Source organism: Colias eurytheme, chromosome 7 (genome assembly GCF_061535395.1).
Source record: "Colias eurytheme isolate Ceu_HAF_F1 chromosome 7, ilColEury1 Martin Lab GWU primary, whole genome shotgun sequence".
Lineage (NCBI taxonomy): Eukaryota > Metazoa > Arthropoda > Insecta > Lepidoptera > Pieridae > Colias > Colias eurytheme.
Window position 1 is genome coordinate 7,510,009 of NC_142986.1, and position 72,089 is coordinate 7,582,097.

The 72,089-nt window shown below is 31.8% G+C and overlaps 3 protein-coding genes and 1 long non-coding RNA gene across 4 annotated transcripts; 3 read left to right on the forward strand and 1 right to left on the reverse strand.

Annotated features, from left to right (window-relative positions):
• The first annotated feature begins 1,434 nt into the window (after positions 1-1,434).
• On the forward strand, positions 1,435-32,968 carry LOC149907173 (transmembrane protein 151B-like). The gene is made up of 8 exons (XM_090104070.1): positions 1,435-1,517; positions 20,449-20,597; positions 21,079-21,282; positions 23,048-23,132; positions 29,479-29,644; positions 31,393-31,516; positions 31,762-31,882; positions 31,962-32,968. The coding sequence occupies exons 1-8, from the start codon at positions 1,467-1,469 to the stop codon at positions 32,847-32,849; spliced, it is 1,788 nt and encodes a 595-aa protein (XP_089960196.1). The 5' UTR covers positions 1,435-1,466; the 3' UTR covers positions 32,850-32,968.
• Positions 32,969-39,584: 6,616 nt separating this feature from the next.
• LOC149907174 (uncharacterized) lies at positions 39,585-42,052 on the reverse strand. Its single transcript, XM_090103751.1, has one exon. The coding sequence runs from the start codon at positions 41,836-41,838 to the stop codon at positions 39,814-39,816; it is 2,025 nt and encodes a 674-aa protein (XP_089959877.1). The 5' UTR covers positions 41,839-42,052; the 3' UTR covers positions 39,585-39,813.
• LOC149907175 (uncharacterized) lies at positions 41,904-44,663 on the forward strand. The gene is made up of 5 exons (XM_090103862.1): positions 41,904-41,974; positions 42,027-42,283; positions 42,809-42,932; positions 43,179-43,299; positions 43,382-44,663. The coding sequence occupies exons 1-5, from the start codon at positions 41,904-41,906 to the stop codon at positions 44,267-44,269; spliced, it is 1,461 nt and encodes a 486-aa protein (XP_089959988.1). The 3' UTR covers positions 44,270-44,663.
• Positions 44,664-57,854: 13,191 nt separating this feature from the next.
• Positions 57,855-59,505, forward strand: LOC149907176 (uncharacterized). The gene is made up of 3 exons (XR_016456928.1): positions 57,855-58,406; positions 58,534-58,595; positions 58,670-59,505. It is a non-coding gene; the product is annotated as an uncharacterized LOC149907176 (long non-coding RNA).
• The last annotated feature ends 12,584 nt before the right edge of the window (positions 59,506-72,089 follow it).

Here is a 72,089-nt window from a genome sequence, read left to right on the forward strand (position 1 = left end):
GCGTGCACTTTTGGATTTTCCAAATTATTTTTAATTACTGCAACGCTGATTAAAAAACTCCGAATAAGGAAAATTTGGAAGGTATTTTAGTTATATTTTTGAAGGTATATAATAGAAAATGTGCACAGACTTTGAATGTAAAATTAAAATTTGCGTTTTTCGCGCTGGTAGCTCGGATCGTGGATTAACGTGATTATCTCTTTTCTCCAGCAATTTTAAAATCAAAAAACTCGCTATAATTTTGTTTTTTTCATACGTTTTTTCGTGGTTAACAGGATATTAAGATATGAGCGGTTAATCGAATCATTCAAGGGGATAATTTAAGAAAGAAGTCGCTGAGAATAATATAACTTTATAACGTTATAAACGACAGTATTTAATAATAAATAGATTAACACATTACCTTTCTATCTTATTGTATTTGGCCACAGATGATAACTATCCCGGACCGTAATTGAATGAATAGTTAGGAACATATAGGTAGATTAGATTTGCTCGGTTTTGGTTTCACATTGTGTCCACTAACGTAGGCCACTCCAGTTTTGGTCCGTTTTTATACTCTTTCTTATTTGGCCTTGTTATAAAAAGTACATTTAACCAGATAGAAAAAGAAAGATAATGTCATTCAACAATGAAAAAATAATCCTGTAACTACGCAATAAGCTAATTTTCGTGAAAAACAAATCATAAAATATATCACACCTCACAAGTTATTTATAAGCTTTTAAAATAAAGAGCAAATCTCTGTATAACATTGTGAAGAAATATGTGTAAATAAATCCTTCAGCATATGAACTACACGTGTAGGTAAGCATTATTAGGTTTCAGGGTTAAGGAGGCCTCTATGTAACAATTTTCTATTCTCATAACAAGGCGGCTTATTATAAATTTCTTATTTTACTTTGACTTCTCAAAACGATGTCTGAATAATTTAATTTTTTATGAATGTGATTTTTTAATATTGTGCAAAAAGATTCAAAGACTGTATGTCTTACTTTATTATACTTAATACTTTTGATTTGTTAAAAAAATCTTTTTGTCAATTAGAAATAATGCATTATAATTCTTACGAATCTCCATTGATCCACATGTGTTTGTATCTGCCCTTGCATAAAAAGTTGATGCACTGTCGCTTCTAGCTTCGCAAGCTTTCGTAACCATGGAAACGAGACGCCGCAGCGCTTTCTCCGCCCGCCCTCCGCAGTTTGCTACTACCCTTCGAACTGTGCGGATGTCTGATTGTACTTCAATTCTAAATCGATGTATAAATCGTAAACTAACTTTAACTTATTAATATTTCATGAAATAAACTGAATGTAAAATAAAATTCTTAATTTTCTTATGATGTTTGGTTATAAACGCGCCTTCGGGAAACTTTGGATGCAGTTGGTGTGTTACAAATATGTGTTTTGGTGTGCGTGAGTTATGAGGGGTGTATTTTCTGAGGGTTTAAGTACTAGGGCGACATGACTACGCAGGAAGCAGCAAACGTGTTCACGGACGACGATGAGGACTTGGTAAGATTTTTGTTGGAACATTACGTAAGTACGGGCCGGGATTTGGGCCCGCTCCAAATGTAGTTTGGTTATATAAATTCCATCTGCAGTCTTGTTGGGGTTGATTTGAGTGGTTTGCATAAAGCGCATAATGACTGTTTCGTGTAAAAGTTGGAGAGGTAAATTTTCTTTTTTACAGAATATAATTTTTGTTACAAATAAAAATTTAATCGAGCTTTTACACAGGCAGTGAGTAAGTACCAGAGAATGGTATTTAAAATTCAAATACAATCTGTATTTGAATTTTAAACGGTTACGCTTTGTTAAACAGTAAAAATCTTTAAACTTCCCATCATCTTTTAAAAAGAATTATCTCTTTGATCCCGAATAGATTTAATTCCTAAAGTTCAAACTTCACAACTGTTATCTTAAAAGTTCATGTATTAATAAAAAGTATATCAAACATAACTGCTATTGAAAATCCTCTACGTCATTAATAAGAACCTATATAATTAGACCCAGCACGCAAATAAACGGACAGATTTAAATCCCTTAATTACGTGTAAGGGATACCCAAATTTTTGGCTCATTATTTACCGCAGCTACCCATATTAAGGATGTCATTTTAAACAACAAAATATGTATACAAAATTGTAATCTCACATGTCATGATTGGGACATAGTATTATCACTCGTAATTTTATTATGTGTTCAATTTTATCCCAGAAGCTTAAGCAAATAAAAAAGTAACATATAACGATGAATGTTGAAGTACACTTACAAGTACACTTCACTTAAATATCATTTACGATACGGAAAAACAAAATAAACATTTCACATAGAACTACTAAACATAGAACACTGCTTAATTAATCCATTTTGTAACAATCTATTTTATAAAACTGACCGCCTCCTTGGTACAGTGGTCGCGTGAGCGCAGCACTGAGGGGTCCTGGGTTCGATTAACGGTGGAGACGAAGAAAAAAAAATGTCTTGGTCTGGTAGGACACAGAAGGCTGATCACCTACTTGTCCCTAAAGAAAATCGATCAGTGAAACAGATGTATAATGCATCTGCCCCTTACCCTATTTGGGGACATGGGACTTCACACTTTTATTTTATTAAAAATGATATCAAACTAAGTACAAATTACACATAGCACAGCTATTATTTATTCTTTCATTCATTCATTCATTATTTAATTTGTCGGTGATTATCTGATTCATAATTACTGAATTATTCGCTATTTTGTACATATCAATGAATTTGGCTTTTTAATTTGAGAAATCAATCATTCACAAGCTAAGAAGTTCAGGAAGAAAAGCTTCCCTGACCGAAAATTTTCCGGTATGAGAGACAACAGCTGTTCAAAAATTAATAAAGTTTTGAATTGACTCTATGATTTAGCCTTTTCTTTGGTTATTTAAAATTAGAAGTTGAAAAAGATAGTACTAGAATCGTAAGGATTCTTCGTTTATCAGTCTTTCACGGAATTGTAGTTATAACAAAAAACGCGGTTGAAAACGCGGGTGAAGCCGCGGTCGGAAATCTAGTATAAAATAAATTAAGCACCATGCGAGCGCTACTCTATAATTTCCAATATTCTTCCGGACATAGTAATTTCAATAGAATAATTCAACAAGTTAAGCTATTGACTAGCGGTCAATCGATACATTTTGTAAATGTACGTGTGACGTCAGCATGCGTGACTATCGTGTGTAATGTGCAATACTTTAACATTTGGGATGAAAAAAAGCTTAAAGATAGTAAGCGCAGTGTGTTTTTTTTAATCCCGTTCTCGTACTAAAGTAAGTTAGATAGGTAACAGAATATCCTATCACACAAAATTCAATTAGTTCCAATTAGTGTCAAAGACAAAAAACATTGGTTCTTTATACCGTTTTATACAACACAAAGGATTCGAAATGTAGCAATAGTAAATGTAGCAATAGTGCTAGTAAGTATTGTTTAACAAAGGCGAGGATTGTATCTTGCAAAAATTCTTTTTTTAATAATTTTTATTATTAAAAAGCTCCGAAGAGTGAGAGATAAAAACTAAATAGTCGGCTTCGTGAAAATGAATAAAAGAGTTATTAAAAATACAATTACATCAATAACATTTCTCATGCTTCATAGCACTTTATATGTATAAAAACATGTTTTTATTTTTTTATCTTAGTATGTCTCATCTTAATGTTATTTAAAAAAAATGTAAAATTTTTAAACGAAAAATCGTTTCATACAAACTATTCTCAGAAAGACCACAGCAAAGCTTTGTTCAAAATCACCAAATCTGCTTACGAATTCCTCGCATATTACGAGCTGAAATAACAGAAACATAACAAAGGGAAAAGCTTCCAAAACTGTGCCATGACATGCTTTAAATGAGTAAATTAGCCGCGAGTACAAAACTCGACTATTTTGTTGTAAAAGTACTGTTCAGAAGTTGACACAAAAACCTCAATGAACAAAAGAAAAATTACTTTTTGCTTTCGTTTGAAGGTAAAACCCTTCCCTTGTTAAGGCTTAGAAAACACTACTTCTTGTGAAAGATTACGTTGATAAGAGCGTAACAAGGCTGAGGTGCTTTCGCTTTTTTTATATGTTTGATGTTTTAAATTATATTGTGATTCTTATCTATGAAAAACTCGATAATATCTCGTCAGAATAAAACTAATTTTACTGATCCTGTATTAATAAACAATTCAATTACCTACTATGATTCGATAATTTCACTGTTCACAGATAAAAAATGCTATATATAGAAAATCCGATAGTGTTATGTTTTTCTTCAAAAGCAAGCTGTTTCTCTTTGCGAGCACATTTTCACACCTTCATAAGAAATAGGGAAAAAACGTTCTTTTTAACGTTACCACGGTCGAACAAAAGGAGTCTCCCCTAATGCACTCCCTCTTGGGTGCGAACTACAAGGGACGCTATGTGGCAAATTATATTTTTTTGCTAGGAAATGTGTGCACACGCTATTGTGCTGTTTTTTCAAAACATTAATCAAGTGAGAGTGTATTGGATGGAAGGTGGGACCAAACTGTTAAAAAAAACAAAATGACGTAATACGACCTAATAAATCGCAAGACTTGAAGTTCCATAAAATTGCATTTGAAAAGTTTTTCTTGTGAAGTAAAATTTCATCCCGTTAGTCTCTTAAAGGAAAATAATGAGACGTTGATTGCACTTAGGCATAACAAAAGAAATGGAAATTGGAATACTTATACTCGTAAAGCTCTCGGCTTAACAGTCTTTTGTGGAAACGACGTCATCGCTCGAATACGCCGTGTAAATGATATATTATCTATCTCAGAGGCATAGAAACTGATGAAGTGCGTTCTTTATATGTAAAAAGAAAAAAGGAATCCATCAAATGTCACTACTATTTTGGACCATTTTCTGTTATACCTTGGTTATACCGTTTTTCAGCTTGGAACTGTCAATCCATGTCAATCTTAACTAGTTTTTTTGTTAGAAGCACGTTAGAAGCATGTACATTAGGGATAAGATAAAAGAGAAAGGTATTAAATGGAAAAAGGTTTTCGATTTTTTATTGTATCAAATTTTAGGTTCTGTGTATTACAACTAAGCAGGTACTTTATCCCTCTTCATTTTTCTTGAATTTGTTACTTTTAAGTGTTAGAGCAAAAGAGATAAAATAAGAAATATACATACTTTTAGGTATTCTCTTTTTACATTTCATGTAACTATAAATAGATTTACTATTGTTAGACTATATTCAGATTTAGTAAAGAAGTGGGACAGACCTGCTAAATAATTTATTAGGTAAAACCGCAAGGGACAGAGAATATTTCAACTATTTCACACGTTTCGTATGTTTCTACGTTACTCGTACGTGGTTTGTTCATTCAAAATTTAGAGCAGAAATTTCAAGCTGTGAAAGCTATTTGGTATTATTTAACCGACTTTGATAGAAATATGGCAGTGTTTTTGGAATTCAAGTGCACGAATTGACGGCGTTTTTGTTAGATAATTAATTTAACATTTTACCAACAAACTTTATACGGCCCCATGAATTTTATTTATGAAATAAAACTTGTTTTTACAGCAAAACTCGGCGAAACTGAGTAATATGTTTTGTTCCATGTATACGAGGGAATACTCGATTTATCATCATAATATTTTATTTATAACATATTCATAACTGTTACACCAAATGGAATAAAATTCATTCAAACATGCAACGACCTTTTCGCGAGCTGGAAGCTAAAAATCCATACTTAATTTAAATGTAAATTCAGATAACTTTGTACAAATGACTAGCTCCCAGTGGTGGTTACTTGGAGAATGTTAGCGTATTTCCCGTGGGCACCCTTCAGAACAACGGAACTTCGCAATTATGTATCCACCTTCTTGGCTATAGCTAATGTTTGTCTTATGCCTGGGTCCACATATTTCTAATTAATTACTGAAACTACGGAAAATGTAGAGAAAACACATAAACCTTAATTTTAAACTTCCACTTTTTCTTATCTATTAATGTAGGTATAAGAACTATGGTTATCGTCCCATCGAAATAAGCCAAAATAAGAGCGAAGTTACCTTCTAACTAAAATTTTGGTAAAATTGATCAAAACATTATATTTTTTTTCTAAAAGCCATTGTCATGGAGATACCTATTTACCTAATACAATTTATAAACATTCTATAATAGATAATATTATGTAGACATTTCCACTCTACATCTAACTAAGATATCAACATATTGTAAATAGTAATTAACTAATATAGTAATTATTATTTTTTCATCCTAACACTGTTGAAATGCAAAACATAAAATAATAAACCTCAGATTACAGTAATAAACGATAAATTCCACTAAATGCTAGCTAGTGGCTATTGCTAGCATTATTTCTTGAATAAAGAGGCATTAGGGAGCTTCCATGTTCGCATTAAGGTTTTATAGTGCTCTTATAAAAGAGTACAAAATTCTTATATATCGCATAGGTATATTTAGCATTATATTTTACCATTTTCAAACTTTTCAGATAACCTATAAAGTGATATTAATTTATAACTTCGTGTCTAGAATATTCTAGACACGAAGAAGATAAGATAAGAAGATAAGATTAATATTCGAAATGAATTTACTATACTTGTATTTCTATAAAAGAAGGCAATGTTTCTAGTGTTGCCTACCATTATGTATTAGTACCTAGAAGTTAACCGCTTTATTACCCTGCATTTATTTTGGAATAATATTCCATTATAATTATAGGAATTGTGTAGATATTATTTAAGCATGATGCATCCCTTTTAAAAATTATTTCGCGTAAGCTTTCTTTGCTAAGAAGCAAGAACCTTGTGCTCAGGTTTTTAATATATATAAAAGTCAAATTATGGGTCAAATGAAAACAATATTCGACGTCAGTAACTTCAGGGACTTTTCCCATCGCGTGTGTAGCGGTTATTTTTTCATGGAAGCAGTAAAATTTCCATAAAGCGTGACTGGTTTTACACTTCTTATTATAAAGTGTTTTTACGTTATTGTTTCCGAGATAAATGAATTTGATGTTAAGATAAAATTCATTGTTTTATTTAGTTTAACATTGGTCTAAAAATATTTCACTTTGTTAGTATTTATATTTTGCATATCTACATTATATTCAGCTTTCGGCCCGCGTCTTTGTTTCGTAAGATAAGACAAATGATGTTCTGCATGTATAAAGGACAATCCTTGTTGGACCAACACAAAGCATATTGCTTTACACTACGCTTAGTGTTGGCCTAACAATTTCTACAATGTAGTACAACACACTTCCCATAAACGGTTTATAAACCGTTTGAACCGATGGATGGATACGCTGGACAAATCAATTAAGCTCTCTTTGAGTCTGACACTATTTTCGTTTACACTTTGTCCATGTACACACGACACGTTTTAACTAGAAATGAAATTGGGATAAAAAGAGTAGATTTTACAAATATGTACAGACAGTTACAGTAGGAACATCACTTTAATTTTTGAAAGTGGTTGTGACTTGTGACGTTGATAAAGAATTTATATTAAAAGGGCTTTGATGTTATCTACGTTAAGTTAACTATGCAAAATATTACAGTACATTTCCGAATATTTTTTGTGTCCGATAAATAAATTTACCAGAATTGTTGTTGAGAGCTATAAAGCTCTTATTAAAACAAAAATTACCATATCCAATGCGATCGAGGTCATTAAATGACCAAATAAATTTTATTATTCGTTTTCACTAGTTTTCATAAACGGGGCTTGTGTTATCACTAACAATGAGATTTTGAAACATTTTGTGCTTATAATACTCATTATAAGTAAATATTGTTATCTTATACATTCCCTTACACTTTATACACGGATTAATTTTTTTTGGTCCTACTGGTTTTTACGAAACGTGATATTTTCGTAGCTCCAAACAAACTTATCGATTTTCTTAAAACTCCCTGTCAGTGTCGCGATTAGCATACAGTAAAGTTAGCTGGGAATATTTATCAGTTAAATGTTTCGTCCTTAAAAAATAACCTCACATTTTTCATCTTCTAAATTTGTAATAACATTAAACATATAGTAGAGATGTATGAAGAACATTGATTACATTTCTTAACATTATCTACAATTTAATAAGCCTCCATAGTATCTACTTACCAGACTTAATTATATTTTCTCAGAAATATGTACAAACAAATTGGATAAAATGTTTTTGTTCAGAACATAGCAATCTTACGTCACGTAAATGTATGCTATTTCAACGGAAAATAAACGCACTGTAGAGACTATCATAATAAATATAGTATGCTTATACATGGTGTTCATAAGCAAGGTAAAATACATTAAAACAATAAATATGTCAAGTCATTATAAATTTTAAAACTTTCTCTCTCGATCTTTTTGTTACATTTACGTTGTTTACATAGGTAATGCATACTTGCTGCATTTTTTTCGTAAACATTAACTTAAAATATTACATTAACAAGTATCGGCGCAAAATTTCAATTGTGATTTATTATTTTAAATCCATTTAATCAATCACGTGCAAATTGTCTTTTTATTTGGTAACTAACTTTAGCGAACTCAATTAAAACAACACTTGATTAATGCAGCCTTAGTACTTCGAAATGGTTTTCAAGTGTTGTGATCCCAAACTAGTTTGATCACGTTTTCATTAACGTCACAGTCGAGCCCACCCTGTATAAGTGGATATAGGAGTTCCCGTAACGGGAAGGTCGGCAAAGATCCTAAAACAAACAGGAGTTTGTTATTTATTCATTCAGTATCGATCCAAATACACCCTCTTTGTGTGACGATATTTTTTTAAATTACATTCTTGTTCTTGCTGTAGCAATTAAGTCTGTATAATTAGAAAGGTTTTCATGCTGAGCCAAGGCCTGTTTGTAGAACACTGTGCACATGAAATGTATCCGTTTCTTTTATTATACTGTGTGTTTTGTTTCTGTTAATTAATTTTATTTTTTGTGTTTATATTATCTACCTACCTATATTTTTTGTGTTCTATGAATAAACGAGTTATCTATCTATCTAAAGGGATTGTATTCAAGAGAATATTGATATTGGATTGTAGATTTCTATTAAACAATTTCAGCTATTAACTGTTATTACTGTTTTTAGTAATGCGTAGCTTGTGCGTAGCATAATACGAGTAGTGTAGAGTAGAGTATAGACTACGTTTTTATCTTCATCACATTATAGTGCGTGTGTGTATGGCATTATGTGACTCAATTATTTATATTTTTCACTTTTTGAAAAATTGATAAGACCAGATTGCACCAGAACGAAACTTTTAATGATTTTTATTTTTTATTTTTAGTCTATTTACTTATATGTACCTATTTAAAAAAAATCGTAGTTCAAGTTCATTTATGTAAACGTAACACGTTTCTATTCATATGTAGGAAAATTTGTGATTAATATTTTTTATTTTATCGGAAAAGAAACAACCCGAAATACATAATATGCAAAAGTATAGAGAAACGAGAATATTAACTTGCCTAACCTCTAAGGGACTTCCAAACTATTTCTGGAACGAAGTATATAGGTAGGTATCTACATATAATAAGTTACTGTCCAGAATAGATTGCCTCACCTTGATTAAAGGGAAGTTGAGATATTATCAGCTTTGCTTTGATGACCAATATACATATAGACTGATTGGAAAATTCATCTTCGTATCTACATTAAAGTTCTAGTATAGTGTAATATAATGAGTACAAGAACTGGGGTCTTGGGAGTCGAATGAAAAAATCTAATTGGTTCAATTGAACTAAAGATAATTACAAATAAACAAATACTTCATAGTAGACTTTGACTTGCGGCGTTTGTGTTATTTTACTTTGCATAGATAGTCTGTAACAAATATACCTAGTGTGTAGGACGATAGGTACCTTGTGGTACCTAAAGATTACGATAAATAAGAAAATTCTAATTTATCGTGATAAATTTTACATGAAAATAAATGTGAGTAAATTTCGAAACGATGTGACATATACATATTATGACAAAAGAATATTTTAATCAAAATAAGAATCACAAAAATCTTATAACAATTTCATAAAATGTAACGGAGAGGAAACGTGCCTTTGATAGTAAAAAGTTCAAAGGATATTTTGGCCAGTAAAGAGACTTGAATATTTAATCAATATATTTCAAACGGCTAACCCTCTTTGGCTCCTGCTAGTTAATATTTAATGATCAGTAATTAATAATTCCCAGCCTTCTCTATAAACTAACAAAATTAAGAATTCAGAAGAAAAGGCCGAATTTTCCATTACAACCATACTAATATTATAAATGCGAAAGTAACTCTGTTTGTCTGTCTGTTACTCAATCACGCCTAAACTACTGAACCAATTTGCATGAAATTTGGTATGGAGATATTTTGATACCCGAGAAAGGACATAGGCTACCTTTTATTGCGAAATATGTACCACGGGCGAAGCCGGGGCGGACCTCTAGTCTGCTATAAAATTGCGTAGTCATTTGCAATATATCAAATGTTGTAAAGAACCCATTCCAATGTAGGTAATATTATCCCTAATAAATATTTATCAATCGCAACAAACTTTAACAATTAAAACGTGTGCCCTCTAAACCAAATTAAACTCCGTAATGTAGGTAATACTAGATGATAAGTGAGTTTAGTTTAAAGGTCTCTGAATGACTTTGCCTTGGCATTCAAACTTTAACGTCAAAAACAAAGGTTGAAATCTGATTTATGGAAACTGTTCAAATAATAATTGTATTGTACAACGCGAACGTGTGAAAATTTAACTGTTGTTCTGTAAATGATGTAATATTTTTTCATTTAATCAATAAATTCAATCGTATTTCTTGGAATTTTCAGGGCAACAAGGTAGACAAGCATATTAAAATAAACAAACCAAAAACTTCAACCTGGTAGAGCCGAGGCGCATGCTTAGTAGAAAACAATTATTCTAAATTGTTATTGTCTGTTGTAAGCTCCGTTGTTATATTATTTGAAACGAAAGGCTGTTTTATAAATAGCCGTCATAAAGATGCCCTAAACCCGATCCCCTAATTACGTAGCAGGGAAGAGGTCTTTCATCTTTTATCAATATTACGTCGGCTAGGTTAATAACTGTAGTACCTATTGTACATGACTTCATTATATTGGACTACCTTATAAGGTTATTTTCTTAAATTAATTTCGTGGTGAAGCTTACGGTCAAATTTGCGATTCTTTTAATACAAAAGCATGTAATATTTGATGCAAAATGCATGGTTCTCTGCAAATCTGCACAGACACACATTAAAAATTCTTAGTGTTCCAAAAAAAACAATATTCCTAGCACGTAATAAGTAAAAACGATACTCTATTTTAAGCAGCCGTCTAAAAATGGACACAATACCTTATACGGATAAATTTTCCAAGTTACTTACATGATAGAAATATCAGTGTGAAAGCTTCGTGATTGATTGTGATCCGTGTATCGGGGACATGTTACATGTGTTTTACAAAACGGAGGTTTGAAGAGATAATACCTTTGTAACATTTCTGTGTTTATTTTTAAAAGAATATTAATAAAATATTATCGTATTATAATATTACAATATGTGACAAAAAAACGAGTAAGGTATTTTTTATATATTAGGATACATTCACAATGCCCGTATTCTGACAGTCAGAATTTCTTTACGTAGACATAAGGAGTAAAAATTGAGATGTTCTAAAGTTCTTACAAAAATATTAAAACAACTTTTCTACGTGTAAAAACAAATAAAACATTAAGTAAATACGTGGGATAATGCAATACACGTGTAAATATGAATAAATCCCGTCTCAACAGGATTACTATTCGAACCACACTTTGTTGTGTCAAAGCTTTAGCTTTCTTTCTTGGATATTTTATTTTATTAGGAAAGCTGTGAAATTTGTTTTCATATCATTCCATTTTTGTGATATCTCTATAACAATGTTTCGTTGTAATATTTGGAAATTAAAAAATATATTAATGTACAAATATCTATGGATTCCACTTATTCTATTTCAACATTTACTGCTTACGCTTATCTTGAAAATATGTTTAAGCAAAAAACATTTTGCTCTTTTTGAAAGAAAGAAAAAAATTCTATATTTTGTTTTATAATTTGTTCACTTCTTTATTTCCAATCCGAGGTTGATGATGAATTATTGATTGATTACCTATAAATTTTATAGAAAATGAATCTAGAAGTGTACTAAAATATAATAATTGACTTTTTACATTTTATTTATGACTTTAGCCTACCTCTGACCTTTCTCTCTACCAATAATATTTAGTTTACGTGATGTGATATAAGGAGACCTCTTTAAGCCGCTACACGTTCTTGTTAAAATGTATGAGATTGACCAAAATAATGTCTTCGTAGAAGAAGTTATTAACCTCTTGCGAAGTTTAGAAAATTAAAACATTTATATAACTAAAATAAGTTTTTATGACGAAACAATTTGAAGAGGAAATTCTATTATTAAATCCAAAATAAAATCGTCCCATAACTGAGTCTTCGTAGAATTAGGTACTACTTAATTAAAAACAATATTTATCACAAACCATATTTCCTCATCTACTAGGAAAGCATAAATCGAAATTGGTCCTGAGCAATGATTACTTTAATCAACTGCAACGTCCACATAAAGTAGCGTCTGGCCATCGAATGTTCTTGTTCGTATACATCTGGCGAATCGAATTATTGTTCTGTTTAGTATTCACCTGCCAGTTACATACGCAAACTATAATTGGTGCCCCTGACATGAATGGGGTTGATACGACTGTTATACGAGGGATAATGTTCAGGGCCGAATGTGTGCAGTTTAAATATTGTAAATCTGTCACCATAAAGAATAAACTTTTATAATGTGGTTATAATTAGTTTAGTACCTAGTTTGCTCTTTATTCAATTTTTTTTAAATAGTTATATTTTAATTTACTTACTTCATGCATTTTACGTCCTTTTAGCAAGGGAAAAATAAGAGAATATAGTAGAGTAGAGTTCAATGAATGTAAAACATTTCCTTTTTTTTCAGGTGAAATGTAACATGTTTAAAAACAAAAGCGCTGAAATTCAGATCAAATTTCGTGGCACAATATCAAAACCAGTCCATTTACTTTCGCAACGTAGTTGAAAAATTCGTGAATAATGCTATTTTACAGCAGTAAAGCATTCCAAGGCATTAAATTTGAGCTCGTTTCAGCGCATTGCTTCAATGCCTATAATATTTGTGAACACTTGTAGTGTTGATGTTATTGCAATATGTATTATGTTATACACTCACACTCACAAAAAAAATCGCATACCCAGTACATTCTATGTTCAGCCTCAATTATTTTAATTTAATATTATAATAGTATGTTATCATTTACTTTTTAATAAATAGAATTTATGGTAAATAAATACCGTAATTTAATGTTTCCTTTTATCGCCTTACAAATAATTATTTTATTAAAAATAGCAAAAAGATAATCGTCTACAAAGAGTAAAAGCAATACCTACGTAAAAAATTAAAAGATCAAAAAGATGAAGTTTTAAGATGAAGCCCAAAACACCCAAAACATATAAACTTATGAGAAGAAATGTTTTCATCGAAGTAGACTATTACCATTTTTTTCCACCACTAAGGATATTGGATATATTATCCTAAACATAAGCTGCATTACTAATAAAGTACAATTAAAAAAGCGGAGCATTAAAGTTGTTTGTCAAAGAACAAACAAGAATTAATTAATTAGAAATAGAAAACCTTCAATGAAGTGAGACGAGTTATCTTCAAAGCTTCCTCACAAAGAAACACGACATAAAAACCACTTCTGTGATAACGTTGATAAGAACATAAGTACTGAGCCAGCTTATTAAACTTGGCTATGAATTTTGTTTGTAATCCGATGTGCTATTGCAAACTTCTAACGGTTGGAAAATGCACTCTTATTTTAGTAAAATTTTTTTAGAATTTTCCTAGAGGAAGTTTTAAATTTGAAAACTAACAAGGATTTAGATGCTTAACGTGTAAACATGGTGAAATCATGATTTCACCATATTTCAATTTTTGAAATATCGTTATTTTTACAAGACATACATTTCATCTAAAGATGTCTAAAGTATAAAATATGGAAAGCAATATTTGCAAATAAAAAAAGAGAACATCATGCAAAACTTGCGTCAGCAAGTCTTCAAATCGGAAAAAAAACTACCAAAGTCTACAAATCTATAGAAACAACCACAGATCCTATAAGATAATAAAGTACCTAGCTATATAAAAATTACATGATAACAGATTTTATCGTAGAAGACTTCATCGTTTGTGTATGTAGTTATTTCCCTTATAATTAATTCATTAATTCTACATCTAATTCATGTAAATTGAAGTCGAATTCATACGTGTCGAATTACATGCTTTGTATATGGATAATATGGTAATGGCTTATGAATGTAGATGTCTCGGAAATACAGAATGATATTACACACCCTCACATGCATGCAATAGTTAAAGGTACATAATATTTTATTACGTACACAATTCCTGCCCTATAAATAGTATTTCCTTTTGTTAATTTTTAATCAAGTAAGTAAAACTAAGGTCGTAGTTAATTTACAAATAATATGAGTTGATATACCTAGAAATGAGTATTTCTATAGGTATGAAATTCTTTTAGATTTCAGAATGTCGCCGTCATCGGACAGATGAAGGTCCTTATTACTGGGGTCCACTGTATTCCCAATTGACAAAAGGTCGGATAGATCATTTATCACCAACTCGAGTTTCTTTATATTTTTCTACCAACTTTGTATTTGTTACTTGTTTATTTTTACACACGTAAATTGCCATTTATTTAGTAAGGCAATTCATATCTTTCAAATGCAATTACAAATCCCAATATAGGTAGGCTAGCAATTTATCTGAAACTACCTAATCTCGGCCTTCTTTGTGCCCACTAATAATTATAATTTATTTAAATACATAATAATACATATTTTATATTATGTTATTCAGAATTACTAAAATATAAATAATTCACTCATCACAATTTCCATTTCGCAAACCACAAATTTGATTATTTGACGCGTCAATTCAAAATGGCGGGTAATTATCTAGAAGATTGATGTTCGAATTTCTCTCGCATAGAAGTTGTATCACTCACGGAATTGATTCAACAATTTAACTTCACTCACTTTTGCTTGTTTCAAGAGTTAATTCAATCAATAATTAATTATTATTAGCTGTTGACTTTGCTGGCTTGGAAATGAAGTGTGCTTAAGTTTTGGAATTGCTTATTTCAATATTTAAACTAGTCTCGTTTTGGGAAATGGGTATTTGAATTTATATTTTGCGTTGATTTCAAACGATCTGTAAGGTAAATGTTTGAAATAATATTATATATAAGGTGGGGATTAAATGTACCTAAACATTTTGTTATTATACAAGAGCAAATACACTTTTCATACAAAAGGAACTGTGCAACCTTTCCGTATGCCAGCATAATGCATACGAAAATAATAATAAAAAAATAGGTTCAGAGAAAACCTTAAAGTTCATTATAAAAAGTTTCTATAAGATTTCACTTAGATTCGATTGAAAGATAGGATTATTGAAACCGTTTGGCGTATTAATACGGAATGGAGGAAAAAATGTTACTATTGTAATTGCTCAGTTAAAAAGGATAGATGTTTTAATAAAAATCTAATGTATAACTTTAAAATAATACATTAATTCATTTCCTCTCCATTTATGGGTTAACTAAAAATACGAATCTATCTCGTAATTTGCGCATTTAGTATTCCCGTTAAAGATTTAAAATTAATGTACTTACAATCCAATCACGTATATTTCCATCCACCATTGTATTTATTTACTTATTACTGTTTTCCAAGTTATCAATTAGTTATTACATTCACAAATTATGTCAAACTCTAATGCGTAGGTATACGTGCTTTTTATCTACTCAAATCCCGTGCTCAAATCCCGAACAACACTGCCGCCATAACAGCCGTTCCCAGCACAGATAATAAAATAAAAAAAAAACATATTCGTTCAAAGAGGTTATATATTTAGTGTTGATATGATTATATTGCCGAAAGCGTGAGGGTAGATCGACAAACGCTAACACTATGAATTATTTTTTAATTATATAAATTTTACGTGCCTACGGTAGAAATAAATGTGTGCGTGTACTAGTGTACACACGTAAGAAGTGAAACTTCTTTATGACCTTATTTTTCAAAAAATAATTTACTATATGCAATTTTACAGAAATACGTCGAATCAAGATGGCGCGTAACGGAAAAATGTAACGTACGATACGATAACGTAACGATAAAATGTTACACTAAATTTTTATCCAACCCCGAGAAAGAAGTTTCACTTCAAAAAATAGCTTACGTGACTCATGAATAGTGTACTTACCTACAGCATTCTATTAGTGAAATAATTTTCATGATCATATCAAATTAATTAATAATTTATTTAATTTACTTTTGTAAACCCTTAAAACATAGAAATTTAGAAACTTTACCAAATATAAAATTTAAAATAAAAAAAGATTGTAACGTTCAAAATTCTTATTCACCGTTGGATCTCGTAAATATAAATGTTGTCTTAATAATTATAAAAGGTTAAAAAATATGAAATTCATGTTTAATTTTTGAAACAATATATATCCGAGTTATTTTCGTAACAAAAGCGATGTAAACATTCTAGCGAGACTGAAATTGCGTGTAATGTTTACGTGCCGAGCTTTAGGGCGCGTTACATGTAAATATACATGCTTTAGTACCAACATATATGGGAAAATAGCTTTTATTATAATTACCTTCTATGTAATTAACGATTCTGGTCATACTCGCTAATAAAATGAATAAATAAAATCGTCAATTTATTTTTATTTTCTAAGTTGACTGTTCCACGTTCGAAATTTAAATTCTTTCCGATTCGATAATCAATAATCTGTGGTTATTAAAACTACAAAAAAATGGCGCAAAATGTTCACAGGTAAATGTGTTAAAAATATAATTCAACGTGATGGGATCAAAATGAAGAATGAATTATTATTTATAGGTTTTATTCTAACCAAATAATATACTGACAAGGAAATGTAAGGTTCAAGTTGGGTTCAAGGTACATAATGTTTTATTTCTTTTAGTATCTAACAATTTTCTTAAATGGATAATATAATTACCTACATAGTTATTTAAAGTTATGTGGTAAATTACGTCATACCAAATTTCCCATTTCAATAATTTAAACTGCTACATTTAGAATTTTCTTTTTAATACATTATTATTGTTAATTTATATAGCCCAATGGACCCAATGGCCGTGCTCACTATTTGATGTTAATTTTAATTAAAACAAAGTGATAAGTTCGTATATTTTGGAGTAACAAATTTCATATTCAAATTCAACAAAGCTCATGTCGTGCCACTTCTACATACTATTATAAAGACCGACTTAAAATTAATTACCTAGGTATATGAATTGAATTGAATAAAAAGCTGTGTTGTGCAATTAACTATAATAGTTCTATCTCTATGTTCCTTATACTTATTCCATTATATTGTTGTTAAAAATAAATGTAAAATATTCGTCGTACATACCTAAATACATGACTTTTAAAAAAGCTTTTTGAAGTGAAACTTCTTTAGGCGCGTTGAGAGTAGAATTTCAACTCGCGTCATGGCAATACCGTCACGTTATGGAGTAAGGCGATTTTGGTCTCTTTGAATTTTGCCAAAGAAGTTTCATTTCTGACACGTGATCTCGACACACATGCCCTTTTTTATTCTTTATAAAATACGAGTTAATATTCACACAACAATTTAATCAATCATTTTTCACGCTAAATATTTTACATTCGTAGTATTCTGTATGTTAACAGCTCTTAGCGTATCTGTTCACTCAAATACCTTTGCCATTTTATGCTCGTACAATTTAAAAAACTTATTTTAACTCTCGAAAACATTTTAAATGTAGAGAGGATTTTTAGTTGTAAAATTTTTCAAATTTATTCCTTTCTGCTGAATATAACCATAACTTTAATTCTTCTTGAAATAGAATTAAAAGACGTTTTTCAGTGTAGAGGTCTCATAATACCTTTTTTCTATATAGTCAATAAATAGTATCTACAGAGTCAAAGCTTCATACAACTGCGCAAATTGGTTCCTCTACTATAAGCAAATAACAAATGTGTGGTTTAAAGACTCAACATCACTACCTACATAGTATAAAACAAATTCGCTTTCTCTGCCCCTATGTCCCTACGTATGCGTAAACGTTTAAAAATATGCAACGGATTTTGATGCGGCTTTTTTAATAGATAGAGTGGTTAAAGAGGGAGGTTTTAGTATATCATTTATTAGGTTTTAGACAAAGCGGGCGATTCCGCTGGTGGAAAGCTAGTAGTGTTATTAGTTTTATAATCTGAGACATAAATAAAATAAGCCTGACTTGTATCAACAATTTCCCAGGTGTTGTTAAAAATACAATGAACATTTACTACGATTGGGATCATGCAATGTTAATTTATGTCAGGTAATACCGAAATGAACCTTTTGTGTGCAGTAATCCGGAAAATCTACAGCTTTTACAATGGCAAGCACTCTCGTGTCTGTTTAATGAGTTTCACTCGGGCTTTCGTTCGGAAATAAGAAAAATATGATTTAAATTTGCACCAATCATAATTTGTGTTCAATAAAATGTCTTTTAAAACTTTATTGTATAATTTTAACGAGTTTTCTCGGTCGAGCGAATTAATTTGTAATACAATACCAATTTTGTTTTCATTATTTGCTATAACTGGTTTTCGCACATTTCATTTACGTTGAGGGCAAATCTAATCTAACTTTCCTAAACTTGGGTTACGAGGTTTCTCTCAATACCATACGCTAGATTTATAGTCGCGTCGTTCAATTTGTAGTTGTTATTGTATTTTTTAACAAACGATCTTTTCTTTAATGTGTAATTATAATTAAAAAAAATTTCTACTTGCTAAACATTTTAAATTTTACGTTAATACACAACGTAAATCGCTACAAAAAAGAGTAGAAGAAATTGCTTCTAATAAATAAATGTAATACAACAATTTCATCCCATCGAACGAGGGCTGAAAACGTATAAACGTAAGCAATGTAAATAGAGACCTTGTAATTGTATTTTTCTGTTGTGTCAACATGTTCATTAAATTGGGCAAACAGTTTTCGGCTGTGTGTCGGTTAAATATTTATTTAGAAACCCTTCATATATTTTGTTCGTTTTGCTAAAGCGGGTTACTCACATACCTGCAGCAGGGGCAGTATTGAAATTGCAATTTAATTGGCTCCTTAATTGTGATGTGTATAGGCAAGCAGGGGCAATTTATAGAACAGACGAAATTGCTCCAACCGCCGTGCAACCGATATTGCCCCTGCGGTAGGTAGGTGAGTGGCCGGCTTAATATTTCGTAGCAAGTTGATATTTATGATTGGAAATAAATTCGTCAATCAAAATTGCGTCGGAAGTAGGTCAATGTTATTTTCGTTATTGAATTCGTAATTGAATTAGGTGCTTTGTTAGAGCATTGGAATTGTTATCCAAATCACTTACTCGTTTATTAAATTTTACTTGCGTATTAATAGCAGAATATGAATCGATTAGTGCTACAATGTAAAACCTAATTATAAAACTTGCGATTTAATAGCTTTTCACAACACCTAAATTATCAATTTGTTTGGTATAGATTTTTTATCAAATCAATGATTACAGGAAAATAACGTTGGTCTATGGTTTGTTTTAAAATATACCTACTTATAATTTACATTCCAAAACATCAGCCTAGTAGAAATAAAAAGATTTACATCCAATTTCTTAAGTATTGTAGTACTATTTTAAAACTAAAAGTCTCCATGTAATCTAACAGTGATTTATTGTAGCAATTCCTCCGTATAATACTAATGTACCGAGATAAGCATCTTGTTAGGTCATTACATTATTGTCTAACTAGGCTTGGCAAGCTCCACTCGCTCTATAGACGCTTTGTTTTCTCCACATTATCTTATTTACTGTTTCTACATATTGAGAAATCGTTGTTTAAAGTAGTTACAAAAATTTATAAAACTTACAAAGTAAGAAATATTTTGTAAACAGAAACAATATACATTTGAATCTCGATACGAAAAACTGAAGGACGTAGGAAAAATGGGAACTTGGAAATTATTAAATAATGAAAAACATTAAAAAAAACCACACATACACGATACACGTATACTGAACACCTGATACACCTTTACTATTTCATAAATTAATTATTCTTAAAACGGTTACACTTGCTGCATATATTTAAGGACAATACTTTTACACCTTCTGCGTCCTTTCCTGTTTCCCGTAAAAACTCAACACTATACATACAAGATTTTCCCTTTCCTATGAATTATTATCTCATACATTCCTGCGAATCATAATACGTATCTCCCACAGCGGCCAAGACAACAGAGTCTCGGCGGAGTACTGCGGCGGGAGGGCAATTGGAAGTGCTTCCTCCTAACGCTGATGATTGCCGGCTGCCTCGCGTCCGTCGCCTGGTGCAATACTGCAGAAATCGATAGGCAACTCATTGATCTTACTAAGTAAGTATATTTAAATCATTATACGTATGATGTTTATATAGCCTACAGCCTTCCTCGATAAATGGGCTATCCAACACCGAAAGAATTTTTCAAATCGGACCAGTAGTTCCAACGAACAAACAAACTCTTCAGCTTTATAATATTATATAGTATAGATCATATTATGTTTGAATAATATATTTTTTTTATTTCTCTTACTAAACTGTAATAAAAGATATTAATTCTTATTTCGTAATGGCATCATGCAATTATTTAGGTATAACTGTGCCTGTAAATGTAAACACAATGTTTGCACAATGATGTATTATTTACTTAGGTATTGAAATAAAAAAGATCAATACCTACTTAATTTTATTCAACAGAATAGATTTCACTCACTAAAATACTTCTCAAATATCAGATTATTTTAGTTTGTTTTGAAATTAATTCCAAAAAGAGATATATTTTTTGACACAATATTAACAAACACAAAATCCCACAGGTATCCAATAAAGCAGACAGTTCGCGAATCACCCTGCGACGTGGGCTACGCATACATCCCCATAGCATTCGTGCTACTCCTCTATTTAGTATACTTGGTAGAATGCTACCACAGTACAGCCAGAATACAGTTAGCGAGACGCGTAGATGTGGCTGCAGTGTCTGCTAGAGTACACTCTATGAGGACAGCTACTCCGAGGGTCTGGTAAGTTTCTCTTACCTTAATTTACCTATTCTATATCACAGAAGTTTATATTATGCTATCAATAATACCTTCATTGAAATCATAGCGATGTCAAGCAATCAATTCACGGACATTCTCTCGCAGCCCGGTCTAAAACCCGCAATAATTTGATTTGAACAAACGAATTAATCATCCAATCTCGACCAGTCGCGATGGAACAATTCAAATAAGTATTTGACCCTCGAATTCAAGCGGTGCAACTACGAAGTTGTTGAATTCGTGTCTAGTTATAAACTTTGGCACCATTCCAAGCCATACTTCAACTGTTTCGCCTTAACCTTTCAAATGAATGAAAATTTACTGAAATTCCTTCGCCTTTGCTGGGGAATATTAGCTGCGATAAGCATTCAAATTTACATAAGCTCTATGTTTACAAAATTGCGTCGGTCGCTTACTTATTCCATAAGTTATTAACATAATTTATTTAAACAAATACTGTAGATAGAGATGTAAATTAGTTAATCTAAACAGAGCTATGAATTGAAAATAGTTGATTTAAAAACCAATATTTGTTTAATATTTGTTACTTAAATTCAAAATGTAACTTTCGCTATCTATTCTGGGAAATTGAACGTCAGTGTAAAGTTATAAACCGCATGTCAAACTTAATACTGTACGAATAAAATAAGCTGCGCGTGGGAATTCCATGGCATTTCGGAATGTTGGTACAAAACGTATTTCATATGAGTTTAATAACAAATACTAGGAAAATCTTATGTATCCATTTAGTTACAAAATAAGATACCAGCAAAATTACGCAGCCTACAAGTTAATGCGGAGCGAAACAATAGCGTTTGCTTTATTAGTTTAAAACTCGGAGTCGCAGTTCGCTGAACCATTAAATTAGCCAGCCTTTTACGTGTAGGGTGCTTGACTACGGCTAATGAAACTACCTAGTTGGGCCTGGACAAGCACGCCTCTTAAGTTTTGCCCTTTCAGGAAACATTTAATTGAACGAAATGAAATAAAAATCGGAAAATTGCCAGCGTTTTGCACTCGTAACTTTTTAGTTCTTACCGCTAAATTGATTCCGCTCGTAAAAATAAATATAGCATTCGGTATTGCAAGTTAATATTTAGCTGTTAAAATTAACCTATACCTATTTTTTTATTTAAATTAAAAATGCTTTAAAATAAACCGTTTAACCGCACTGAATATACATGTGGAGAACAATTGAATGAAAACACTGAATGCTAAGTAAAGATAAATTCAAAGGTTGTTTTAAATTAAAAATGAATTTAATAAAAGCGGCGTCGTGTTGAGCAGAAGCAAATTATTATAAAGCTCATATTTAATGTAAGCGGATTTAATTTCAGAGGCACTACTTTGTACTTTGAATTGTTTGAACCTCTGCTAAATTACAACAATTTATTGTGGTACTTATACTAAAAGCAAATATCTATTTATGAAAACAACTCTATTCCGCCTTCATAATATAAGATTGTATGAATAAAATTACAAATCAAATATCCACTTTTACATAGCGGCGTTCTTATCAAAATCCTATATTGCAGAAATGGTGTTAATCACCATTTTCTAATTATTACGATTATATTATATTTTATTGCTCAATGCCTGGTTTTTCTAACATGAAAGTTTATAATCTACTCTCAATTGAACTATTTCTTAAAACCAGAATATTTATCATGATCATTGTCACTAAAATTTAATTTTTAATTTATTTCAAAACTATATTAACTCGTAACATAAACATTGTCTTTAACAGGTGGAAAGCAATTTGTTACCACTACGTGCGACGGAAGAGACAAGTCACTAGATATAGGAATGGCGATGCGTATACCACAACTCAGGTAAGATATTTTATACCTAATATTGATTAAATATGAAATATTACTCTGTTATCTGCAATATATGTGCAATAGAAAACTTGATAAATTATAGAAATGTAAAATATTAGAATATCGTTACAATGTATACGAAGACAGAAATAATAACGTAGGTATATTTTTTACAAAAGAAATAGACAAAATATTCATATCCTAATTTTATTTAGAGTTAAAATACTGATCTCGTCCATCAATAATTTAAAAAATTACCTGATTTCTCTGTATTTTCATACATCAAATAGAGTCAAATACACCCAAATTCAATTGTATGGAGTATTGCCGAAGTAGGTACAAGCGTTAGTTACTTCCGACCCCTTTTGAAATGCTAATCTTTCACCCCACATCGGGCTTGGAATACCTTACGGAGAAAAGAATTTGATCCTCATTTTTGTACGCTTACAGGGAAATTTCATTAGTCATGCTTAGCTACACTATTTATACAGCTTTACCTGCACAAGTGTCGTAAAACATTTAAATAAATTTCGCCATTAATATGATAATTTTAAAAATACAACTGTCATTCAAATTCAAACGCAAAAATCAAGAATAATGAACTGGTATAATTGAGGTAACGAATAAAAAGTACGATCACGTAACAGAAAGGGTTAGAAAAACGAAAAATATGGTAGCTTTACGCGATAAAAATATAAATGAAAAGATAAATGGTTCCGTATTCCAGATGATTTGAACACAATAATGTTTTTAGGATACAACGAAAACTGGAACGTGTGAACCGTTATTTGAATAAACGGGTAAATGCCACTAACAATGTTATTGAAATATGTTTCCCAATTTAGTTTCGAAGCAAAGTGTGAAATATGGTGTGAACTATGAATATATTATTAATTAATGTATATAACTAGCGTATTGAAAACTGTACCTTCTCCTTGTGAAATTGGAATTGAAAAGTTTCTTGTTAAGGCTGCAGTCTAGCAAAATTGCGTTTTCAACAAGTTATTTGACAATTTTTTCCCGGCTAATGAAATGATAAACTGAATTTTTTTTTCTTGTTTATCAATTAGTGTTATATACGCAATGCGCGTGAATTTTTTCACATTTATAAAGTTACTTTATGTTACCTTAATCAGGCCTTCAAGATAAGTCTCTTTCCCCCAAAATCATTTCGAGCTAAGTTTGTGCACTCACTACGTTGCAACCGATTACAATTTACATAATCTGATCAGCGCATTATTATCCTTATATAGTCGTTATTAAAAACTGCTGAATACAATTGCCGAAAAACTTATGATTTTCTTAATTAGAGCGTTATAAATTCATTAAATTTCCCATTTTTTGCCTTACAAAATCGATTGATAAATACTGCTAAAAGTTATTTTTTCCATTAATTTATTCGAGTTGGTTGAAGACCAATGTGTATTAATCCTTTAAAAAAAATTTTTTTTGAATTTTGATAATTCTTTAAATATTAAAAAAATATTTAAAATAATAAGGAAAAATCCTAGCGAATTTCTTTAGTCGCGCTCCTTGGGCCGGAGCGTTCTGACGTGTGCTCTACGCTCGATTTTCCTTCATACCGAAGTGAAAGTTGCTCTACTTCATTAAATTTAATATTTTTGTTAATTCATTATTTTTATCTTAGTTTTGTGCAAATATTCGTATTTTTAAACATTTGATTTCGATATGGAAAATAAACGAAAAAAATACGCGTGTAACTACTAGAAAAAAAATTATCTTCGAACATAAAGTTAATGAAACCAAATAGATTGCAAAGGTGATTGGCAACAATTTCTTTATTTTACGGGGTGTCAGTAAAGGGATGTATATTTCTTTAAAACTAAAGTAAGCTCATAAATTTTCTTATAATATAATTTTTTTTAAGTTCCAAAAATGTTTATTTTTCGTTTGAGAAATACGAAATATAATATAAACTTGTATTGAGAACTTGAACTTCCCAAGTTCATCCGGGGAAATCCCCATACGGGGAAAATGATTTGTTTACTCCAAAATTGATCCGAGGTGTTTTAATTTTTTCTTCTAGTCATTTTCAACGTAGCGGCATGTTGTTTGATTATTAATTTTGTAACTTAAATACAGGATGTTGGTTTTATATTCTGATCTTACAGACGCGCTGACAAATTTAGTCCACCATTTCTAGTTTAGTCTAACTACAAAACTACCAAAAAACTCTAAGTACCAATATTAAAACGAATGGATTATCATCACATCATCAAAATTCAGTGGGGTTGAGAACTAAACAAACAGAAGTAACAGAGACGCGAAGAATAAAAAAAGAAGACGAAAACGATAATTCGTTGATGCTTTCCCTTTTCGACGTATTGTTAGGGTACATCACCAATCTGCAAAAAACAAAACTGATGATTCCCAATTGCTGATTAAAAATGAAAAACAAATAATCGACAACAGTGGTGAAAATTTGCTGATCACAATGAAACATCCTTCAGTGGTAGCAGATTTACTCATTTAAAATGTATCGGTGAACAGCGTAAAGGAGAGGAGGACAGGAAAACATTATGAATGTGGATGGTGGATTGTATACAGGGTGTAATCGATAAGTATGTGCAGGCGATTATGACGTTATTATTGCAGGTATCAAAAAACTTAAAACTGATATCGAAATTACTTTACCTAATGAGCAAAATGACAATAATAACTTTTTAAAAGTATAACGAGAAATATCTAAAAAATTTACTTTATACACTCCCATATCAAAAAGGGAAAATGGGACTAGTAGAAGTTAAATGTCTAATTCCGGCAAAAGACATGAATGCGGAAGATGCGGTTAAAAAAAATTTAATATTTGAAATACAATGCAAAAAATAACACTTTTGTCATAGATAAGAATCATGACTATTTTTTCCAAATTCAGGGACAACTAAACGTTGCAGAAGCAGAAGTCTGCTTATTTGCTGTTTGGACTGGAGTGAATCATTCGTTAAAAATAGAATATATAAAAAAGTATGTAACGTTTAGGCAAAATAAAATGATGGACCATTATTGGATTTTACATAAATTGCCTACTGTCAGAATTGATTGATTCGAGACTTCAGTATTCGATGCCCATCAAGGACCCATCCTATATCATTCAAGCGATTGAAAAAAAAGAGATAAATCCAGTGCAACCGATAAAGCATCAGAATGCTAGCAAAAGATTTATTAGGTTTATCAATATAAATCTACTGACTGATGATCTAATGACTAAAAATAAAAAAATTAAAGATCTAATGACTGACTGACATCCGCGCGGACGGAGTCGCGGGCGGAAGCTAGTCAGAAATAAATATCTTTTGTTTTCATTTGCGTATTTTTCTATTTTATAATTTTTTAACACAAACATTACATTTTTTTTATTAAATACAAAATTTGTTTATCCGTTTTATTAGTTAAACTGAACAACTTTCACTAAGAAACTTAGGTCGAAAAAAATGTATAGAGTTATGCATTTTGTATGGAAAGCTTATTTTTTTTTATATTTCGTCCAAATTTCTTTGTAAAAGTTGATCAGTTATATAAACATGAAGTTGAAGATATCAATAGAAAGTATTCGCAAATTTTGTGTACTGATAAAAAAAAATCACCCGGTGTAATTTTCACGAAAATTGTTTCAAATTGTCATTTTTGGTACTTTACGAATATTAAATTATACGAATGATTTAATTTTTAAAAATTAAGTGGAGCAACTTTCCCTTAGTACATTTGTATTATTTACATATAGGATGACAGGATGCATTTGTTTGCACTACTAGACCAAGCCCTTAATGCTCTTCTTGTCTTATAATACACGATGAAAAAGTTTTTATAACTTTTCTAAAATGAATTGTGTATTTCGTAGCAACGTAGACTTATATTCAATGAAAAATGCTATTTAAAGGTTAAAAAACATATTTAAAAAATACGATATGATAATATAATTTAAAATTTTATTAACATTCTTTTGATAAAGAGGGGAAAAGAAAATCGAATTGAAGACACCTTAAAGTTGTCTGCCTTTGTACCAGCGATTCGAATTTCCAGCTATATTTAACGAATATCTATAGCTGGCTGTTATTAACAAAAACATAAATAGCACTTAGCAAACCTACATCACATTATATATTCTATTCTAGGCCATCGTTCAGAACTAATATTTTACAAAACGGTAACCGACTGTAAGTCAGCTGTACTACGGCTCATGCATAATATTAATGTGCTGTTCCAACCATATACGTTAGTTCTACCTGTAACGTACACGCAATATTTAGTGTGTGATTTATTATCACTAGATTCAGCAAATTGCAGCGATGCGATGTTTCATCAGCATTTTATATAATGAATTTACCTATTCTAAAGATTCCTGCATTGCAAATATTATTTACCATAGAAAGTTTTTAAAGGTTTGAATTTAGTACCTTTTATGTAAAAATGTTTCGTCGTTTATATATAAATATTGTAGGTAATAAATAAGGAATAATATTTATATGCTACTATTTATCATGGTGGTGCTACGCTAGCAAATACCAGGTTTAGTGCCATATATTACAAACTTATAATTTGTTGAGAAATTGATCTTTAACAATTGAATTATTTATTGGATACGCATTTTAATAAAATGTAATAACGTAGCAAAACCTTGTTAAAGTTTGGAAAAATATTCACTCTGCTATCATAATTGATGATAAATATTTTTTCAAGTAGGTACATATTGCAGTATTTAACACGTTTGACTTTGAATATACTTCTCGTAGGTGCATCGCCCCGTAGAGGTAGAAGATAAAATGAAATATTTGCATCTGAATACAAAGAATTAAAGTCAATGTTCGATGAAAATGCACAAAATCATAAGAATCGAATTGAAAAAAAATATTTTTTATTTAGGTTTAGCGTTCGTTTAAAAATTTCTTGGATCAGCCGGTCGTTGAACTGTCTTTGTCACTTTAATTTAGAAATTGCTGAAGCATCAAAGGTTTTTAACTACAAGGCAGCATTGTAAGGGAGAGCATTTCATTCATTATCTTATCGCTATGAACCTATTATCAGGCTCCTTTTCAACGAAATATAGAATGAAAATTTCAGCTCTATTTGAACTCATTGCATTATTGATCACAGGTTTTTGAAGATGGTTGAAACAATATAAAGCAACAAACTGATTAGATACGGATTAAAATAATGCCAGTTTAGTTCACTCATTATTGTGCCTAACTGGCCTTTGTTTGATGATAGAAGTGTTAACCTTAGAGCCATCACAGCTCAAAATTAATACATTAACAGATTACAAAAAAAACGCACAAAATGCTTTCACACTATGCTATATACACTGTACCCTTTCGACTATAGATACACGTCCATACAACTAGGTTACCTAGTTGTATGGACGTGTATATACCTAGTCTAGGTATAACATGTTTCGGTGACAAGTGAAGTCCCGTGTTCCACTGTAATGCTGGCCATACACCATACTTTCTATTGTCCAATGGGCATGACGCTGCAGCTTGATCCAATCTGCAGTTTGTCCATAGAGACCACACACACAACGTTTGAATTGTCCAATCGGCAGCAACGTTCAGTTGAAGCCATGGCGTCACCGGTGACAGACGACGATGTTTCAGCCGTTTTGGGCGTTTTATTCGTAAAAATAAAACAAAAAAAGGATTATATGCCGGGAAGATTGTTGTTATATATATGTACTTATTTAATGAGAAGTACCCAATGTGTTAAGTAATCTGGTACTTCATCTATCTCCCAAACAAATCTTATCCAAATCCGTAACCATTGACATCTAAACATCCATATACTTTCATATTTATCGACAAAGCGAGCGAAGCGCCTATGCTTCAGCTTGGACGAAAAATCTTAACCAGACTGAAGTGACGATCGTATACCGCCATACACGGTCCAATCGACATGATCCAATCGCCATGATCAAGCCAAAAGAATCGAAATTCGATTGTTCCGTCAAGTATAACTATCATGCCAAATAATGCCAATCCACTCCCACACATGGTCAGATCCAATCGGTAGCGTCATGCCGAATGGACGATAGGAAGTATGGTGTATGGCCACCATTATGTGGACAGGTGCATATCGCATCAATACATTATCTATCTTGTATACTTAACCTTCATAAGAACAATTAAACGAGGGTAAAATTTTTCCTGAAAAATATTTTTTCAAAAACTATTATTAATTTATATATTTTCATATACCTAGGTTCAAACCTGTACATAAATTAATTCGATTTTGTACGGTTTTCCTACAACAACTTTATTCAATTTGCTATAACATCGAGGTACGATTTGTCGAGTCTCACATGTTTATGACTGTAGTACATTTTCTTTTTATTTTATTCAAACAGGTATATTACGAAAGAGTGAACACGCACAGCGCAAGTACATCTTTTGCCCATGCTTGCTGTGGGCAAAAAGACGCATCAAGAAACCTGGTGCTTGATACAAGTACACCCATCACTAAAGTGAGGTTTAGCAAGGGCTTTGCATTTGCTAACATTGAAGCAGCTAGCGGTAAGCATAACATATTTAACTACTGTGATATATATTATACTCGTTTTCTTTTCATAAAGTCCTGTTGAGTCCATTACTCAAAGGAACTTTATGAACAAGTTGGCAAGGATTCTGCTCAAGGTCAGGTTGTCAGATGTGCAGATATTTGGGATTATCTTTATACTCAAAGTCTTTCCTTTCCTATTTTATATCTAGTCTACATATTGTTATACGTAAATCGCTGCTTTCGTACAATGTTGCATCACGATACGTGCACTAGAATACAAATGAGAGTCGTTACGGTCGTTACACGGTGAAGATCGAAACTCCAGTATCAGGCGGTCGTAGTATTTGCAGACATAAGGATTATGAGAAATAAGTGCTCTGTAATAGTAATAATAATGTTGGTATAACGCGATACGTGAAGAGAAACAATGAATTTATATTCTGTTTTCCAAAATCAAAGCTTTCGAAACACAAAAAGCAACTACATTTTCACCAAACGTACAATATATTTCCTCACTCATATCAAACGTGTTAAAACCTCTGCAATAAAAACAAATACGCAAAATAAAAAAAGCAATAAAATAGGTGATATTTCACTTTTGTTACCATGCCAATAAAAGCTTTGTTGCCGAATGTCGATGCATATCGCGGAACGTTCTAGATGGCACGATATTAAAATATCAGTTCAAGCGATGTTATATAATAGTGATATAGAAAAACGATACTAAGCGTGTAAGATCTGACTCAGTGTGGCGTCTCTATAGCATTCATTACATATTATGACACTCATAAGAACGCTTCGATAAGGAGAACCTTTTTAGGATCGATGTCTTATTTGTTCGTCCGTATGCCCATCAACAAGCCACTTTCTGAAGTATCAATACCAAGTAATAATAGGTAGGATTAGGATGTTACGCAAAGTACTAAAATAACCGGTTTGTCAAATGATTTATTTCTAATTATTTATTAAAAAATCAACAAACTCAAATGCAAAGTAAAAAATACGAGAAAAAAGAATTCACAGCGCAATTATAGAAACGGATCTTACATGCAAATGGCGTCTATTGCATTATAGTTTTAATAATTAGAGCTGGCGCATCTAATAAATAGCCACGGAGCAGAATTACGTAGCGCAGATGGAGTTTGCAAACTGAATTACGCGAAGTAGACGGTAAAACATGCACACTACAGATTATAGTGAACTCGAGGCAAATTGAAACCAATTTAATTGATGTGGTAGCTTTTGTGACGAGAATATTGGCTTACGTGCTTTCAGTCGGAAGGATAATATTGTTAGACCCGGGAAAAATGCATTTAACGCTGGAATCAAATATCGATCACAATTATTTACTAGACACACAATAAGGCACAAAGATCGTCTTGGTTTGGAATGTGTTCTTGTTTATAATAATTAAGTCAATTAATCGCATAAGTTAGCATCCCAAAAATAATATCTTATTTCTTTTTATTAGTTATAAAAGTTAAAACAGGATGTAAAAAATATGATCACCCATTTATATTCAAATATTGGATTAGAAATGTCTGGAAAAATTACATTAAAAAGTTGAATTTAATCTGTTTCGAGCGAGCCATATTCATTCCGTTTTATCTCCTTTGGGAATGAAGAAATTCAAAGAGTACTCGGGGCTGTTATTTATAGCTCTTTTAGCGGAACTGAAATTTCGATTACAACAAAGAAGTTTTAAATTAATTTTATTTAAAAGCATAACCCAAGTTTGCGCTCATTAATAATTATTTTACAGAATTTGAAGATCAAAGATCAAGGTTCTTCGCGGAGCATGAAAGATTTGATGATTTCATGGAAATGCGTGAAGGGTTGGATCTAATTGGCGTCAGCTCGTTTAAAGAGTACATGGTCGCCTATAGGTATGGTATACATTTTATCAGATATTGATCTTATATGTGGCATGAAATACGTTTTCATAATAAGTTATAGTGTTAATATTTGTACGCTTTACCTACAAACATTTCAGTTTGTATTGGACGTTTAATTAAAACTTAGGAGTAAGCTTTTTGACCGGATTTAATATAATTAATAAGCTAATGATTGTGTTTGCTATATTTTGGATAACATTATTTTCCCCCTATTTTTTAATATCTGTTTATTTTAGGGACACCGACCGATGTCCTTGGTATTCTTCACAGCTTCTATTCTGGACGTTGTCTTGCCTTCTTCTATCATGGCCTCTTAGAATTGTTATAGAATGTAATACAGCATACGTACATTATACGGTAAGTTTAAAGTCGTTATCAATGATAATATTTACATATTTTTTTTCATTTATTATACTTATTAAATTTATTGTTACAGATTACGAAAATATTTGGTACAAACTACGAATTAGATCCAAGTCGACAGTTAGACTTGGATACACATTTATCTGACACACTTCCACCCGTCCCAAACACAAATTACTCTTGGGCGTTAGCAGATGAACAAAGTGCTGTTCTATGTTCAGCCCCAAGACCACCTCGAACTCTCCCACTTTCGCACGCTTCTACAGTTGATAGTTTAGAATTATTCGCCGCTATTCGAGGTAACTGTGCCATTGTACCTTCATATTCAGAAGCCATGCGAATTGACGCGGCAGTACGAGAAGAACCCGCTGAAAGTTCCAACTCTGGTGTCGTAATTGATATAGAATCAGACAGACCCACTAGGCCAGCAATCAAAGCTGCCTCGTTTGATGAACCGCCCAGACGACCAAAGGTAACAATATCAGGGACTCATTCTAGTAATAACATAGCCGGTAGTTCTAGGTCGAATGAAGCGAAGCAGCTGAATAGAAGATCCTGGGCAGGAGTGTTAACTACAGGTCGTAGTGCTAGACAGATTTTAGAAGACTTAACAAATAACGTCAATTATGAACAAATTCCAGAACCTCAGGTACAAAATAGGGAAGGCGCTATTTATTTCTCAAGAGAACTGTGTCCTATTTCATCTAGAGATCCATTTGGTGGTCGAGCTCAAACTACTCCTACGGATGAGCCTCCTACGTATGAAGAGGCTTTGAAATTACCAGCTCTAAGAAAGTTAACTAGGTCTATAACTGGGACAGATTTCGGTGGCCCTAGGCGAGCGTTTTTGAGAGATGTTCTTTCAAATAGAAGGTCCTGTTTAGAGGGTGTTGGCGTTTTAGCTGGAGCCAAAGCTGTTAGGGTTCCCTGCGATGAAACCGGCGAAGAAACACACCTATAGTGCTTCGTATAATTATGCTATTTTAATGGTGCAATACTAGTTATAAACTAGGCTGTAAAATGACTGAGTGACGTTATTAATATTGTATTATGTATTTTCGGCAATACCATTTAAAAAGAGCTTACAGTTTATTCTTTGTTTTATAACATGTCATTTTATTCCCATCAGTAAATAATATAAAGTTATTCTCAAATAATGAATAAGTTTATTAATTTTATTAAACGAAACCGTTCACCAGTAAAATTCCTGTATAATAACTGTGTCTCATGCAGATATTGTTTATCAAATTAATTTTGCGAAACATTGTCCTTATTAAAACTTTCCGCCTTTGGGAGCTGAAGTCCATTTGTTATAGGTCGATGATAAATGGTATTCGTTTTGGTTATTTATTTAAAAACGACCCACGTATATGCTAATTGTTGAATAATGTAAATATTCCATAATTATAAAGCTTACTGCTTAAGAAAAAGGTAATTTTTAAGGTGAAAGACATTCATAAGACTTGGTACGTTTCATTTATGTGAAGAACAGGATTTGATAAATGCCTTTATATTCCGAATATCGTCAATTATATATGCGACATGTTTACACTCCTTTTGGAGTTTTTTCTGCAGAACCATGTTATATTATTCCAACGGATTAAATTGTAAATAATAACATTTTATAAATACCAAAGCATCGGTCAAAGTTATGATAATTACTAAGGCAGTGCCTTCTATCGTAAGATAAAATGAAGTTTATTTAATTCGGGTCCTTGTGGTTTCTTTGCAGTTTGATTCATTTACGAAAGTTATTTAACTCCTCACTGTAATATTCAGTATAAAAACATTATATTTTAAGGTATGTATTTACCTTTATAACGATATAGTTGAACGTGTAGAATGTGTCCATATTTAAAAAAAAACCACTCTCTGTACCTATCAAATTGAAAGGCATTTACTAAATGAATTTTTAAGCGAAGCTTTTGAATAGGTTAAGCTGGGCTATTTTTATTTTGGTATCTAGGAGGTTAGGAACATAGATAAGCCGCTCTAAATAAAATGTTGATTAATATAGATATTACGCCAAAAGTGATACTAATTTTAAGTCTGAATAAATTCGATTACGTACGTTTGATGGAACCAACTAAATTAGAATTTGCTTGTAGATATTATTAAAATTTTGAACTGCTGAATTAATACTTGAAATGAGTGTATGTCAAAAAATATTGTGACCTTGCTGTAAAAACCTTTTCTTCCTTTTTTTTGAAGTGTGTTTTTTGTTTTCGTTAAAGGTTTTAGTAAACAAAATCTCATCTAATTACGCACACATTAATGATACGTTAATATCTTTTAAAAAATGTGAAATTTACTACCTATACTTAAATATAATATTCTAGCCATCTTGAAAATAGAGTTCGTTTTCAAATATGAAATTAATGGCTAAATTCGATACATGTTTTCATTGTTTGTGATATTTTGGGATTATTTTTTCTCATTTGAGTGTTATATATAATATTGGTCCATGGTGTTATTGACGAAAATGTTCTATTTGAAAATCCCTCCAACATGGGTTCCTATTCCACGGTAATTGGTATAAAACATCAAACAAATAGATTAAAAATAAGTTATGTTTTCAAAAAAATAACCTTACAATTTATGGTAACATTTAGAGGGTAGGTTAGGTTATTGTAAAAGTGCCAATGTAAAATGGAATAGTATATAAAATTACCAGTTGCGTAAGTATGCGAAATTACATTTGAAGTAGATGATAATATTTTTTATTTCCGAACTAATAGGTATGAAAGGTTCTGAAACGTACCTATTTCGTTTTTTTTAGTTCATACAGTAATTTAAAAACTTGAAACAATATGAAATTAATTGAAATTTACTTAATATCATTCATTTCATAATGTACATCACGATTGTATTTTCGTTACTATACAACAGCATAAATGTTCAGTTACGATTTTATGAATTTTTAACTTTTAGAATTATAATTTATTAATAAGTTATTAAATACAATATTTAAATATTTCTAAGGTTAATTTAGAACTTTTTAATTAATTAAGTTTGTATAAAATAGTACCTATTTGTGACTATAATTTTAAACTTAAAATATATCTATAAATAACATTGTAAATTACCGCTTTTAATGTTCCGTTCTGGATTATTACATTAATATGTTAGGTAAACTTGTTTTATATAGAAGCTAAACATAAAATATTTTGGAATGTAATATAAGCGAAAAGGAAATAAATATTTTCAATAAACTACGTTACAGACTGGTTTGTTTTATTTATATTTTTTTTATTGTCCCCACTAAAAATATCGGGATCATTGGGATAAGATATGATCAATAAAATAAATTGGAATATGTAAATATTTAGAAAACTTTTAAAATGTTTGTATTATATATATTTTAAAATGTTTATATTATTGCAAATTAGAAGAAAAAATATGCCAGACAATCGCACCTTTATTACAGTTTATTGACCTTTTAAATACGGTATTCATTTTTATAATCATATTAAGTTGCAATAGTTTGCTATTATAAAAAAGCATTTCAATCTTCTAAAATCTTTATAACATTATTTCAAAGAATATGTGACTGGACTGGACACTTTCTGTTTATGGCCAATATTATGTATTATGTAATATACACTTTTATGTGTTTTATGGACGTTATGATAAAGAGGCTATAAAGTTGTAATATAGTGAGAATTGTTGCTTTTACTTCCTTTTTTATTTTGATTTCAGCATAAAACGTTAATATCATGAAATTTATTTTCTCGGGAAATTCTGCAAGACATCTAATTAAGTACTTTTTTCGTTGTAATGTATACATATTTTACGTAATTAAGAATAACATATTCAAAATTGATTCATTTTGCCCATATACAGTAATAGAATATTGCACATTATTATACAGTATAACAGCTATTTAGTAACCCCAAATACCACCTGATCTCTGTACCAATAAAAATAAAGGCGAACATTTATTTACGAAATGAATATATTCCTGAAATCCTAAAGCATAACATTTTCCTTATAAGACTAACAAAAGCCAAAACAGGTTCGTGTCGGTTCGTTAGTTATACATAAAGTATCCATGTACTGTTTATGTAAAAGTGTAGCCTCAAGTTGGGAAAAGTTTGGAATCGATAGAACCGCAGGGTCCGCAAACGAAAACTATCTGAAAGCACTTTGCGGCAATATTTAGTGAGTTAAAACATTCAGGAATAGGTTACGCCAACTTTTACGTATACAAAACAGTACAACCTTTCCTATCAGTTTAACTATCTGTTTATGGGCTATCTATATATATCTATCTATAGCCATATTTGCATACGGTTAAATCACGTATATATAAAAACTTTTCCATTTATTCTTTTTCAATGTTATGTTAATGAAAAATACTACAGCTTTAAAGTATATAATATGTGCCTCGTAGAACAGCGTAAATAAAAAGTACGACTCGGAGCTTGATATAGGAAATTGAGAAATCAATTATGAATATAGGTAGATATACACAACGTATATCATCTAAAGAAATATTGCCAAGCCATATATCATACGTATACAAAACGTCGTGGATTGATGTTCCCGCTCAGAAGCGTCATAAATATTTCAAGTTTACAACGAATAATACAATCATACACTACGAAATTTACTCGTATTCTTAATTTTTCACAATCGAATTACAAAATTCAAGTGCAAATGAAACGTGCAAATATTTATCGAGTCAGTCTGATAACCGTCGTTACGTAAATATAGACTCAACATCAGTCAATAACTCAATTACTTTGGAGGTTCAGTACGAAAGGCGAATTCAATTACTTACATAAAATATACAGATCTACAGGCTAGCAACCGTCTTGTACCTTTTGATGTTTTCGTTTTAACTTACATTTAAACATCGACTGTTAATAAAATATTAAACATACCTATAAATTCACTTACATAATAGAAAACATACACATACCTACATTCACTTACATAAGAAGTATTCACTTACGTATTTGTGTTCAAAAATTAAAACTAATATATTTACTAGGTAGTGTTTGTTTTTATATATTTAGTGTTTTATGTGCATATAAGTTGCAAAAATAACTGTAATTTACGTTGCTACAACCAAAACAAAAACCGTGTCACAAAAAGAAAGGTATCCGGGTAGATTTATCGATCTTCGAACCTATGACTTCATTCCAAACAGGTTTGAATGGCTAAGATACCGCACCCCGATGTATCATTTGCTTCTGTTATCTTATCAAATTTCTTATCACGAAGGAAGCGGGCCACATAGAAGCCTCTTCAAATTCCTTATGCTTCCTCATCCGATAATCATGTTGGAAAAATAAATCATTTTATGAAAATCTTTCGAACATGTAATACGTATTTATTAAGCTTGTATATAACTATGGGGTATTATAACTTATACATAATATATTATGTATAACTATTGTGCTCGTAAAGTAGCTTTTTTATTCTATAAAAAGTTATTTTTAGTGCTTCTTATATTTACGAAATTCTGGAATGTTATATCATTTTTGTAGTGACATAAAATTCTAATAAAAACACACCCATGAATATTTATCATCAAATAATATTATATTAAACATTCCATTCCGTACAGTGTAAACCACAAGTTCTTGTGGTTACGATATAGGCACAACATACATAAACTCGTAAACCTTGGCGGTTTGGCGTACTTAATAGTTATAAGTTTTATAACTTTGCTCTCCGTGTTTCCAATAACCTAATTAGAGATTAATGTTAAAACTTTCTAGCGCTTTTGAAGTACTAAAAACTGAGTAAATTAGATAAATCCCCAAGTTCTATAATTTATTTAGAGCACTTGAAATAATATACGATTTCGCATTTGATAATAATCAGTAATCACAAATGGCATGTTTAAAAATAATATTTAAAAGGAGAGTAATACACATCAACCGAAGTATATTCAACTTTTCATTTATTTGTAAGAATACAATATTAGCACAGTTGACAGATATATACTACGTACATACAGTTAGGAAACTAAGCCCCCCCCATGAAATTATGACGTATAGCTATAGGGCTGTTACTTTTTGATATTTAACCGACTTGAAAAATAAAGGAGAAGGTTATCAATTCGGCCTGTATATTTCTGTTTGCTTTTTTTCACAGTTGATTTTGTGGTAATTTGGAGATTAAAACCCGTTAAAATACAAAAATGGTGTAGCCTAAATATGAATTTACAAGAAGAAACAATCCGAATTAATACAGCTTGTAAAAGTAAATACGTTTTTATCAGTGCTATATTTCGAAATCTAGTTTTGTTATGGACGCCGAAGGCTATTTAATGTACCAAAATTATTTATAATGCTTGATATTTGTATTATACATATATTCAATAATTATTTTAAACCAGAATTTACAATACTTGTATGTAGGTATACCTACTAAATTATTTTTAAAACGATAAATTAAATTAAATTAAAAAACACAAAATATGCAAAAATAAATTAAAATTATTATTATACGAGCATAGAACCTCTACCTTTTTGTTTTAGGAAGAAAAAGAAAATAGTTTGACAGGCTTAGTGCTTAACAAAGTGGAGACGCCACGTATCGATAAAAATACAATAATTATAATATCTATCTTTTTCTTCCCTAATATTTACGTAATTATGCACATAAATTTAAACAAGATTTTTTTTAAAAATAGATGCGAACTTTAAACAGACTGGACTCCTAATAGGTACTATTTGTAGCTATCATTTTGATAGAAAATATGTCAACATAATATAAAACTCATACTGCCATATCTATAGAAATTAAAAAATAGAGTCTTTTTAACTTGTAGTCAGATATGGTATTAACAAATATATTTATTGAAAGGGCTACAAACTGAAACAATCGATATTTATTTAATGTGAATTGACACAACTTTAAACTTTTTTCCATACTATATTCAAAATCTGTGGATGTGTCACCCGCTACTATCGATCCCCCTCAATACCCTTGTAAACACGCTTGATGGGGGGGGAGCCATTTCGAACATTTTGTATGAAGTTTCCTTACTGTATGTATCTGTATATTGTGATATTAGGTTTAAATGTCAATATTAAATATAGTATCCAAAACACGTGTTAAGACCTCATTATAATATGTAGATCTTATGTAGAGATTCATATGCCCAAAACAAAAGAAAGCTTCCCAAGTTTCCGTATTCTTGTTTAGTGAACGAATAATTATTGAAGACTGTATTTTCTCGATTAAACACCCAAGGAATAGTTATTAAAACAAGAGCATCGAGGCGTCTGTAAAATGTATATGCATGCGAATGCATTATTGCATGTCTAAATATATTATTTAAATATAGGGATTTTTAGAGTAAGGATTTTGGACAATACTCATAAATCCGTTCACAACTATTTACACATATTTTAATATCATAAAAATTAAAAATATAATCAGCCAATAAATTTTTAAAATAAAGGTGGACAATAAAGACGAGCGGCCAGGCGTGACTGATCAAAGCCTCCCGCTCTTTGATTAACCAGCTGATAACGGGAATTGGATTTATTATGACAATGTTATTTTATACGTGCCTTTTAACGTCCATAACAAACTTAATTATTATGGATATTGATCACTAATGCTAAAGTGCCTATTTATTGGAAAATACATACAATACATTGGAATGTTACCATTTTTTTTTTTTTTTTTTTTTTTTTAAAAGGCACCCGTCATCACAGGGTGTTCGCGCCACCTCTGGATTATAGTCCAGAGACTTTTTTTGCTTTTTTTTTTTTTTTTTGTTCAATTTTTAGAAATATTAACATACTGGTAACATATAAATATAAATAATGTACAATTAAAATTATAAAAACTTAAATTAAATTACAATATAAAATAGAATCAAAATTATTAAGTAAAAATTCAATAAAAACACGGCACAAAAACACTCAACTTAATCCTATATCACAGTTAAACTAATATCACACACTATTTCTTTGGTTAACTACGACTACAATATGCTTACAATATTGTAAGAACGCATCCTTACACTTATCCCCCAGGGCAGAAGGCAGATTCTCACCCGTCATCGCCATGCCCAATCTTTGTTCAATAGCATATCTATTGCTTGCAAAAATTGGGCACTCGAGTAACAGGTGAGGAACCGTCTCCTCAACTCCAGGCTGACATAGACACGACGGATTATCCTTCAGCTTGAATCTGTTCAAGTAGAAGGCGAATCCGCCGTGACCAGTCAGTACTTGTGTGGTGTGATGTGTGATGTTTATTTTCCCGACTACCTTGTATGCAGCTGCAGCGCTTGGGAAAAAGAGCTTCGTGACTCCGGCCGTTCCTCCTACATCGTATCTCCTATCCCATTCGCTGATCGTATCCTGTCTCAAAATACGCTTGACGAATGAAACAGGACACAGATCGTAATCCGGTTTCCTCCTCAACCCCAGAGCGGCCTCCTTGGCTAACTCGTCTGCCCGTTCGTTCCCCTTAAGCCCCGCGTGCGCCTTAATCCAAAACAGGGAGACCTCTCGCCTCTGCAATGCAGCGTTTCGGAGGGCCGCCCGTGTTTGCACAGCCAGGGGATGACGGGAACTCAGGGTAACCGCCTGGAGCGCCGATCTGGAGTCGCTGAAGACACCGACCTTTGCCGCTCCGCTCTTGCAGGCTATGTCTACTGCTCTTTTGAGCGCTAGGAGCTCAGCCTGATAGACGGTACAATACGGTGGCAACGCAAGCTTAACGGCCTTTGTCTCGGCCTCACCTTTCCATACGGAAAGGGCGGCTCCGACGCGACCCTCAATCTTGCTGCCGTCCGTATAGACCCTGTGGACGTGGCTGTCAACCACGTCGGCATAGGTGTCCTCATCTACCAAGCCGAACCCCAGCTCTACCTGCTCTGCCGGATGTGGGTCCTCAATCGCGGGTGCCATTCGTTCCACCTCCCTGTCCCTCAACACCGCCGGGTGCGACACACCCCTCCCGATCTCATAAAGCCTCGAAGCTTCGAGTATCCTGAGATCAAGAGGGAGAATCCCAGCCAACAGCATCGCAGAGTTCAGGGAGACAGTCCGATATGCTCTGCAGATCTTCAAGGCAAAACCCCGTTGAACGGTGTTAAGCCTCTTTCGGACCCCCATCTTTTCCGCTGTGGGTGCCCACGCTGCTGATGCATACAAGATAGTCGGTTCTATAACTGCGATATATATAGTCTTAACTACTTGGGGGTTAAGCCCCCAACTTACTCTGGCTGCTCTCGCTAATAGCTTGTAGCGGGCGATTGCCTTCTTGCAAACGTTCCCAACATGATCGTTGAATGTCAGGCCGCCGTCAATAATAAGACCCAGTATTTTAATATTATCGAAATACTGGATGTCCACACTACCCATTGTAAGTCGTGGCTTGTCATATTTTAGTTTTCGTGTCGAGAGCAGTGCACACGTCTTATGTGGCGCGAATTTCAGCTTATTTCTAACACCCCATTCGTCAATTATTCCTAATATGCGGTTTGCCTTGACCTCTATTTCTAAGCCCGTATCTCCATCAAACACTAACACTATGTCGTCGGCAAACGCCTGACAGAACACTTTCATCTCCTCTAACATCCACAGCAGGGGATCCAACAAGAGGTCCCACAGGAGCGGTCCACCTATGGACCCCTGTACGCACCCCTTGTTGGTTTCCCTACTCACTTCCACACCTGCATACCTTACATTCACTCCCCTTTCACTCAGGTAGCTGCTAATCACCCGCCTCAAGTTCACCGGACACCCAACTTCGGCCAACCGCACCTTTATGGCTGGCCACCAGGCGCTGTCGAAAGCTCCCTCTATGTCCAGCGAAACCACAACAGAAATCTTCTTCTCCTCCCTCTTATTTCTGATATGGTTCACTAGTCTATAGAGGGCGTCTTCGGTGCTCCTCTGTGGCATGAAACCATACTGATGGGGGCTTATTTTGGGCAGCAAGTAGAACCTGAGTCGGGCGACCAACATCTTTTCGAAGATTTTGCCGAGAACAGGTAAGAGACCGATCGGTCGATAGGCTTTCGGTACCCGGTATGATTCCCTGCCCGGCTTTCTCAGCACCACCACAGTCGCCCACTTCCACTGTTTGGGGAAGTAGGCGACAGTGAGGCACTTGTTCAACAGCGCAAGGAACCACTCCGGGTTACAATCTACAGCGTGCTGGCAGATGTCGGCCGTGAGGCCATCCGCCCCGGGGGCCTTCTTGGGATTGAAGGACTTAACGGCTCCCTTCAACTCCTCCATGATGAAAGGAGGATCGTCCGGACCCGTCGGCGGTTCGGTGTCCAAGGACTTCGCCCGCCGACGCGTCAAACGTTGCTCCTCACTTTCACCACTCTCCAGGTCCACGGGGTAGAAGGTCTCCGCCAACAGTTCCGCAGAGCTTCGGGCATTGAGGGTTTCACCGCACCTCGTAAGGGGCAGATCCTTCACTCTCCCTGTGGCCCTGTTCAGCACCCTGTAGATGCCCTCCCAGACCCCCTCCCTATCCTGTTTCCGGCAAAACTCCTTCCAGCTCTCACATTGCGCATCTTTCACCGCCTTTTCATACTTCTCCTTTTGTTCCAAAAGTAATACTTTATAAAGTTAATTATGATAATCACTTAAGCTAGCATCTCAAAAATAATATCTTATTTCTTTTTATTTATTACAGTTAAAAAACAGGATGTAAAAAATATGATTACCTATTTTATATTCAAATATTGGATTAGAAATGTCTGGAAAAATTACATTAAAAAGTTGAATTTAATCTGTTTCGAGCGAGCCATATTCATTCCGTTTTATCTCCTTTGGGAATGAAGAAATTCAAAGAGTACTCGGGGCTGTTATTTATAGCTCTTTTAGCGGAACTGAAATTTCGATTACAACAAAGAAGTTTTAAATTAATTTTCTTATAAAGCATAACTCAAGTTTGCGCTCATTAATAATTATTTTACAGAATTTGAAGATCAAAGATCAAGGTTCTTCGCGGAGCATGAAAGATTTGATGATTTCATGGAAATGCGTGAAGGGTTGGATCTAATTGGCGTCAGCTCGTTTAAAGAGTACATGGTCGCTTATAGGTATGGAATATATTTTATCAGATATAGATCTTACATGTGGCATGAAACACGTTTTCATAATAAGTTAAAGTGTTAATATTTGTACGCTTAACCTACAAACATTTCAGTTTGTATTGGACGTTTAATTAAAACTTAGGGGTAAACTTTTTGACCGGATTTAATATAATTAATTAGCCAATGATTGTTTTTGTTATATTTTGAATAACATTATTTTTCTCCCTATTTTTTAATATCTGTTTATTTTAGGGACACCGACCGATGTCCTTGGTATTCTTCACAGCTTCTATTCTGGACGTTATCTTGCCTTCTTCTATCTTGGCCTCTTAGAATTGTTATAGAATGTAATACAGCATACGTACATTATACGGTAAGTTTTACGTCGTTATCAATGATAATATTTCCATATTTTTTTTTTTCATTTATTATACTTATTAAATTTATTGTTACAGATTACGAAAATATTTGGTACAAACTACGAATTAGATCCGAGTCGACAGTTAGACTTGGATACACATTTATCTGACACACTTCCGCCCGTCCCAAACACAAATTACTCTTGGGCATTAGCAGATGAACAAAGTGCTGTTCTATGTTCAGCTCCCAGACCACCTCGAACTCTCCCACTTTCCCACGCTTCTACAGTTGATAGTTTAGAATTATTCGCCGCTATTCGAGGTAACTGTGCCATTGTACCTTCATATTCAGAAGCCATGCGAATTGATGCGGCAGTACGAGAAGAACCCGCTGAAAGTTCTAACTCTGGTGTCGTAATTGATATAGAATCAGACAGACCCACTAGGCCAGCAATCAAAGCTGCCTCGTTTGATGAACCGCCCAGAAGACCAAAGGTAACAATATCAGGGACTCATTCTAGTAATAACATAGCCGGTAGTTCTAGGTCGAATGAAGCGAAGCAACTGAATAGAAGATCCTGGGCAGGAGTGTTAACTACAGGTCGTAGTGCTAGACAGATTTTAGAAGACTTAACAAATAACGTCAATTATGAACAAATTCCAGAACCTCAGGTACAAAATAGGGAGGGCGCTATTTATTTCTCAAGAGAACTGTCTCCTATTTCGTCTAGAGATCCATTTGGTGGTCGAGCTCAAACTACTCCTACGGATGAGCCTCCTACTTATGAAGAGGCTTTGAAATTACCAGCACTAAGAAAGTTAACTAGGTCTATAACTGGGACAGATTTCGGTGGCCCTAGACGAGCGTTTTTGAGAGATGTTCTTTCAAATAGACGGTCCTGTTTAGAGGGTGTTGGTGTTTTAGCTGGAGCCAAAGCTGTTAGGGTTCCCTGCGATGAATCCGGCGAAGAAACACACCTATAGTGCTTCGTATAATTATGCTATTTTAATGGTGCAATACTAGTTATAAACTAGGCTGTAAAATGACTGAGTGACGTTATTAATATCGTATTATGTATTTTCGGCAATACCATTTAAAAAGAGCTTACAGTTTATTCTTTGTTTTATAACATGTCATTTTATTCCCATCAGTAAATAATATTAACTTGTTCTCAAATAATGAATAAGTTTATTAATTAAACGAACCGTTCACCAGTAAAATTCCTGTATAATAACTGTGTCTCATGCAGATATTGTTTATCAAATTAATTTTGCGAAACATTGTCCTTATTAAAACTTTCCGCCTTTGGGAGCTGAAGTCCATTTGTTATAGGTCGATGATAAATGGTATTCGTTTTGGTTATTTATTTAAAAACGACCCACGTATATGCTAATTGTTGAATAATGTAAATATTCCATAATTATAAAGCTTACTGCTTAAGAAAAAGGTAATTTTTAAGGTGAAAGACATTCATAAGACTTGGTACGTTTCATTTATGTGAAGAACAGGATTTGATAAATGCCTTTATATTCCAAATATCGTCAATTATATATGCGACATGTTTACACTCCTTTTGGAGTTTTTTCTGCAGCACCATGTTATATTATTCCCACTGATTAAATTGTAAATAATAACATTTTATAAATACCAAAGCATCGGTCAAAGTTATGATAATTACTAAGGCAGTGCCTTCTATCGTAAGATAAAATGAAGTTTATTTAATTCGGGTCCTTGTGGTTTCTTTGCAGTTTGATTCATTTACGAAAGTTATTTAACTCCTCACTGTAATATTCAGTATAAAAACATTATATTTTAGGTATGTATTTACCTTTATAACGATATAGTTGAACGTGCAGAATGTGTCCATACTTAAAAAAACCACTCTCTGTACCTATCAAATTGAAAGGCATTTACTAAATGAATTTTTAAGCGAAGCTTTTTAATAGGTTAAGCTGGGCTATTTTTATTTTGGTATCTAGGAGGTTAGGAACATAGATAAGCCGCTCTAAATAAAATGTTGATTAATATAGATATTACGCCAAAAGTGATACTAATTTTAAGTCTGAATAAATTCGATTACGTACGTTTGATGGAACCAACTAAATTAGAATTTGCTTGTAGATATTAAATTTTGAACTGCTGAATTAATACTTGAAATGAGTGTATGTCAAAAAATATTGTGACCTTGCTGTAAAAAAACTTTTCTTCCTTTTTTTTGAAGTGTGTTTTTTGTTTTCGTTAAAGGTTTTAGTAAACAAAATCTCATCTAATTACGCACACATTAATGATACGTTAATTTCTTTTAAAAAATGTGAAATTGTTTCTTGTTATTGTCTTACTACCTATACTTAAATATAATATTCTAGCCATCTTGAAAATAGAGTTCGTTTTCATATATGAAATTAATGGCTAAATTCGATACATGTTTTCATTGTTTGTGATATTATTTTGGGATTATTTTTTCTCATTTGAGTGTTATATATATTGGTCCATGGTGTTATTGACGAAAATGTTCTATTTGAAAATCCCTCCAACATGGGTTCCTATTCCACGGTAATTGGTATAAAACATCAAACAAATAGATTAAAAATAAGTTATGTTTTCAAAAAAATAACCGTACAATTTATAGTAACATTTAGAGGGTAGGTTAGGTTATTGTAAAAGTGCCAATGTAAAATGGAATAGTATATAAAATTACCAGTTGCGTAAGTATGCGAAATTACATTTGAAGTAGATGATAATATTTTTTATTTCCGAACTAATATGAAAGGTTCTGAAACGTACCTATTTCGTTTTTTACCCGACTGCCAAAGAAGGAGGGTAATGTTTTTCGAGTGTATGTAAGTATGTATGTATGTCTTTTCCTTTGTGACCACCTGTAGCCTAAACGGCTTGATGGGTTTTGATGTATGAGGTATCGTTAGATTTGTCTTGATTACGGGAGTGTCATAGGAAACATTTTATCCTAAAAGTCCCACGGGATAAAGACATAATAATATTTTTTCTAAATTTCCCTTTAAAAAAATATGTATGCGGTATCATTAGATTCATTTCAATCACGGAGTAATTAATATAGCTCTTTTTTTAGTGTGCAGTCGGGTATTTTGTTTTTTTAATAATAATTAACTTGTTATTTTAGTTCATACAGTAATTTAAAAACTTGAAACAATATGAAATTAATTGAAATTTACTTAATATCATTCATTTCATAATGTACATCACGATTGTATTTTCGTTACTATACATTATACAACAGCATAAATGTTCAGTTACTATTTTATGACTTTTTAACTTTTAGAATTATAATTTATTAATAAGTTATTGAATACAATATTTAAATATTTCTAAGGTTAATTTAGAACTTTTTAATTAATTAAGTTTGTATAAAATAGTACCTATTTGTGACTATAATTTTAAACTTAAAATATATAAATAACATTGTAAATTACCGCTTTTAATGTTCCGTTCTGGATTATTACATTAATATGTTAGGTAAACTTGTTTTATATAGAAGCTAAACATAAAATATTTTGGAATGTAATATAAGCGAAAAGGAAATTAATATTTTCAATAAACTACGTTACAGACTGGTTTGTTTTATTTATATTTTTTTTTAGTGTCCCCACTAAAAATATTGGGATCATTGGGATAAGACATGATCAATAAAATAAATTGGAATACGTAAATATTTAGAAAACTTTTAAAATGTTTGTATTATATATATTATAAAATGTTTATATTATTGCAAATTAGAAGAAAAAATATGCCAGACAATCACACCTTTATTACTGTTTACTGACCTTTTAAGGGTGCACTCACACACATCAGTCACCGTCACGGCACGTCACCGGACAGGATTAAAAAAAAATATGTATCAATAGTTCTAGTATGACTCTGTTCCCACACGACAGTCGCCGGCACGAAATCTATCAGTGACGTCACCGGTCAGGCACGTCAAATAATCTTTCCATACATGTATCATACTTTTATCCCCACACACCCGGTGCCGTCACGTCTCAGTTCAGTCAGCGTCGTGCTACCGTCAATAATTGCTACATGTTCTCTAGCGTGACACACGTCTAATCACTGACTAACCTGATGTATGTGTTCAATGATTCAGTCAAACCGGCGACGTGACTGACGGACAACATGACGGTGACTGGTGTTTGTGGATACGTACACAAACCGTCACCGATCAGTCATCGGTGCCGTGACGGTGACTGATGTGTGTGAGTGCACCCTTAATACGGTATTCATTTTTATAATCATATTAAGTTGCAATAGTTTGCTATTATAAAAAAGCATTTCAATCTTCTAAAATCTTTATAACATTAACTTCAAAGAATATGTGACTGGACTGGACACTTTCTGTTTATGGCCAATATTATGTATTATGCAATATACACTTTTATGTGTTTTATGGACGTTATGATAAAGAGGCTATAAAGTTGTAATATAGTGAGAATTGTTGCTTTTACTTCCTTTTTTATTTTGATTTCAGCATAAAACGTTAATATGTATCACGAAATTTATTTTCTCGGGAAATTCTGCAAGACATCTAATTAAGTACTTTTTTCGTTGTAATTTATACATATTTTACGTAATTAAGAATAACGTATTCAAAATTGATTCATTTTGCCATTATACAATATACAGTAATAGAATATTGCACATTATTATACAGTATAACAGCTATTTAGTTACCCCAAATACCACCATCTCTGTACCAATAAAAATAAAGGCGAACATTAATTTACGAAATGAATATATTCCTGAAATCCTAAAGCATAACATTTTCCTTATAAGACTAACAAAAGCCAAAACAGGTTCGTGTCGGTTCGTTAGTTATACATAAAGTATCCATGTACTGATTATTTATGTAAAAGTGTAGCCTCAAGTTGGGAAAAGTTTGGAATCGATAGAACCGCAGGGTCCGCAAACGAAAACTATCTGAAAGCACTTTGCGGCAATATGTAGTGAGTTAAAACATTCAGGAATAGGTTACGCCAACTTTTACATATACAAAATAGTACCTATCCTATCGATTTTACTATCTATTTTTGGGCTAGCCATTTTTGCGTACGATTAAATCATGTATATTATATATATCAAAACTTTTCCACTTCTACTTTTCCAATGTTAGGTTGAGGAAAAATATTAGAGCTTTAATTGATGTCTTATAAGTAATAATAAAGGAAGAGTATTAAAGTTTATGAGCCTCGTAGAACAGCGCTAATAAAAAGTATGATTCAGAACTCGTTAAACGAAATTTAGAAATCAATTTTGAATACACAACGTATCATCTAGAGAAATATTGCCAGGCCATATATCATACGAATACAAAACGTCGTTGATTGATGTTCCCGCTCACACATGTGTACAAGGAATAATAAGGAAAAATAAATATTTCAAGTTTACAAGGAATAATACAATTATCCTACATTACACAATTTGCTCGTATTCTTAATTTTTCACAATCGAATTACAAAATTCAAATGCAAATGAAACGTGCAAATATTTATCGAGTCAGTCTGATAACCGTCGTTACATAAATATAGACTCAACATCAGTCAATAACTCAATTACTTTGGAGGTTCCAGTACGAAAGGCGAATTCAATTACTTACATAAAATATACAGATCTACAGGCTAGCAACCGTCTTGTACCTTTTGATGTTTCCGTTTTAACTTACATTTGAACATCGACTGTTAATAAAATATTAAACATATCTATACATTCACTTACATAAGAAGTATTCACTTACGTATCGGTGTTCAAAAATTAAAACTTTCATATATTTACTAGGTAGTGTTTGTTTTATATATTTAGTGTTTTATGTGCATATAAGTTGCAAAAATAACTGTAATTTACGTTGCTACAACCAAAACAAAAACCGTGGCATAAAAAGATAAAGGTATTCGGGTAGATTTATCGATCTTCCAACCTATGACTTCCAAACAGGTTTGAATGGCTAAGATACCACACCCCGATGTATCATTTGCTTCTGTTATCTTATCAAGTTTCTTATCACGAAGGAAGCGGACCACATAGAAGCCTCTTCAAATTCCTTATGCTTCCTCATCCGATAATCATGTTGGAAAAATAAATCATTTTATGAAAACCTTTCGAACATGTAATACGTATTTATTAAGCTTGTATAGAACTATGGGGTATTATAACTTATACATAATATATTATAACTATTGTGCTCGTAAAGTAGCTTTTGTATTCTATAAAAAGTTATTCTTATATTTACGAAATTCTGGATGTTATACCATTTTTGTAGTGATATAAAATTCTAATAAAAACACACCCATGAATATATATCATCAAATATTATATTAAACATTCCATTCCGTACAGTGTAAACCACAAGTTCTTGTGGTTACGATATAGGCACAACATACATAAACTCGTAAACCTTGGCGGTTTGGCGTACTTAATAGTTATAAGTTTTATAACTTTGCTCTCCGTGTTTCCAATAACCTCATTAGAGATTAATGTTAAAACTTTCTAGCGCTTTTGAAGTACTAAAAACTGAGTAAATTGGATAAATCCTCAAGTTCTATAATTTATTTAGAGTACTTGAAATAATATACGATTTCGCATTTGATAATAATCACAAATGGCATATTTAAAAATAATATTTGAAAGGAGAGTAATACACATCAACCGAAGTATATTCAAGTAATCATTTATTTGTAAGAATACAATATGAGGTTGAAATGTCAATATTAAATATAGTATCCAAAACACGTGTTAAGACCTCATTATAATATGTAGATCTTATGTAGAGATTCATATGCCCAAAACAAAAGAAAGATTCCCAAGTTCCCGTATTCTTGTTTAGTGAACGAATAATAATTATTGAAGACTGTATTTTCTCGATAGTACACCCAATGAATAGTTATTAAAACAAGAGCATCGAGGCGTCTGTAAAATGTATATGCATGCGAATGCATTATTGCAGGTCTAAATATATTATTTAACTATAGGAATTTTTAGAGTAAGGATTTTGGACAATGCTCATAAATCCGTTCACAACTATTTACACATATTTTAATATCATAAAAATTAAAAATATAATCAGCCAATAAATTTTTAAAATAAAGGTGGACAATAAAGACGAGCGGCCAGGCGTGACTGATCAAAGCCTCCCGCTCTTTGATTAACCAGCTGATAACGGGAATCGGATTTATTATGACAATGTTATTTTATACGTGCCTTTTAACGTCCATAACAAACTTAATTATTATGGATATTGATATCACTAATGCTAAAGTGCATATTTATTGGAAAATACATACAATAGGTATACATTGGAATGTTACCATTTACCAACGAGGGTTGATGGCCGTTAGATAGATAAAAGTCTGGATAGTATCGGTTTCATTTCAACAATTTACTAAGGTCAATCTTAATTACCACAGACACTACGAATATAATTGAAAACATTGAAAAAACCGTAGTAATAAATTACATTAATTCAAAATTTTCTTCGACATTATCCAGGAGCCGAGTTTTAAGAGTTTAATAATTACTTTTAAAGACTGTATTTATTCTAAATAACAAACATATTTGTAGGTCATTGGACAATAATTCCACTTGTAGAAGAAAAAATGCTTACACTAACAAATGTGTCGTGATTAAAGGACAAATTGAGGCGCCGACTCGTCGCGCCACCCGCATATTCAAGGATCGTCTCTTGTACACAACTCCTTAGAAACGATTTTTAACATATAAATTAATAAATTTGTAGAAATATATGATACAAACAAATACATCTTTAAAATAGTGAGATTTAAATTTAATATTCACGCTTTTAATACTAAGAAATCACGCACGTTTGAAACACTAAAATGATTGTATAAGGCGCATTATTTTTTTCGTTTTTGCAAATTTAATCTCCCTAGCAAATGTCTGTACATAAATATTCCATCACGATTTTTAATTAACTCCTACCGACGAAATAGGGATATGTTCTCAATGCATACCAATGAACAAATAAACATATAAATCGTTCGCTTATCCGACCTCTATAGTTAATGAAAATCACTTGAACCACGTCAAGCTGTATCTGTTTTGCAAATAGATCACGTTAACAGTGATCTAGATTCTAACTAGGTCTTGTTTCAGATATTAATCATTTACTGGATGAAATTTCTAGAACATAGCCTTGATCTGTTTTCCCCGTCTAGGATGTAATGGACAATTTAACCTTTATAAAGTTTGTCATGGCAGTCAAAGATAAAGTGCTTTCATTGTAGGGTCTTGAATAACACGGTCTTTGTTAATGTCCGAGATTGGTTTGTTTTATTATTTTTGTAAATATTTTGTGTTATAAGAAGATTTTATTTATCTTTTTTATTAAACTTCATAATAAAATTAGAAGTACTAGAAATATATATATTAATCAAAATAATTTAAAAAATGCAATGATGTGTTTTGAGTTAGAATTTAGTAGCTTTTAAAATTTTCTTGAAATCACGAAAAGCGCACTCGTCTCCAGGGGATGCTATGATAATTACGGCATGCATGACAACTTTTTAATATACAGTCGTTCTAAAAATTTTCAAGCTGAAATATGTAAAAAAAATATTCCAAATAATAAATGTAGATATAATATTTAAGTAAATAATAATCAAACATAATGTTTCAGACAACTAGGCGTCTATTTCAGGCGCCATAAAGACGTGGGCGTGTTTTGAGGCTGAGACTAAGCGAAAGGTCTAATTCTAGTTTATATTTAAATAAGTTCTCGTAAATAAACAATTGTAAGATCAAGTATTCAGTTACTTCTGAATTTCTACATTTTTTATAGTAGGTATAAGTTTTAGTTTAACCTATCTGTAAGTAATTTGTATACCTAAGTTCAGAATAAAATTAATAAATTAGTAAATATAGTACTATAGATATAGTTACTACATATTGTATTAGATAGTTTCTATAGGAATTATTCGAAAGAACATTTTCTAACCTATTCACGTCTATTTTTAACCATTAACACTAATAGCACTACGCACACAAGCACAAAATTCTTAGCGAACCAGTGTGTATAAAATTCATAAGCCGAACACCTTTGTGGATGCCTTTGATCGTAATCCCGTCTAACAAAATGAATTAAACATGTCCCTCGGCAGGGCCTATGGAAATTTTAACATCCTCAAAGTTCGGTGATTACGACAAACTTCGGTACGTTCAAGTTGTTTGGAAACGAAAGCAAAATCAATGAATTTTAAACAAAGTGATAAATAAACTTGCTAATTGTGGAGGTTTGTTAACTAATTAAGAACTGATTTTTTGCTTTAAGTAAAATTACTCAATACGAAGACGCGTATGAAGCCATCACATTATTATTAGGTCTATAAGTTACGAATTGATTATCTCTATTGTCTCTATCTTGTCAGTGAATAATCAAAGCTGCTATACCAGATTAATAGCTCAATCCTATATACATCACTTACGATATATCCTCACATTAGCAAATAGCAATTTATTACTAGCTGAGCCAACGGCCACAGATTAATCAAAAACAATACAGAGATATTAGGGGTCTGGGCTGTCAATTTATCAAATGTTTATGAATTACCTTTATACTATCGAATTGTTTCAATCATCTTTATATTGGCACACATTTGTCTATCAATCTTTATTAATATATTTTGTTGTGTGAATAATTTGTTTATTACCTATAGATAAATGCGATAATTATTGTCGTCTAAATGAATACCTCGTATTTACGTAATATGATTTGACTTGAAACGATACATTATAATAATATTGTGATCGAAATAATTATTGTATCGGGAAATTATAATTGTTTGTTCATAAGCTCTGTTAGTTTATTGTGTTTACTTGATAACGTTATACGTTATCTTAATAATTTAATAGGATTAATTAAGTGTCGCATCTGTATGCTTGGCAGGGGCTAAATAAAAATAGGTGGCTCTAAATAAACGAAAGACGTACTTTCCACATTTTATTTTACGAGGAATTTTTATCCTTTTTTTTTTGAACCCTCATTACAATACTAACACATCAGTACAAATGCTTGTTTTTGCATTAAATGTACAAGCAGGATTTTAGAAGACTACTAAACAAGAAATTTGCTAAAACTATTAATTGCGTTAAGAGCAGTGCGTGGTGGCTCAGTGGTGAGACCTCGGACTAAATTGATTTTTCAATTTATCTGCGCATGTTGTAACATCACCACTGCTCGAACGGTGAAGGAAAACATCGTGAGGAAACCGACATGTCGAAGAATCAAAAGTTCGACGACATGTGTCATCCACCAACCCGCACTTGGCCAGCGTGGTGGATTATGGCCTGTACCCTCATAGGAGGCCCGTGTCCCAGCAGTGGGAACGTATATGGGCTGATGATGATGATGATGATGATGATTAATTGCGTATGGAAAACAAATGATATATTGCCACAGAATAGATAATAGTAACTAAACGTTACTACGTCATTCTTGGAACACAAAACAAATGACGCTTAACCGTTATGTCACGAGTGAATTGGCTTTGCTTTGATGTCGGAAGCAAAATTAATTTAAACGCACATGAACACTCGCTTCAGAGTTTAAGCTTGCAATTTTTAACATGACACTATCGCTTTTGTGAACCTTGGCTATGTTTAAAATATCCTGGAAATAAAATTGCATTAAACGTGAACAAAATTGTATTGATAAAAATGAAAAAAAAAATACTAACATATTATATAACTGCAGTTCCGTTTTAATTACAACCTTATCTGGTGTAAAAAATTAATATAAGTACATTAGAAAGTAGGTTACAAGTCAAGATTAATTTGCGATAGAAGTATCACACTTCGTAGCACTTAACTATAGCGTAACTGCAGTTGCATGGTAAGAAATTATTAAGTTATATTAATGAAAAAAAAAAATTAATATTTTTTTGAACTTTTAATAATAAAAAAGTCACATGAAAAGCTTTATTTATCGTATATTTCAGATTTTTATTAGCAGTGGCGCGTCGTAGGCTCACGCGTCGTCCTCGTAGCAAATTCCGTAGCACTCAATAGATGGCTGGTTCAAATTTTATTTAGTTGAATTGTCTGAAATAAAGTAAGCAAAATTTATATTTAGAGTATTTTCGGGCTATGACCACAAAAAACTTGAAGTATTGATTAATAAAAACAATAGATACAGACTACTATAGTAAACTGGCTAATTCAAGGAATTCACCTCGATAGCGAATTTTCCAGACGTCGTAACTCTTAAGTAAAGTTTAATAATTAATACTCATTCAACTTTTTGGTAAAGCAATAACTAATACATCACATTGTTTATTCATTAATCAGATATTATCTCACTTATTATTCATATTCTTCTAAGATCTATAAAGTAATGTTTATGACCAGAAGGTTAAAAATACAACGGCATATTATGTTTCAATTCTTTGTCCTTTCCATTTCATTTTATAACTAAAACATTTGCGGTAGCTATCTCAAAAACCCTGAACACCAAGTCTATAAAGTATGATATGGATATTCAAATTAGCTACTATATATTCATACTCGTGTCTTGCAAATTTGACTTATTCAGTTAGAATGTGCTAACTGCTAACAAGACTAGATTAAGCGCTTAATTACGTTGACACTATCTGCCTCACCAGGTATTATGTGGATCTATTAATATTGCATTATGTATATAAATAGACTTTACATTAAGCTTAAGTTTATTAGGATAGTGTTTTTATCAATAAACAAAAAACAAGACTGGATTAATTACGAATTTGGCTTCTTTTAAAATAAATCATTAATTTCCATGCTATTGAATATCTTAAGCTGCAACTACTTTTCTGATTAAGCCTCTTTATTTACGAAACAAGTTGCAGAAACCTCAATTAAAGAGCCATAGTTAAAATTAAATTGCATATACTTCACATCCTCGTGTATTCAGCTCGGACACTGCAAAAACAAGTCCATTTTCGGCGGACCAATTAACCGGCTATCTAGTCGAAATGTAGTTTATTAAAGCAATGACAATTACGCGGAGCACCACAAACTCGTATCAACTAATAGTCAATTTCATTAACAAGGGACAGCACTTGTGTGCCAAAATAATACAATCATCTAATGTATGATTAAAAGTTCAAAATAACATGTAATTTCATACTTACCGACTAACGTTAATTCTAAGTATTATAAGGAGTATAATAATAGGCTTTTGAGGATGTAAAAAATAAATACTTATTACAGACTAGCTTTCCGCCGAAAGCTTCGCTCGCGTTTGATACAAGTTTTAATACCCTGACAAAGTGACTTGTAACAATGTGTTTAATAGAGACAAAAAATCACTACAAACATCCCGATTTAAAGTATGTATATAGTAAAATAAGACCATAACAAGAACAAGAATATAAAGTGCTTTTAAACTTGATATTCTTCAACCTTGAGAGGTTTCTGTCGTGAACATTTTTCTTTGATATTCTCCAGTCTTACATATAATTAGGACTTGTCAAAATGATTACGTTAGAGTCGTCTTGTCCATAAATGTTTTATTATAGTTATTCATCTTTCAACTTTTAACATACATTGATAACTTCTAACATCTTTAATTTAATGCTAATAAGTTTGAAGATGAACTTTGAATTATATTTAGATTGTGAGGAAGCTTTATAGCTACTTAATCGAGTTTGCGAACTCTTGATGTTATATGTATAATGAGTCTACGAAATCTAAAGATATCATAATATTACTTATTTCAGTTTTTCTTCTATATCGTAGCGGGCATCTGAGCTGGTGGTTCTCCTGTAAGCGCCTCCCATGAATATTGGTAGACGAAAAGCCTCTGCAAATGCGTTGTGTGCTTTTAAAAGTTAGGGGATAAGAAAAGGATTGACGACGGTAACAAAGAAGGGGATTGAGAAGGGTTAGGAAAAGGATACGAACCTCCGGCTGAAATGTAATATAAGCTTACAGATTTTGTGAAATTTAAAAAAATATTTATCAAATATCCAACAAAATCTAAATATGTAGTATAAGCTTATATTTCATGGCACAACTTTCAGTTTAAATAATAAATTTAAACCAAGTATAATAGGAACTGGGTTAAGCACTATTTGTCGTACCTGACCGAAAAGTTCTACACTAAATTCCATCAGTCGCTTTTGTCAGATAAGGAATCAACATTCAATTTTTCATATTTATGTCATTTTAGGGTTAACGTTGCAGATATCGTTTTATAGATTACCTAAAACGTAAAAAATATGCCGAATCATGTTCGTTCGTTTACAACATTAATTTTCTAGTATCAAAAGATGGTCTTCTTTCCCCCGAGACTATTTAACTTAATTATGATCATTATTCAGAAAATTCGCCTTTTCTTAAAATATGACGAAAATCGGGACGTTTAAAAATGTTGAATAGTCTAATTAGGTATAATTTACGTTACTGAATTATTACAATCTTATTAATTATGTAACTGAATGTGTATTTAAATTATTATTTAATTACATTGAATGAATGAATGAATGAAAAATACTTTATTGTACACCTTATGGAATACATTTTACAAACTTAAAAATGTAATATAACAATGTACAGTACAGGCCTTATCGCTGGCAGCGATCTCTACCAGGCAACCCAGAAAAGATGAGAAAATAAATGAGTCAATAACATGGTGGTGCAAACATACATTGTATATACGTACATTGTATTGGATAATTAGATAACATAGGTACTTAATATAATAATAACTACTATGATACAGATACAATATTCCTGTTTTATATAAAACAAGAGACAATCCACTTGTAGCTCGATCGTATTGATTGATTGATCGTAACTAAAATAATACCGGCAAAAAATGTACCAATAAGTCAACAAATTAGTTGTCAATAGTATTTTAAAATACTTGTTCAAATGATGTGGTGCCCGTTAGAATATAAAATATAAACGTACGAATTCAGTCTTTATCTAATAAAAGATAAACTTACCTTATATCTATATAATTCACAACACAAAGAGGGTAAACAGAACTAGATCCTGAATCGCGAAGGAGACACCATTGTACATATATTGAATAACAGTGACATACTTATGATAATTTTTCTACATCGTTGCGTCCTCACGTCTGAAAAGCGATCGCTTTATCTGCCGCCGTCGGCTTCAATCAATTCAATTGAATTCTGATAGAATAACGTTAACCTACGTCAGAGGGAACTTAATATACAACGTGTTATTTTTTGAACGCTTATCCAACATAAAAATTGCTGTTTCACAACATATAGCCAATAGTTCAAATTTCTTCTATTAAATTCCTATCTCAATTTGTCTCTAATACGAGTACCTAATAGTTAACGAGGGATTGCTTTTGATTAATATACTAATGTACGAAATGGATACTACGTCTATAAATATAAAGCTTCTTCTCTTTGTTCAAAAGAATCTTGTATTTATTCAGTTGATCGAACATTACGATTTAAAGGAACACGATGTATAAGACATCGAATCTAATTTAATCTCGTGACGTACGGTTTGGGTGTGTTTATTTTTAGATTTATTCATTTTCGTATTAAGGTGATGAATTAATTTTTCTAACATTTACGGCCCTTTTTAAACCTTCGTAATTTTTATATTATTAAAGTTGTCGTGATGAAAATTCTTGACAAGAAAGTTCAATAGTAACACAATACGTCTACCGTTTTAGAAACATGATTCCATGATATTTTCTCGATAGAAAAAAAATACAAAGTTCTCATTGTTATTTTTTTTTAATCTCTGGCATCTTCAAAATAACAAACGTAAAGTTACGACTTTTTGGATATTAACTATAAAACATACAACCTATACGTCTACCGATTTAGAATTTTGAAATATGCGATGGTTTTGAAATAAACAAGAAATACTTGAAATTAGCGCGCGACCAGCCAATATAGCGAGAGCCGCCCTGTACCTTCCTACCCCGATCGCTGCACGAGTCATTCCCGCTACGGCCGTCACACGGGGAACTTGTGTCGCTCGCGCCATCGTAAAAAAGGGTGACAACACAATAAGACAAAATGAGACAAATGGGGACAATAAAGAAAATAAGAAGAAGAAACATAAAGGTTGGAGGAAAAAGAATGCTTACAATTGGAACAAATTAATGAAGTAAGTTGGTTTTATTTTAAATTTGATGATAATTGTATTATAGACGATGTTTGATATGTACCCCTGTTTTAAGTACATAACGAATGTGTAAGATTTTTTTCATTTATAGCATAGATAATCTTTTCAGAAATCCGGAATCCAGAAGGAAAATAAACCCACTGATTGTTCACAATGTGAACCCACTCCTTCGTAAGTACCTTTATTCAGTCAAAAATGTATGTTATCAACGCTCTACTGGTTTTATCGCATGATTCCATTTTTAGCAAAAAGCAACAAAGTGCAAAGAAATAAAAAATCATGGTGAACTTAGTGGAAGTATGGTGGCCGTAATATGGAACAGGAGCTCATTGGAGTAGTATTATATTTAAAAAAATACGAAAAAATTTCAAGAATTACATTTCTTAGTAGGTGGTAGATAAGTATATTGTATAAAGAATTTGATGTTGATATTTATTTCATTTATACTTACTACACCTGTGCGGGAAATTGCTTAGTACTAAAACAGGTTTATATTCATATTTACAAAGTAATGTGAGTTTTCATTTCGAAAAATTTTGTGTAAGTATATTAAATTGAGTTCCTGGGTGATCTGGAAACACAATTGGGCCCGGAAGATGGCGCTGCAGTCACTCCTCCTAATCACATGAACCGATTTGGATGAATATTTGTGTGCACATTTCATTGTTGTGGGATGATTGGTTGATTCGTTTTCACATTAGCTAATATTATGTATTTTTGTTGTAAACTTAATTTAATGTTTATAATACATTATTATTGGTATAAATAAGCCAGTGTTCGTCTCACATTGCTGTACCTGCCTACCTACCCTACCAGGGCCTAACTTTGTTCTGGCTATTTTATTTTGATTATTTGTAATGAATAATTACAATTATAATAGAGTGCAAAAAATAAATACATGCGTCAATATATTTTGTGTTTTTTTTAAAACAATTTTTTTATTTAAAAAAATATCATTCCGACCGCGGCTTTGCCCGCGTGGAATTAGGTTATATCGTGAATCCTGTTTTTTCCCACAGAAGTGTTCAGTTCGGATAAAAAGTATCCTATGTGTAAATCCAGGCAATTAGCTATATTTTATCAAAATTGGTAATGTAGTTTTGACGTGATTAAGTAACAACTAACAAAAAAATATACAAATTAACATCCAAAGTTTCGCATCAGTTTTACTGTATTAGTGATATCTTCCACTCTTGACTTTGACTGAGAAGAATTAGGGTTTATAACTTCTTTCAGAAATAGTACCTTTCATTTCTGGGCATGATGTAATATCTACGTCAGCATCAAATTCTATCTAAATCAATTCAGTAGTCCGCGTTATTGAGTACCATTTCATTTTTTCAGAGTAACAATATTTTTTGTTATTTTACAGATTATTTATAACCTGTATTATTTTGTAATAAAGTAAACATTACGAAATGATAATAATTATTAATAATTTATTTATTTATTTATTTATATAAGGCACAGTTACAGGATATAATCCAAGAACATTTACATCAACTTACTAAATTAATAATGTCTAAGTAGTTGTTAAAAAGAAGATTATTTGTTTATAAGCAAGAAAATAAAACCAATAAAATCAACAATTAAATAAATGTATGATAATATTATAACTGTATGACGACTCCATACATGTTTGTCCCGAGTCGGCCAGCGGCAGCGCGGCGAGTTTGCAAGAATGACTTCGCGCACACCCGCGTTCGCGATAGCGAGCTATTAGACTCCGCCCGCCAAGCAGTGGATTTTTTTTCGTGTATCGTCTTAAGGCTATTTATGAAGAATTTCCTTTGTAGATGTAGATCCCTCTCGAATTTACTTTCCGTTTTCCGTGAATGACGTATGTATGACTATAGAAAAGTAATTCTACACTATTAGCGTATTTTGTCTACGCAAATCTTCTTTTATAAGAAGATGAAATATATAAAAATTATAGTTAAAACGTAAAATATGTTTTCTTCTTTTCTTTTGAGAATTAAGTTTAAGATCATTTATTTATTTATTTATTTTATTTATAAAAAGGTACCTTACAGCTTATAATACAATAAAGAATAATTAATAATTAAGTACGCCAATAACAAGGTACACCATTATCCGATCAACGTAAGTGACAAACATAAAGAATTATAGAAACGGTGTTTAAAGAACTTAAAACAATACAAAATGAGAATTGATTATTATAATTAAATAGCAAATTTTAACCCGAAACAAGTATGTGTAAATGTGTATGTATGTGAGTTTTTGAAAATGAAAGTGTGTGTGTATGTGTGCGTGTGTGTGTGTGTGCGTGTGAGAGAGAGTGTGTTATATGTAGGAATTAGTGTAAATAAGTGTGCAAATTATTTTTTATATTCTAAATTAATCAAATCAAGGATCGCAGTTTTAAATTTAGCACGAGATAAGTGGAAAATGTCAACAGATGAAATTTTTTTATTGAAAACGTTGGGAAGTCTTAGAAATGGTGTGTTTTTAAGATAATTTGTTGATACAGCCGGTACATGGAAAAGGGGTGTGTGGCGAGTTCTCTGAGTAGGTGTACAAAAGTTGATATTTGAGAGCGCTGATAAAAAATCAAACTTGTTACTTACAATATCATGCAATAGCATCATATCAATAAGATTTCTTCTATCTTCTAAGGTATTAATATTGAAGTGTAAACAAGCCTCTGGGTAATTCGATGGGTTATATTTAGTTTTAAAACTTAATTTTTTAATAAAAATTTTTTGAAGCCTTTCTATTTTCTCGATGTGGCATTTATATATTGGACGCCAAATGACACTAGCAAATTCAAGGATGCTGCGAACATAAGCAAAATAAATTACTTTAAGACAGAGAATATCATCAAACGGATCTGCCTGGCGAAGAATAAAACCTAGATTTTTATATGCCTTTTGGGTTATTGTATCAATGTGTATGTTAAAAGAAAGTTTTTCATCAAGGATCACACCCAGGTCCCTTACAGTTGTAGCAGCCGGAATAATTTCATCGCAGATTTTGTAGTTGAAAGATATAATAGATTTATTACGAGAGAATGATATTTTTTGACATTTTTGGATATTAACGGATATTTTATTAATTTCATAATAATTCGAGAGTCTATTTAGGTCTTCCTGAAGTAAAAAGCAGTCTTCCAATGTGTTTATTTTCCTAAAAATTTTTTTATCATCGGCGTACAACAAGAATTTTGAATTTAAAAAGCAGTTAACGATATCGAACAGATATAAATTGTATAATAAGGGACCGAGATGTGAGCCCTGAGGAACTCCTGAGGTTACATCGACGAAGTCGGATTTAAACCCTCCCAGTACGACTGATTGACACCTGTTTCGGATATATGATTCTGTCCACCTAAGAAGATTTCCCCGTATTCCGGCTGCAAAAAGTTTACACATTAAGACATTGTAACTAACCCTGTCGAAAGCTTTCTCAAACTCTGTGTATATTACGTCAATCTGAACACGGTTATTCATATTATTATTTATGTAATGTGTTAATTCAAGTAAATTAGTTACGACATTGCGCGATTTAATAAATCCATGTTGCTCGCAAGGAATACAGCTTATAGTGTGGTTATAAATCTGTCGGTATACTAATTTTTCTAGCATTTTTGCGAATATATTCAGTAGTGATATCCCTCTATAGTTCGTTATACATTTTTTGGATTTTTTTTTATGAATAGGTATTATTAATGCTTCTTTCCAGCAATTTGGAAAGATGCCTTCGTCTATAGATCGTTTGAAAAGAATACGTAAAGGAGCGATAAGACTACTATGACAGCGTTTTATAAAAATTGCTGGTATACCGTCAGAACCAGCTCCTTTCCGACCATCTAATTGTTTGAAAAGCATATTAAGGTCCTTATCTTCTATGGCGATTGTAAATAAATTGCTAGTAAAAGGAGACTCACATACCGAGGGCAAAGAATCCGAAGGATTATCAGATTGAAAAACAGACTGAAAGTATTCGCTAAACGCTGAACAGATGTCATGTCCATTCGTTAAGTTACGATCCCGGTAAACCATACTACAAGGATAGGTACAGTTACTTCGTTTGTTGTTTATGTATTTCCAAAATTCCTTAGGCGTGGATTTAATTGAATTTTGACAACGCTGAATGTATCTCGTATATGATTCTTTTTGTATATTTTTAACTCTAGTTCTAAGTAACGAAAAAGCCGCATAGTCGTTAGGATTTTTATGAGATTTCCATCGCGAATGAAATTTATATTTTTCTTTAATCATGTTAATTAAGGCTGGAGTGTACCATTTAGGATATCTATGGCGTGATGAAATTTTTATTGTTGGTACAAACCTCTCAATCACACTATTTAAAACGCTATAAAAACAAGCAGTAGCTTCATCGACCGAACCCGAATTTAGAAGTGAGCCCCAATCCACTTTGCTTATTTCAATATTTATTGCATCATAATTCGCACTAAAGAATTTTTTTAATTTAATAAATTGAGGTCTAAATGGTTTAATATAAATATCATTTATGGTTATAACTAGGGGCCAGTGATAGCGGTCTATATTAACAAGTGAATCGGAGCACACAATGTTATTACATTCTATTAATAAATTCGAAAATATAAGATCTAGAATATTTCCACAACAGTTTGTCGAGAAATTATACTGTCGCGCCCCCATTAAATTTATAATATTTAGAAGTTCCAATGCAGCTTCCGAACATTGGGAGTTATTGTTACCAGTTAAATTGTAGGTGAAATTATCACTCCATGAAATAAAAGGTAGGTTAAAATCTCCAGCGACGAAGTACGTATTATTAGGGTAATTTTCATAAAGTGTTAATAGGGAGTGGTTAAACTTTTTTAACGTATTCGGTAAATCAGAGTTGGGAGGAATATATACGGCTATTATTTGAAAATCACCTTCGTTTTTAGAAAAATGATTATTAAAAACCTCCGCAGGAATTGTGATCCAAACACTTTCTACGTCGTCGCACCGTATATTTTTATTATAATATGCCATTAACGATTTTTTAACGTACAATAAGACTGTAAGACACCACCACCTTTATTTTTGTTTTTTCTATCGAACCGAAAAACATCGTAGCGAGCGTCACAAACTTCAGAGTCCAAAACACTGTCACATAACCAACTTTCCGTTATAATTATAATGTCATAATTACTTGATGCTATGTTTTTATGCAATTCTGGTAACTTAGTTCGTAAACCGCGAGTATTCTGATAATAAATATTTAAACAACTACTTTTCGAGGCCATTGAAAGATATAGGTAAAAACTTTAATCAATATATTAATGTACCTATTATTATTTAGTATGTAAGTTAACTTTGCAGGCGTAAGTAAATATACAAAACAACGATAGAATACATTAATAACACAATTCACCGTAAGTAATATTATTTTATACAACAGAATTGCATAATAATCTTTAAAATATAAAAATAAACTAATGCGACGAAAAATATTGCGAGAAATGCGGGTAGTTGAGAAACAATTATTCAAAGTTGTGGAATGTTGCGATCGTATGATGAATATTAGGGGTGCGAAACCTTTTATTTTAACGCGGATTAGAAAAAATTTAATGCAGAGAATAAAATGTACGTTTATTTTTAGGGAGGTGAATAAAGTTGTGTTCTGTTTTCGATAAGAGTATAATATGTGAAGAGTGTGAGTATGCGTGTTAAAAAGTGTTAAAATTTGCTTTACAATCGGGATAATGTATGTATAACATATTATTAAGGATGAGTAATAATAAAAAAGGCACACTAAAAAGATGATTCTAAAAAAGTTTTTAAGTCTTCTTCTGACGAAATAGCTTTGGCCGGGGATTTTTCACTCACACGTAAATATATTGTACAGTTCTTCACCCAGACAAATTTAATATTCCTCTCCTTGGCGCGTTGCTTACAGGAGTTTAGTAAAATTTTATTAGCTATGGTCAGATGCTCATTTAAAAATATTTTCATTGAGTTACCTTCAAAGCCAAGGTCATTCGATGTAAGTCCCTTTGCTTTATTATACTTTCTGAAGTTATTAATTAGGCTATCTTTAATGATCTTGTTCCTCAGTTTCACTACAATTTTTCGTGGAAAACCGCTTTTATCTTTGAATGATTGCACCCTGGTGATGAACTCAATATCGTCCTTGTTAATGCAACAATTAATGGCAGTGCCTAGACGAATAAATTCATTTAATAAGTTTTCATTCGGTTTTTCGGGTAATCCAACAACCTCAACATTTAAAAACCTATTTTTTTGCTCAACTCGTTTTTGTTCGAGCTCAAGATTTGCAATGGTGGTTTGAAGATTGGTTATAATATTGCGACTTTTTTCTGCCTCTGAATCGAATACGTGGAGTCTGTCTTGAAACAGTTTCATTTGGGATTTAATTTTTTTACCTCATTATTTATTGTGTCGACTAACGACAATTTAATATCAATATCTTGAAGTCTATTATATATGTCTTCGATAACGGTCATGTTTATTTTAGAAGTTAGATCGTTCAAATCGCTCCTAAGACTTTCCACCTGAGTAGGCAATGCAGAAAGAGATGAAAGCATATCTTCTATTCTATTTAAAGAAGACTGATGAGAAGAACATTCATCAGGGACTTTTGCCGTATCACTGGTCGTCGCCGAATTTTTGCAATCTTGACAGCACCACGAATTTTGCCTTTCGTTTCCGCGTCTGCGCCAACCAATTTCGGATAAACTAGCACAGTGGAAGTGGAACGTGTGACGACAAATAGAGCAAAGTGCTCCATCCGATACCTTTTCATTACAGCGTTTACACGACGAACTCATGCCGAAGGTTGAAGACTCAGGGAGGGCTTGTATGCGCGTACTCAGTTAACTGATCGCGTAATTCGCACGGTGACTCTTAGCTTAGATAGCTCCGTGCGCAGCGAGCGAGGACGATCGATCGCAGAGAACCAAGTTCAAATCCACACGGGAACAAAAATTAAACTTTTTCAAATTTTGATACAATTCCAAACAATGAGAGAACGTCTTGTCACTTACAAATAAAGATTCTAACTGAATAACAATGTTTATTGCTTCACAGTTATATTACCTGCTTACAAGATTAATGGCGATTATAATCTGTGCTGTTTCCAAAGATATACAGTCTACAGAGTCAATAAAATTTTTGGCCGACTCTTTGGCGCCAACAAACACTGAAGGACAAATGGGCGCCAGTCTGTCTGAACTTGAATAGATAGATCTTTTATTGGCTAAGTCATTTGAGATGAAAATGAAATTGCGGTCATATTTATACTCAGGTATGCTGAATAGGATTTTCTTGATTTATTTAAATAAATAAATAAATAAATAAATTTATGCGTTCAAGAATTTTCTAGAGTGAAATATTGTCAGTTTAATAGTATATCCCAACTGATATATTTTTTTAATAATTACTACTTAAATTAGGATTTACAAATACTAATTTTACATCAGTCTTATTTCCGAAAATTTACATAATTTTGTGCAAACTAAATGGAAGTTCACAATCAATAAAAAAGCACTACATATTTTATTTAAAACTTTGCAACAATATCTATTTAAAAGGAGTGAAACAAAGAGAAGTTCGACTGATGAAGATAAACGGTAAAACATTCCTTTATTCTTTAAGATGAACTGTTTTGCTTTCACTCATTTTCCTCAATTAGCGCTGCCTTTGTAAAGAAGTACTTACAGCTTAGATAAATTATAAATAAAAAGCTTCGAAATGACTCTATAAATTAACATTAAGATACCATTTTCCGCATAAAAAAATGTTACAGACTTTAATATTTTTAATTCATTTGTTAAAGCATTATTGCCAATGATATTATATATAGAAACTGCACATGCCATCTTTAATGCATGCGGACTTTAATTTAGCAACAACAATTATTGATAGACTTTTTACGGTAGAAATTAATAAAATTATTGTGTGTCAAATATACAAACTCGTCAAATAGATTTCTATGAAATATGGCTTTACAGTCACAAGATTTAACATACAGTAAATATCCAAAACAATGTATTTTGAAAGGATAAAAAAAATTACCGATGATGGATTTACGGAGTCAGACGTATTTCTGGTAACATTAATTTATACCTAGCAGGTTAGACAAAAGGTATTATTTACACGCGCAAGTACTAACTACATACTATGTATGTATTTACCGAGCTAATCTAAAGAAAGTTACGCAGCCCCACAATCATGAAAGTTAATAATCAGTAACTCTATTACAAACAATCTCAACGGATATTAAAGTTGTTCGTAATTTTAAACTTGGTGAAATAGCCTGAAGGTAAATTAACGAGGTCTAAGACACGGCAACTGTAATGGCTTTTGTGAGAGCATCTTAAAATTAGATATTTTAAGTTATTTTTTCCTTTAGAGTTTCAAATATTATAAAATTTGAAAATGAAATACACAACCAAAAAATTACTCGTTTTTATCGACTTATGAAAGGAAAGTGAGGCCTTTAATATTTATGGCAAACCTAACTAATAACATATATATTTCTCATGCCGCACTTATTTATGAGTAAAAGCAAATCTTACTCTCTGAGACGAGAGACGCTGTAATGAGGTATTGTTAGTTGTTAGAATGCGGTAAATCAAATAAGACAGAGAATTTTTGCATAATATTTAGATATTATTACATTCAATAACTACATACTTTATTTATAAGTAAGTATTCACACAAACATTGATAGACATAATACATTAAATTCTATCTATTTGATGTTTGTAATCTTCAGTATGTAATTAGTTAATCACCTATTTATTGAAACTTTGATGTGTGTATTTTTATAATTCTCAGATTGCTGAATTCTCAAGAACATGATGAGAAAAAAAATATTTCTAATATTCAGCACAGGTCAAAAACAATGTGAAATATTATCGCATGACCAAAGGCCTTTCCAAATATTTTACGGCGGTTCTGGAACCTACAATAAATTATATTTTTATAACATCAGACCTCAGTTTCCAAAAAATACACGAGCATTTCATTTGAATTTCAAATATTCCATTTATATTCGCAAGGTTTTTGTAGTAAAGGATGATGTAGACATATTCAGTATTTTGGATCAGCATAAATATTATGCTTATACTACGAACTTGAGGCATAAAAAGTTATGTTTCACATAAGTTACATTCTTGTTATTGTATTCATCCTACTTATAAATAAAGTATCAATAGTGAGCTTTTCAAGTTTTTCATTGATCTCGTTGGTGTCGCCGTAGCTTTTTGTGTACTATTTTGACCACGGCGCATTCAATCAAATGCACACATACCTAGTCCTTAATTTTAACACGTATACATTCCAAATGCATGTATGAACAAATATAAGTTTTAGATTCGATTAATTCTGGGTCATAATCAAATATTATAACCTGCACGGGTTTGCAGGCAGAGTTTCCATGCATTTACAAGGTTATTTACGGTAAAGTACCAGGGGAGGTCTACCCGACTCCCGAAGTAATGAAAACCGTTCAAGACCGAAGAAATTTCCCTCATCAATCAAACAAGCTTGCCTGCGATTTATTTCCCACCTTTAACAGATTTATCACTCGTTCAGGGCATCTTATATAGGATGGTAATGTTAATGCTTATTTCATAGTTAAATGTCTAGACATCTTGGCGATTTGAGCCTGTTATAAAATCGCTGTTTGTTGAATGATGGGTTCGCTAAAAATCCTAAAATGCTGGTGCCGATTTGAAGAAAACTTTTTACCAACTAGTCAAGACTCAAGATATGCCCAAGTATATACAGCAACTACTTCTAATTAGCATAAAATATAATAAAACTAATAAAGACACAATCTTATATTATATTGTGTGAGTAACTGAGTAGAATCTATATAGAGTATCTATATAGAATCTATGTAGAGTATAGTGCATTGTTAGTTTGACTTAATTATTTTTTCAATGGAATATAATGCGCATTGTTCTTAACCGTAAACCATAGCGCATAAAGTCTAAGTAAATATTTCCACTGCAGACAAATTTCCAGGCAGAACTGTTTTGAGCGGGTGAACAAAAGCTTAAGAAATATTAATTAATCACGCAAGAGACGACCGTTGATAATATGGTTCTCTTGTAAATAACCAGCGGACGGCAGATGAAGGAAACCGTCCATTGTCAAGTGACGTTGACTAATTACTGGACAAGTTCATGAACTACCTCCAGTGCAGATTAATATTATATTTATTTCGAACGAGCTTTCTCGAAACGTTTAAGAAAGTTTAAAATTGAGTGAATTTTTTAAAATACCTAGTATATTTTGTTGCGGCGAATTTTATTTTAAACTTTTATACAAAGAAAATTTACTACTATTTTCCAACACACAAGAAAACGTATGTTTCTATTTGCCTAATCCTCCTACGCAAATGCTAAGCTATATATATGCTAATGCTAAGCTAATATCTAATATGCAATTTACCTACTAATATGTTTTATAATAATATGTACATTGAACACCATAAACTAAAATGTTTCATGCATGAAGATATCATAAACAACGCAGCGAACTGGAGACGGCAAACTGCAGAAGTCTTTTTGTTTTTTTTTAAAGCACATGATACAAAAGCAAAAACTTGCACACGTTTTTGTAATGTTTTCACACTTCGCACTTTTATGCCAAGAAATAAAGCTGCAGTCTCATCACTTAATGATAATTGCGTAATAAGCGTTCACGGCTATTACTTGCAGATATGATAATACTTAAATTTAAAATGTATTGGAAATTCAATTCATTTGTAATGCATCTGGATATACCATAATCTTTATAGAAAATAAAGAGATTTATTTAATAGATAGTTTTTCTTTCTACATGCGCACTTTAAAGACTTTCTATAAAATTGGTAACTAACGAGATGCAAATATGCATATTGACATTGCTGAAGCACACTCGCAGTATAAACATTGCGATGTGTACAAACATTGTATTAATTTCTGTCCTAACTGAATCGGGAACTTACCTACGTCACATTTAAGATTTTAGAGCATTGCTCCTAATTTAAATACTAAAAGGGACACGTTTAAAAATGCACTTGCCTTATCTAGTTCAAACTATGATAAACACAGATTATAACAGTGTAAAAGATATACGGTGAATGTTTTGAGCGGGACGCCATTAAGTTTTGTGGGTCACTCTAATGACTTTTTGATGGGTATGCGAAAATGCTGGCGTATTTACGACCTATAAAATGATTGGCCCATTTTACTGTATCGGGATTTCATTATGTTTGTTACTTGCTTTGTAATTAAGCGATCTAATTGATTTAAATGTAAAATGTGCTCTATATTTTAACGTACCTACATGTAATACTACACATGTATCATATTTATCTTATAGGTACTATAGGTAGGAAACTATTTTACTGGTTTTAGTGCGGTTTTATTGTGAAGTATATAATATTATTAAATTTTGTAGTGCATGAATTTGGGGTTAAAACTTAAAATAAAATTTTACAAGTCTGAAGCAAATTTTTATTCGAAATAGGTATGTATGACAACAAATTTTTGATGGAGTGTTTATTAATTTATGAGTAAATATTTTTTTTATTAAGTTTTGGAAGGAATTCCTTGGAATTTCTATTGGAATTGGAAGCTCTACCATTAGCTACTATTAAGTATTTTGTGGCTCTACATTAAAACTTAAACTCGAAAAATGCAAGTAGTTACTAAAAATTCCGTTTACCTTCTATCGAATCGAATAACTCAAAGGAATAGTATAAAAATGTTGGATCAATCAATCACGAAATCATTCTCTATGCGAGTAACTTACTAATGTGCTTAACCAGAATCTGATTGATTGCTTGATTTTCCACGAACTTCTTAGTATAGTAGATTTCGTCATGCAGTGAATTTGGATTACATAGACTTTATTAAAATATATAAAAACTATTTTTTAATGGAATTAAAGTTACTTAACCTCCTAAGGACCAATGGCCTCATATAAGTACATAAACACCATCACCATTACAACCCAAAGCACCAAAAAGTTTTAACTAAATTACCAACCACTGTCCTCATCCGATGACAAAATCGAAAATTCGAAATAACTTAAAAAATACCGCGCTTTTCTGCCTATGATCACTGTGTAACGCGATTGGCTGAATTGAACTATTAGGTTTGATAGGTAAATGGGTTATCCAATCACAGAATTTTACAATACTTTAGTTAAAGTTTTGAAAATGGCTGGTCAACGTAACAGAGGTAAGTTAAATCGTTAATTATCATATTAATCTCTCACTTGATTTTCATTTGGTATTGAAAAATGAATAGTAAAAACAGTACAGGAACGAATTTTAATTAAATTTAACGAAACAATTCATATTGTATTTTTTAAATTCACGCATAATTTTTATGTGATCATGTGTGAACATTGGTCGTTACTTACAATATTATTTTCATTTTTTTGTACTCATTTGAAGACATTGGTAGTCAATAACTATAAAACATTTAATTAGTTAATAATTTATTTTGTTGTTTTACAGTAATTTTGAGTGTAATTGTCCTGTTTTATGATTATAATTTATTTAAACTGTCAACAGGAATTACTATTGCAATCAAAATATACAGTTATCTTCCTTATTTTTTCAGTTATTCGTGACGATAATATCATCGATTTCCTAGCCGACTGACGGAGATTTTATTCCTAGTGATGAAGACTTAGGAGACCCACCATTTGTTTCCGAATCGATTTTTAGTTAGCTCATTGATATTTCAAGTTCCTAATATTGTACTTCCAATGTTTTTATTTCTTTTTTTAACATATGTTCAGATAGTTTAGATATTTTATTACCTAATATGTAGTAAACTTACACATTCAGAATTTAAGAAAAACTGTTTTTAATTCTTTTGTATACTTTGTAGAGGTTTTTGTATGATCTCATATTTTATAACATAAGTAAATAAAAAAATCTACAAGTAAAACCTTATTTTAATAAAAAAATTTTTGGATTCACTTAGGTCTGATGTGATCACATGAGAACAAAATAAATCGAGTTTTTTTTTTCAGAAATGTATTCTATAAGCTATATTTTACACAGATAAAAAATCCCACAAGTAAATTTTAACTCTAACAATAAAAAAAATAAAAAAATATCATTGGGTGGCAGGTCTAATGTATTTTTATGTACTCAGGTGAGAACAATGGGTGGTAATTAGGCAGAATAGGATTTTTTTAGCTTGGTCCTTAGGAGGCTATATGAAATAATTTGTAGGTATAAGTTTTTATTAGATAATGACTGACTGATTAATGACTGATCAGTGATCAAGCGTATTTGAAATTTAAAATTTGGTGTACATAGCTAATTTGCATTAAAAAATACACACTAAATTTTAAATTTATTGTAAAATGTCTACTTTCTCAAAGATGAAAATTAAATATCATGATGTAAGTATCTGTTGTTTTGCTACAGTGATTTATTTTGTAGGTTGTTGATTTCCACCACCATAACATTAACGGAAATTCTTTTTTAACATTGAATTATAACAAAAGGTCTGAAAACTCACAGATAATCTATAAATATAAATGGGAATTACAGGAAAATTTATCATGTAGATACGGGTGAAACTTGAGAATAACACCCCAATATGTCACCCTTTTCTTCGTCATATCGTTAAATCTAAGCCAATTATTTATCTGCTCTGTATTATCTGGTAATTTACGCATGTAT

Excerpts from the sequence above, each read along its gene's own strand:
- LOC149907173 (XM_090104070.1), top strand. The coding sequence starts at position 1,467 with ATGACTACGCAGGAAGCAGCAAACGTGTTCACGGACGACGATGAGGAC. Across the intron at positions 23,133-29,478 it reads ATGCGTATACCACAACTCAG|GTATATTACGAAAGAGTGAA; the intron begins GTAAGATATTTT and ends TTATTCAAACAG. Across the intron at positions 31,883-31,961 it reads CAGCATACGTACATTATACG|ATTACGAAAATATTTGGTAC; the intron begins GTAAGTTTAAAG and ends TTATTGTTACAG.
- LOC149907174 (XM_090103751.1), bottom strand. The coding sequence starts at position 41,838 with ATGTTGGTCGCCCGACTCAGGTTCTACTTGCTGCCCAAAATAAGCCCC.
- LOC149907175 (XM_090103862.1), top strand. The coding sequence starts at position 41,904 with ATGATTCCCTGCCCGGCTTTCTCAGCACCACCACAGTCGCCCACTTCC. Across the intron at positions 41,975-42,026 it reads GTTTGGGGAAGTAGGCGACA|CGTGCTGGCAGATGTCGGCC; the intron begins GTGAGGCACTTG and ends TACAATCTACAG. Across the intron at positions 42,933-43,178 it reads GAGTACATGGTCGCTTATAG|GGACACCGACCGATGTCCTT; the intron begins GTATGGAATATA and ends TGTTTATTTTAG.